Source organism: Hydra vulgaris, chromosome 06, assembly GCF_038396675.1.
Source record: "Hydra vulgaris chromosome 06, alternate assembly HydraT2T_AEP".
Taxonomy (NCBI): Eukaryota; Metazoa; Cnidaria; class Hydrozoa; order Anthoathecata; family Hydridae; genus Hydra; species Hydra vulgaris.
The window spans coordinates 50,865,073-50,937,161 of record NC_088925.1 but is presented as its reverse complement, the minus strand read 5'-3'; the positions used below and the strand labels follow the sequence as shown (position 1 = coordinate 50,937,161).

The 72,089-nt window shown below is 29.1% G+C and overlaps 3 protein-coding genes across 4 annotated transcripts; all 3 read right to left on the bottom strand.

Annotated features, from left to right (window-relative positions):
• Positions 1-2,043: 2,043 nt before the first annotated feature.
• Positions 2,044-4,479, bottom strand: LOC136081952 (uncharacterized). The gene is made up of 4 exons (XM_065800407.1): positions 3,998-4,479; positions 3,266-3,389; positions 3,014-3,115; positions 2,044-2,929 (listed from the first exon to the last, which is right to left on the bottom strand). The coding sequence occupies exons 1-4, from the start codon at positions 4,238-4,240 to the stop codon at positions 2,640-2,642; spliced, it is 759 nt and encodes a 252-aa protein (XP_065656479.1). The 5' UTR covers positions 4,241-4,479; the 3' UTR covers positions 2,044-2,639.
• A 13,213-nt stretch (positions 4,480-17,692) lies between these two features.
• Positions 17,693-63,486, bottom strand: LOC101240725 (arrestin domain-containing protein 3). Of its 2 annotated transcripts, none has more exons than XM_065800406.1 (8): positions 63,267-63,486; positions 57,511-57,657; positions 49,149-49,379; positions 35,172-35,339; positions 30,430-30,603; positions 28,499-28,768; positions 18,388-18,536; positions 17,693-18,316 (listed from the first exon to the last, which is right to left on the bottom strand). In XM_065800406.1, the coding sequence occupies exons 2-8, from the start codon at positions 57,647-57,649 to the stop codon at positions 18,200-18,202; spliced, it is 1,248 nt and encodes a 415-aa protein (XP_065656478.1). In that variant the 5' UTR covers positions 57,650-57,657; positions 63,267-63,486; the 3' UTR covers positions 17,693-18,199. The 2 variants fall into 2 exon arrangements, with proteins under 2 accessions (XP_065656478.1, XP_065656477.1); XM_065800405.1 differs by having other exon boundaries at positions 57,511-57,665; positions 63,267-63,485.
• Positions 63,487-66,908: 3,422 nt separating this feature from the next.
• LOC136081951 (piggyBac transposable element-derived protein 3-like) lies at positions 66,909-70,826 on the bottom strand. Its single transcript, XM_065800404.1, has 2 exons — positions 70,655-70,826; positions 66,909-70,173 (listed from the first exon to the last, which is right to left on the bottom strand). The coding sequence occupies exons 1-2, from the start codon at positions 70,675-70,677 to the stop codon at positions 68,700-68,702; spliced, it is 1,497 nt and encodes a 498-aa protein (XP_065656476.1). The 5' UTR covers positions 70,678-70,826; the 3' UTR covers positions 66,909-68,699.
• Between the last annotated feature and the right edge of the window lie 1,263 nt (positions 70,827-72,089).

Genomic DNA, 72,089 nt, shown 5'->3' with positions numbered 1-72,089 from the left:
TTTCTTACCGAATTATAAAACTTATATCTGCATATTAAATTCAACTGAAATTATTATCAAACTGCTTATTATAAAATTAATATTTGACCGCGAGCCGATTTAAATAGCCGCGCTAGATTTAAATAGTTTTATGCATGTTTTGTAAAAATTATTAGTTTTGATTTATAAAATGATAGTTTTTATAAAAAATACTTATTATTAAATATTATAATATTGTAATATAAATAAATTCCACCCCCTCTTTTATTAACCCCCCTTCCTTCCTTTTTTATTAGATATGGACTAAAGTTCCCCCTCCCCCTCCTTTCCCCCCTCCTCCTTCCACCTTCCTTGTTTTAAGAACTGGAGAGTACTAAAGTTCAATAATGTGTTACTCATCCTTTTACTATGACTGTTCCTAAATGCTCCAAAAACTCTTATTCGTCTAGTTTTTTTCCTCGAACATCAGTACAATTCGCTTCCTTCATCATGCTTTCCTGATTCATATAATTGGAAATATTTTAAGTTGTCTATAAATCGTTGTCTCGCTCTATAAACTTCATCTTTTTTGTTCTAGGAGCTTTCAATTCTTGTAGTGGTTGCTTGCAGTATTGTTGGAAGCGAAGATGTTTAGAAAAAATTTTCTCATTTTCATTACTTCTATTGCAACATTTGTCGTATTTTACTTAGCAACTGATTTTTAAGTGTTAAAAAGAACGAATAATGTAACAAAAGTTATAATGGGATTGAGATTGTAGCATGTTTATTATGGAGGTAAACATTTTTTTTACATTATTTCTTGTTCTTTGCTTATCTTCCCTTAATACAATAATGATTGTATTAACGTCTTAAGGATTTAAGCTGGATTTTTTTGCTTAATATTAGAAAAAGAAAAAGAACTTTGTTTAGGTGCCCAAAGAAGTCCTTACGGTCTTATCACAGAGCACCGCGGATGAGCATTTAATCGGAAGTTCACGCCTCCTTCCTAACTGATGTCGCAAAACTTCCTCAGAGGTGGTGTTTGAACCACGAATCCTTTGTTTCTGAGGGAAGTGCGCTACCATTTCGCCACGGCTGCTTCTTAAGATGGTTAAATCCTCGTAGAGGGTTGGCGATAGGCACCCGTTGCTTTAGTAAAAGGAGGATGGACAAAGATATGTCTAGGTAACCTTTGATAAACTATATCAAAATTATAAATAGAATTCCAATTACAAATGCTAATGATAATGATCACATTATTGACTTTGCAAGATTATTGGGTAGAAACTGACACATTTTACGATGAATACAAATATTAACCGGTCGATGATAAACTTAAATATATCTGACGAAAAAAATTTACCAAGTTATCAATTTTGCAGTGGTGTTATTAAAAGTTGCTGGAGCTGAAGATAATTTTCTTTACAAAAAATTGAAAAATTTTCTATATATAAAAAAAAAAAAAATTATATATACAAGTATATAGTATATATAGAAATATACAAGTACCGTGCAGTTGTTGACTAAACCTTGTTTTAAGCATTTTTTGAAAGTAAATTTTTTGATATTATGTCACTGAAAACAATAAAAACAGTTTTTTGTTTACGTCACATAATTAAAAAAGAGATTGATCAATAAGTTTATCAAGATACTGAAAAACTTTGTAAAAATGGCTGTTCAACGAAATATACACTGTGGACCAGAGTGACCGCCAGGTTGAGTTGTTCCCCAGGTCTAATTTTTTTTTTGCAATAGCTAGATATACATTAGTAGACACCATTTATAACATTTAGAACTTCTGGGGTGTTGGAATTTTCAAAAAAAAAAATGAGACAAAAAAATCAAAAAATAGCTATACTTATCACTGTGGACCTGAGTGACCACCAGATTAAAATGTTCCCTAGGTCTGATTTTTTTTTCAATAGTTGGGTATACACTATTTCTAACATTTTGGGAAGACACTATTTATAAAATTTTGGAAAGACACTATTTATAACATTTAAAACTTCTAGGGTGTTAAAAAAAATTGAAAAAAAAAAATTAAAAAATAGGTGTAACTTATCCTATACAAATAAAAGCACAAAGTAAAAAAGCTTTATGTTAACTAGTTATAATATAAGTCTAAATCTATAAATAATATACTTTACAATATATACTTGAAATTATAAACATTAAATTAAATTATATAATTATTCAGTTTATTTAATGTTTTTTGATGCAAACTCGACAACACTGGATTTTAGTCGTTTTGCATAATCTATATGGTTAACTCTTCGTTTGTATCTATTCCATGTTTTTTTGAATTCATGATGAATAGCTTCTCTTGTTTGCTCACAGTAAACTCCTAGGCCGCAGTCAGTAGAATGAAGAAAAGGAAGTATATGACATACTGCTATGTGAACTTTCCATGTAACACTGAGCTTGATACCCTCAAATGTGGCATGCACGTATTCAATCAAATCTGCATAGGACTTTTTAAACTCCAGAACAGCAGTGCTGATGTTATCCCCTGCTACCATATCCCTGACCTGAATCCATAGCTATTCTCAATATGGAGTCATGTGGATCTATTCCTAAGACGTGCTGTATAAATGTAGATGTATCTTTTACATGAACCAATGTTCTAGTAATGGCTTCTTCTCCATCCATAAAACCTACTTCTTTAGAAGTGTAAAATTCATCTATACGGTTATGGAGAGCTTCAATTTTTTCAAAGATGTTCGCTTCAATACAGGTTTGAGTTCCCATACTAGATCTATATTTGGAACAAAAATCTTTGTTTGATTTTTTGAAAGCTCAAGAGATTTAACCAACTCCATAACAGTACCAAAGGACACCTGTTTCAGCTCAATTCGGTCAGTTTTTTTGTCAGGAGTTCCAACCACAATGTTCAAAGGAGACCCTTGAGTAGCCAACTGAAACTTCTGTCCTCTACAAATATTTTCAGCTTCCATCTTGTGCTTAAGTATACCTGGCAGCATACATAAATAAAATATGTTTATTATTTGGAATTTTAAATATGTATTTATATTAAAGAACAGCTTAATATACTTGCCTGAGGCTACCCGTTCTAAATATTTAGGTCCAAGCTGTTCTGCCGCTTCAATGAGATTGTTCACAGCTCTGCTCTCTGTACAGATATGAGCCACTCCTTGCACTAAATATTTTTGTTTGAAAACAAATGAACAAAATTTTTAATTAACTAAATATTTTATTAAGTACAATAAATTTTGTTATGTGAAGCATTATATATATGAAGCATTATATATATGAAAAAATAAAACAACAATAATAATAAAATTCTAACCTACAAAGCCAAAGCATGTTGAACATAGTCTGGAAGACTTTGCATGTTCAGAATCATTAGAAGCACTGATTTCATCAACAATGTCTTTGATATTTGATGATCTTCTAAGATGCAATCTATCAATCTAAAATAATGGAAAAAATATTGATCAGTAAGTGATATTATTTTAGCATACTAAATGGTATTTTACTATACACTATGTAAGTTTAACTATATATACTATATAATTAAATTTTAAGCTTACACTGTAAACAGTAAATAAATAGTTAATAAATAAATAGTAATTAGTTGTTTATCTTATACAACCTTATATACATGTTTTGTATAACTAATATTTATATACTACAATGTAGTATATATGTAGTATGTATGTAGTCTACATACATACATATTATACTCAAATACTTCCATGCATGTCATACTTAAACTAAGTATATGTATATACATATACTTATCGTGCTGTATATATAATATATAAAGTAATATACATTTTAAGTCTACGCATACAATAGAAAAACTGAAAGTTTTTTTAATAACACATGTATTATTTTTTAATACATGTATATGTATTAATAACATGTACTAAGTAAATGTTGTAATAACATGTATTAAAAAAAAAATCTGTTCTATATTTTTAGTTAAGAAACTGTGTGATTGTAAATATAACAAAGTATTAACTAGAAATTAATAATAATTACTATACATAAAAAAACAGATTAACATGAATTTTACCTTGGATATCTTCACTATCCAGTTCCCTAGGTACTCCACCTTGTTCTTGTCGAGATCATAGAGGTTTCTGTGGCAATTGTTACAAATAACCTTGGGATAGTTGGTTACATCTAAACTATACTGACTCCAGACGAAAGTTTTTATCTTTGTTTCAATTGCTGGAGTGATCTTTTGAATTTTAGATGACTTTTTCCCGAACTGTGTAAGACAAACAGCACACGTTTTATGTAAACAGTCCGCCATTGTATATACAATTTAATAATTTCGCGGACTTTCAACCGAGTTTTCACCTAATTTATTAAGATTTTTATGGCTAAAAATAAATATTTTTGAGCAAATTTTTTTTGACTTTGTCCAATCACTCAGAAGTTTTTAATGTCATAAATGGTGTCTACTAATGTATACCCAACTATTGAAAAAGAAAAATCAGACCTGGGGAACAACTTAACCTGGCGGTCACTCTGGTCCACAGTGAAGTGTTTATCATATTTCCTCTTAAATAATAGTTTTCATTTTTATTTATTTAAAATTTGTCATTAAAGCTTGCAAGAAAGATGCTGTTATTATAATGTACATAAAAATTATATGCTGATAGACATTTTTATTTCAAATACATTAATCATTTTCATGTCTTTCATTAGAGTTTTAGCGTGTTCACGTCAATCTTTAGAGTATATGATTCTGCAAGTATGTTTTTGTAAACTATAAAGTTTCTAAAAGTTTGATGTTTGAGTATTTGCCCATAAAAAGTTTGCGAAACTAATGAAGTTATCAATTAGGCCAAAGGAGATTATTTTAAGACTTTATATACTGAGAGCAAATTCGATACATCAAACCTATGATTTTGATAATTTTAGACTGGACGTATTTTATATGACGAGGCCAAAATAACTATTTATCAACAATAATTTCTAAGTTTTTTATATTGGATTGCTTTTTAATTAGTTTATCATTTAGAAATTAATCAGGAAACTTGAGAGAAAGATTTTCTTCTTGTGTTTTTCTATGAAGTTATATGTAGTTTGTTTCCTCTGCATTATAGGAGAGTTTTTAAGCCCTAAACCAATGAACCACAAATAATAGCCCATGAATTCAGTAAATATTTCACTGAAATTGGATCAACTCTGTCAAGAAAAATACCAAATACCCAAACCTCATTTTATGATTTTTTGTTACCTATTGACAAAGATATTTGCTCTGAAGAATTATCTGCCGAACTATCATTTGATGAGTTTAAAAAAGCTTTCAAATCCTTAAAAAAAATAAACCACCTGGTGCAGATGAAATAAACGGGAATATTGTTATAGATTGCTACGAACAATTAAAAAATGTTCTTTTTAAAATTTTCAGAGCATCTATTCATCAAGGTATTTTTCCTGAACGTTTAAAACTTGCCAGGGTTACCCCTATCCATAAAGAAGGCGACAGATCCAATCTCAGTAATTATCGTCCTATCTCTGTTCTTTCTATATTTTCTAAAATTTTAGAAAGAATTATCTTCAACAGAGTACACAATTATTTTATTTACAACAACTTATTTCATGACAATCAGTATGGTTTCAGAAAAAGGAGTTCAACTGAACATGCCATTATTCAATTTATACATAACATCTCTGAATCTTTTGAAAAATCTCAATATACACTAGGTGTTTTTATTGACCTATCAAAAGCTTTTGATACGGTCGATCACCGAATTTTAATCAAAAAAGTTAAACATGGTTTAAACAATAAAATCTTAAAATGGTTTAAAAGCTATTTAACAAATCGAAAACAACTTGTGTATAGTAATGATGGTCAGCAAAGTGAACCCCTGAGCATAACCTGTGGTGTTCCACAAGGTTCTATTCTCGGACCACTACTATTTTTAATCTATGTAAACAACTTAAACAATGCTTCCAAATTGAAAAGTATAATGTTCGCTGATGATACTAATTTTTTCTTATCCCATACTGATGTTTATGAACTCTTTTCAACTACAAACAAAGAACTCAATCTCATTTCTAATTGGTTCAAAGCTAATAAATTAACTTTAAATATTAACAAAACAAAATGGATTATCTTTCACTCCTGCGCAAAAAAACGTTTTTTACCAAGTAATATGCCTCAAATTTATATTGATGAAACGATAATAAAAAGAGATACTGTTATAAAATTCTTAGGTGTTTATCTTGATGAGAATGGAGAAAACATATTGATCATGTAAGCACAAAAACTTCTAAATATATTTGCATTTTATACAAAGCCCAAAATTATCTAAACAAAATAAACTTAACCCAACTCTATTATTCATTTATAGAAAATTACATAAATTAAGCAATCATCGCCTGGGAAAGTACGAAGAAAAGTAAGCTACAACATCTTTATCGCTGTCAGAAACATGCAATCCGCGTAGTTAATTATGCGGATCGCCTTTTACATTCATTACATTTTTTTGATAATATGAAGGTTCTAGATGTTTATAAACTTAACATAATTAATGTTTTATGTTTTACTTTTATATGGAAAAACGATTTATCTTTATTTATTTTTTACGACCTTTTTTTTTTTAAATTAATAAATAAATACACATTAAGAAATTATGAATCTTTTTGTAGAACTAAGTTCAATCAATTTTGTATTTTCATATCGTGCACCCCATCTTTGGAATAAAATAGTATTACCAGACTTTGATCCTTCTATTACTCTTCCTGTTTTTAAAATTAAGTTAAAAAAATTAATTCTCTCTATGGACAACATTCTAAAATTCTACTAAAAATAAATGTAAAATGTATTTGTTAAATCTTCAGCATATTATATATTAAAATGTGTTGTATCATTGCATAATGTAAATACGCTAAATCTTATGTGTGTATATATATATATATATATATATATATATATATATATATATATATATATATATATATATATATATATATATATATATATATATATTTATATATATATACATGTATATATATATATATATATATATATATATATATATATATATATATATATATATATATATATATATATATATATATATATATATATATATATATGTTTTACATATATATTTATATACGTATATATTTTATTATATATATATAAAGTATAAATATTACTTTTTAAGGTTCCGATGATAAGATCCTTATGATCTTCTTTTGGAAACCTAGCTTTATATTGTTAGTACGCTGAATTGTATTATTTGCGTAATTGTATTACGACTTATGTTTATGTAAAAAAAACTTAATTTAGTTCAATACTCATATCCGCATATAGTTTCTTAATACATGTGTCAGTAATAAATAGACTAGTGTCATTCGCAATCATGACTGATTTCAGTTTTAAAGATGCATTACAGAAGTAACTTATATAATTTAAAAACAGAAGTGGGCCGAGAATCGATCTTTGCGGGACTATGCATAAGGCACTTATTACTCCAGATTGGACATTATGCATATATTGCTTTTTGATGGTAAAATAGCTTTAATCCAATAATATGTTATTTTCATTATCCCGTAATGGCTTAGTTTATAAAATAGGATGTAATGAACCACTGTATGCTTTTGATAAATCAAGAAATACTCCTCAAGTAATTTTTTTTTTAAGCGATTATAATCTGTTTTACTATTTGTATCAGTCGAAAAATTTTTTGAAAACTAAACTGATTTGGGAAAAATAATAAAGTAATAGATTCTATTATAAGCTAAACCTTCAAAGAGTTTTGAAAGTGTTAACAAAACAAAGATATAAGTCTGTAGTATGTTAGAATGGTCATTATATTTTTTTTATGATGGAGTTACTTCTGCTATTTTAAGTACATATCAAAAAAATTCCAGAACTTGATGAGGCTTAAGTATAAATCAAATATAAATAAATCAAAGGTTTATTAAGAATGTGCTTGTTTGCAATATATATTTTGCACATTGTTTATAGTAGGGGAGACCGGGGCTAGTTGGCCGCAGGGGTAAGTTGACGAACTGCGTTTATCTTCAGAGCCTTTCATCAGAAAGTAACAAAAATTACACAGAAACTTCCTTAATGACCATTTCATCATTCACTGTAGTATTGTCAGGATTCGCGCATGCGCATGGGAGATATTGATATTTATGCGTTTTTTTGACAAAAACGTAACTTTTAGAACATCGGTTCCTTTTTACTTTACAAAGAAAATAGTTAGTCTTATGAAAAAAAAATTATTGTAAAAGTTTCAGTCACAATTGGTTTACTATATCCAGTCAGACTTTTTTTTCAAAGCTGCCGTTTTTCTGGATCTATAGACTGTTTATTAAAAAAAAGCTTTCGGGGTAAGTTGACAAATTTTTCACGGGGTAAGTTGGCTCATAGCATTTACTATGGGAAAAAAAAAATATTTTTGTAAAATTTTTTATTTTTATTTTTTTTAATTTTTAACAATATCGAAAAAATTTATTCTTACAAAAAAATTAAAAAAAAAATTTTTTAGTTTTTTTTTTCACAGATAAAAAGTGGGCTATTGTTTGGCTTTTATACGGACGAATATTTGGTACTAGCTAAAAGTAATATTAAGTTTTGAGATAAAACTGTTGCAAAAATTAAGGGTAAAAAAATTTCTATTAATTTTGCACTTAATAGTGCATTAATAATCATTTTTATAGTTTGCGCCAACTTACCCCGTGGTGGGGTAAGTTGGCGCAAATTTTTTATTTTTTTTGAGGGCCCAGAAAGGCCCCAAGAATTTTTTTTTGTAAATGAATGCAAATTTTATAAGTTACCCTAATCCATACTCTTTAAGACTACACTTTAATATTTTTTTTTAAATGTACTGTTAGGGCTACAGAGCTCATAGAGTAAAAAACGAGCCAACTAGCCCTGGTCTCCCCTAATGTAGTATTATAATAATCGCTCATAATTAATATTTAATTTAATGCTGCTGCCGTTACTCATTCGTGCGTGTTTGACACGGAGTTTTTTGAAGAAGATTTATTACGTTTGACTTTATAATACTTCACTTTTTATCTTTGATCACGCGATAAGGTAATCTTATTACCTTTATTATAATCTTTTAATATCTGTTTAATCATCTAAAACCTTTATATTAGATAATAATTTGATGCAATCATAAATTCTGTAGTAATAAATAAACCATATCTTATTCTTAAATTAGTAAAGTAACTTTTAAAGTTAGATAATCTATTTAATTCAATTTAATATTAATACTATTTAAGTGCTTTGTCATTTGCATTTAAATTATATTAATATGTTGTTTATTTTTTTTAGAACTTGAAGACAATGCTCTTTTAAAAGGTAAAAGTTTTGAACAAAGTCAAACTTTTGATTAAGTTGGTATTTATCTCAAAAACCCTTGCTTTTCGCCCGGTCAACTCTATGTTGCATTTTCAATAAAAAGATCGTTTAATAGCTTATATTTTAAAATTAATGAACATTCATTACAAGGTCATTTAATAAATGCTACATAAATAATGTTGTATTTACAAATGTACTTATCTATAAACAATTATTGTTTTAGTATTAAACGCCACGTGTTTTATAAATAATTAAACAAAACAAATTTTGTTACTGGAAACCAGTTGGTGTTACTAAAACCCAGTTGTTATAGATTTTATGATAGATTTTGTATAGCTTTAAAAACATTAATCAGAAATAAAAATTACAGAAAACCTGTTTGCTTTTATAATATAACAAATCATGTCGTTTAATCGTTTGTTTTTTAAAGTTGATAAACTGCGTTTCAAAGTATGTTATTGAACAAATATTACACAAATGAGGTTGTATTTTTAAATGTTCCTTATTCATATATTTTTCTTAATTTATAACTTTAAGTATTTTTATGTATCATATGATAAGGTAAGGTGTGTTATTTTTTATGTGGTTATATGTGTTAAGATTATATGGGTTTACATTTTGTAAGCGTTTATGTATCAAAAGTTTGTAAATACCTGTTATATATGAAGTGTTTTTGTGTGTGTTATGTGTTATAGTGTTATGTGTTTATAGTTTGTAATTGGTTATGTTGCTTTTATGGCTTTAAAGTGTTTTGACTTGGCTTAGCTTACAGCGAGAGTGTAGCCCTTCATAGCCAAGTGGTGTACTTTGCTATAACGTGACTTGGCTTTGTTGAAAGCAAGAATGTTGTCCTTGCTAGTCAAGCGATTCACTGACATGATGAGAGTATCATAAAATCTGTTTGTTGCCAATGTAATTATAAAATGTGTAATTTTTAATTAGATAACATATTTTAACAGATATTTCTTATAGCCCGTACAGTTGTTGCAACAGCTGTAGCATCAATAAGTGCTGCCCCAGCAGTAATGGGATCAACATTGATTGATGCCAGCTGCTTTTTTTTCTGGTACATTGGTATGTTGTTGTACTCATACTTGACCTAGTACATTGATTGATTTCTTTTATTGTACATTTTTATTTTTTAATATAGCTTTAAAACTCAATTTTTTTCAGCTATTAGTTATTGCAATAGTCTAGATGTTCCTATATTCATGAACAGTAATGTATTTAACGAGTCATCTACTCTTCATCTTCTAGGATTAACTCTTACTTCCGATCTTTCTTGGAAGTAATATTAAATCCATTGCAAAATCTCTTTATCGTGCTGGCCACTTTCTTACTCAGGATTCTATTCTTTATCATTATAAACCTCAAATCCCTCCTTGTATGGAATACTGTTTCCATATCTGGGGCGGATCGTCCAATGATGCCCTTTCTCTTTTAGACAAGGTGCAAAAACGGATTGTAAACATAATTGAACCTGCTCTTGCAGCCAAATTTCAACCATTATCACATCAAAGTAATGCTGTTTCTCTTTCTCTTTTTTTATATATACTATAATGGCCACTGCTCTAAAGACCTAGCGTCTCCTTCTTCTAAAATTCATCTTCTAAAATTCATGATTGCCGTCTTCTAAAATTCATGTTTGTGTTACTCGTCATTTAATTAAGTCTCATCCATATACTCTGGCTGTTCCTAAGTGCTCCAAAAAATTTTGTATGTTTAGTTTTTTTCTTCGAACATCAGTCCTTTGGAATTCGCTTCCTCCAGCTTATTGTCCTAATTCATATAATTTACAATCTTTAAAGTCGTCTGTTAATCGTTATCTTGCTCTATAAATTTCATGTTTTCTCTTCCATTAACTTCCAACTCTAATAGTGGTTGCTTGCAGCCTAGTTGAAAGTAAAGTTGTTTAAAAAAAAAAAAAAACAGCTACAGGTGCTTCTTCCAGTTCAATCAACCAATGAAATGAGTCAAGTATAAGTGTTTTTCATTAATTTAGTTGTTGTATTCACTTATACTCGACTTATTACATTGATCGATTGTTTTTAATATTATTTTTTTTTCTATAGTAGATTTACTGTACGTAGTATCTTCGTAGTAGATAATTATATGTGTGACGTATATATATATATATATATATATATATATATATATATATATATATATATATATATATATATATATATATATATATATATATATACATATATATATATATATATACATATATATATATTTAGACTCCACTTAGGATCAATTTTTATTATATCGCTCTTAGCATCCGGTTCCACTATCACTAAGGGCCTTCTATGAGATTACCGATAAGAGATTAACGATTATCAATGACAATGAATAAAAGTCAGGGTCAAACATTTGAAAAAGTTACTATTAATCTTAAAAAGCCTTGGTTTTCACACAATCAATTCTATGCAGCATGTTCAGAACAAAATCATTTGATGATTTGTTTTTTTAATTTGATAAATATGCATTTCAAGGTATGTCATTGAACAAGTATTACAAAAATGTTGTATTTGTAAATGTTATTAATTTATAGTTTTTGATAAGTATTTCTATATCATATGATGTGGTAATATGTGTTTTTATTATGTTTTATATACAGTGGCGGCATAAAGTAAGGACAAATACAGCAGAAATTAAATCACTGCAACTTTTGTCCAAATAATTACCAGATAAAAGCGTCATAGCTTCATTTATTGATCTCTGTTGTGTTGACACGTCAATATCTTTGCACTTCCTATTTACCGTAGCAACAAGCACATGTTTTTTTAGATAAATTAATATAACACATAGGAAAGTTGTTTATCATATTTTAAATATAGGAAACAAGACAGTAGAGGTAAGTGATGTGCCTTCATTGTGATATTAATGTCATCATTATTAATTGGTAGAAAATATGTGTTCATTGTATTACCAATCACATATTGAGTCAGTATATACCATTTAAGGTCATTTAAGGTCATCTAAAGCCCGATATGGTTACTGAGAATAAGCAGTCAAGGGTAACTATTGAGCTTTAAGGTATTCTCCACCAAGTTTTTTTACTTTAGCCAATTTTTTTGTGTTTTATTAGCATCTGCTTCCATTTTGACAGCTTCACTATCAGTATTAATATTATTTTGTCTGTTTTAGTTTAATTTAATGATCTAATACCAGTATTTTTTGTTGTAGAAAAAATGGTAAAATATTGTCGCTTGTCCCAGGAAGAGCACCTCCGTGCTGTTTTCATGGCAGAAAATGGTGAAAATTATAGTAAAATTGCAACAATTCTTGGTTCTACTGCAAGCGGCATCAGGAAAATTGTTAAGAAATATCAGAATTCAGGTTCTACAGCAGACAAGGCACGTTCCGGAAGGCCAAAGAAGACGACGGCTCATACCAATCGGGTGCTGGTCCGCATGTCACTTCAGGATCGTCGCCTGACTGCACCACAACTAAGCCGGAGACTGTCGGAGGAACATGGAGTTAATTTGGCCTCCAGAACTGTGCGGAAGAGACTACAAAAAGCCGGATTAAGAGGGTGTGTGGCAGCAAAGAAACCTTTGCTCTCTGCCGCCAATGTCTAGCGACGGTTGGTCTTTGCCAAGGAGCACAAAGACTGGACTGTTAAGAACTGGAAAAACGTTATTTTTTCCGATGAAAGTTTATTTCAACTATTCTGTGGGGCAAATAGACTGATTGTTAGAAGAAGAGTTGGTGAAAAGTTTAAAAAAGACTGTATTGCACCAACTGTGAAGCATGGCGGTAGTAGTGTTATGATTTGGGGGTGCATGTCTGGACACGGGGTAGGGCAGTTGTATCGGTGCATTGGGTCCATGAACCAAGGCCAATACATTGGGGTGCTTCAGGACTCAATGCTACCGTCTGCTGATACTCTGTTTGGACAAGGAAATTGGTTTATCTTCCAGCATGACAATGCGCCATGTCATAAAGCAAAGAAGGTAACCAATTTTCTTCGTCAAAATGGAGTGGACGTGCTCGACTGGCCTGCTGAGAGTCCAGACATGAACCCCATCGAGAATTTATGGAGTGTCATGTCTAAGAGCATTGAGGGAAAGAAACCATCCAATTTGGATGACCTGTGGGTATTGTTACAAGGCGTGTGGAACAATATCCCACAGACAACAATCGATGGTCTTTTTGCCTTAATGCCTAGCCGTATGAGGTGTGTGATTAAAGCTCGTGGATACCATACCAAATATTAATAAAACAATGTTTACTTTACATATGTGTTCACTCTGTATGTAGTGCTCAATAATTTAGATAAGAAAACATACATCTCTTAAAACCTCTTTCGTTAGAACCTCTTAAATGTAAAAAATGCTAGATTCTGTCGGATTTGTCCTTACTGTTTGCCGCCACTGTGAGGTTATATGAGTTTATATTTTTTTAAGTGTTTCTATGTGTGGATAACTCAATAACCCTTAATAACTTGAACTAATCTTAAAATTTCAGTTGAGCCTTTATTTATGGATTATACCCCTAATAAATCTAAAGCTCTTGGTCCCTTAGAGGTTTGAGTAATTGAGAGTTTGCCGTAATATGTTGTTCTTTGTTAATTTTGTGATGTTATTGTTGTTTTGTTTTGTCTTGATAGATGATTTGGTTTACCACGTTGGTGTCTATTGTTAAAAATGATTGTTTGGTAGTTTTATTACTGAAATTGACTACATATAATAATTCACTAATAGCCAAGGATTTATTTTTTAAATAAAAACATAAAGATTTATCTTGTTGTTATTATTTCTTTTTCGTCTTGCTTTTTTAAAAAGAGTTGCTAATCCACACTTGCAACAACAAATATTGAAACTTTCTCAAAAGAAAAACAACCGAACAAAGTAAGTTTCTTGTTTGTTATCTGTTTAGTCAAATTCTAAATCAAAAAATTTTCAAATAAATAAATAGAGTACATGAGACATTAATGTGAAATAAGTGTTTTCAATAATAATTTTATTCAGTTTTTAGGCTGAATTCTTTCTCATATTACCAATTTTTGAAAGTTCCTACATAACAGAATTTAAGAAATGTTCTGAATGTTGATTGTTTTCTAAAAGCCAAAACGAAATTTTATAATCTTCATATCATTTACTAAAAGCTATTTTATTATGAAACAATGTTATGATTACGTGAGCAGTAAGTTTAAGAAAACGTGTGGGAAAACTGTTTGGACCTAAACTTTTCTCATTTTGCAGAGTATTTCTTATTAAGTCAGATACCTCGTTTTCAGTGACTGGATTAAGGAAAAAGGAACTAGAATTTGGGTTTTTTAAATAATCAGAAAAAATAGTTTTAGAGAAACTAATTTTGTTTGATGGTGGACGTTGTACAGTTTGAAAGTGTTTGTTGAATATGTCAGCAATGGCCACACTGTCTGAGATAGTTTTACCATTATATTTAAGATTATAAGACTTATTTGGCGAAGAAGGTTTGATGTTAATGATTTCTTTTATTCTTTTCGATGTGTTTTTTGTTTTGTTGAGGTTATTGTTAAAGAAGGAAATATAGTATGACTTTTTAGAACTTTTCAATAAATTGCTTATTTTATTTCTATATAAATTAAATTTATTGAATAGATTAATTTTTGTGTTGGGATTTTTAGATTTTATATATTTTGTATAGAGCTTATTTTTTATATTAATTGATTTTAGAATTCCATAGGTGATCCAAGGTTTGGATTTGAGTTTAATTTGATTTACGGAAAGTTTTTTGTACTGGGCATGACGATCAAGGATTGTGTTTAGTGCTTTTAAAAGGAAGTTCATAGATTCATTAACATCTTTACCATTCTTAATATTAAGTTCACAGGTAATATCTGATACTGCCTGTACAAATTTATAATTATCAAAATTCCTAAAAGATCGTTTGGTAGTTATTACTTTTTTGTTTTTAGGAGGAGTTTTTGGAATACAAACAAATTGTGCTAAGTGATCTAAAATTGATATTGTGAGGTTGCCAGACATTAAATTAGGAGTTTGAAAATTTAAAAAGATGTTATCAATAATTGCTTTTGATGTACAAGTTATACGTGTTGGATGAATTATTGTAGGGAAAAATGAGTAAGAACATAATGAGTCAAGGTAATCAGAGATAATGTTGGATTCATTGTAATTTAGTAGGTCCATATTAAAGTCACCCATTAGTACAACCTGTTTATTTTCAGAACATAGTTTTTCAAGTAAAGGGTTAAAATGATCGGAAATGAATTCCTTAGGATTTAACCAAGGGTGTCGGTATATACAGCCAATGATGATATTTTTTATAAAAGGATTGACAATCTCAACAAAGACAGATTCCAAATACTTTGGGATGTAAATTATAAGATCTTGTCGAACACCGTCGTTTATGTTGGATTGCAAGTATAGAAGAGCACCTCCTTTTTTGGCTTCAGTTGGACAATGTTCGATAGTATAGCCATTTATATCTATATCAGTTATGTTAGAATCATCAATGTGTAATTTAGATTCTGAAATACCAAACACAATAGGGAGAGAAGTAAGTGAACTTATGAGACTGCAAAGATCATCAATATGAAAGTGTAAAGATCCAATGTTTAGATAAAGGTACAATTCAGAATTTGATTTTATAGTTTTATTAAAATCAAGAATATCATAATATTTGCAGTTAGTATTCGTGTTAGAGATTTTATTTAAATCCTTAAATAAATTTTTGAAATGTATCGGACTTTCCAAAGAATTTAATATATTAGTTGGAAGAGTCTGACATGAAAAAGTCAAAGATCAGGCAAAAAAAAGGCTTAAATACACTTTATTTACCAGACTCAGCTGTATTGGCAGCAAAAAAATGTTGTTACCCTCCAGACGACACCTTAAATTTTACCGAAATTAAAGCTGAGGTACAGTTGCAAGTTTAATTAGACCACACTGTACAACGTGTTTTACTGATGAACCAAGGCAATATTACATATAAGAGTGATTCAGAAATATTGAATATGACTTTGATTTGTAAGTGGGGCTTTGACGGAACATCCGGACAAAGCATTTATAAAATGACTTTTGAAGATCCGAATATATCAGATGCAAATTTATTTTTTACTTCGCTTATTCCATTGCAACTTGTAGGTTTTAATCAAGAAACGGAAGAAGAAAAATCTCTTATGGAGTAATCCGAAGCCATCTTCAACCCTCTTTTGCAGACTTCTGAAATTACAATTTACAAAGGAAACCGAGGAAACTATTTTAAATGAGAAAACGCATTTTGACAAACAGATCGAAAAACTCCAATCATTAAAAACAACCATTCATATAAAAAATGTTTTCATTCAATACAGTTTAAGTATAACCATGTTAGATTATAAAGTATGCAATGCTATCGCCAACACAAAATCTGCGCAACAGTGTTATCTCTGCCAGGCAACTTCCAAGCAATTTAATAACATTGATGAAGTTTTGAAAAGACCGGTAACCACTGATTATCTACAGTACGGACTGTCAATTCTACACCGAATTCGATGTATAATACTGTATTCATTTGGGATACAAAAAAAAATACGAAAAAATGGCAAGCGCGTAAAGAAGAAGACAAACAGGAAAAAGCAACAATGAAAGCTAGCATCCGAAAAGGTTTCAAACAGCAACTTGGAATTTTAGTCGACATGTCAAAGCAAGGGTTGGGCAGCACGAACGACTAATACACCGCTCGACGTTTCTGTGACACTCAAACATCATTCTTGATAATTGGTGTTTCCGAATAACTAATCAACCGTTTTCATATAATTTTGCAAACAATTTCGAGTGGACATGAAATCGACGTTGAAAAGTTTCGAGGTTACGCCTTAGCAACTGCAAGACACTTTATCAAAGAATATCCCTGGTACAACATGCCAACATCAGAACATAGATTGCTGATCCACGGACCAGACATTATTTCTTCGGCCATTTTACCCATTTTTTAACATTTATGCACACATTGGATCCACCATTTTGTTTTTTAATTTTTTTATTGTCAAATTCTTAATTTATGGCCTGAAAGAACCCTTATAACCCATTTATGAACAATTTAAACAATTTTTTAACATATATGTCCACCATATTGTTTTTCTTTTTTTTTCCAGCGAATTCTTAATTAGTAACCTCAAAACATATTTGCCATGAAATTTCAGGCAAATAATTCAACGTGTTCATATTTTGACTAGCTTTTTAGATATCTGACCCACTGGGCAGTGTACCAACATTGCAACAGGTTGGATACAGGTAGTCAATTTTAAAGAATTATTAATTATCAAAAATCTAAATAGCTTTTATTTTAATTAATGACAAAAATTGCAGAATGTTATGAAAAACTGAATGTTATGATCTTGACGCCCAGGTTTTTAAACAAAAAAAAAAAAGTCGCTTTAGGAGCTTCTGGTACAAGTCTACAAAATATGTTGAAAATAAAAACAAATTTTTATTCAACTTAAGTTTTATAGTAAAACAAAAAATTATTGCTTGAAAAACATTCAAAAAATACAGTAGAAATATGAACAAAAATATTTAAATAATTTATAAATAATAAAAAAAAATAGAAAAGAAAATGAAAAATACAAATTTGTAAAACATATAGTTTTTCGAAAAAACAAAACAAAACAAAATGCATATGACGGGTTTCTGAAACAAACGATTCAAGTGTATATATGCAAGAAATGTCAAATATTTCTAGATCCTTATAAATAAATTTATTATGAATTATTGAAGTTTTTTTTTTCTCAAGAAAAGTTAAAATAAAATAAAATTTACCAATGCATACATAATAATGCAGTTAGATCTTTCTCGCATATATAGATTCAATTAAAAAAAAAAAAAAATTGTTTGAATATTCGCTCAAGAAGTCGTAATATGCTTTTCACATTGATTTCTGTGCAAACGATACTTTAAAACGGTTACTAAGCCAATACACTGTACGATATCATAATTAGTTTGTTGAACCATAGCTCGTAGGAGGGGGTTGAGATAATAACATTGGATTCACTGGTTGCTGTTCAACAACTGGAGAAAGCTGATTAGTAACTGGTAAACCATTTATTTGTGGCTGAAACAATGAAGTTAATTAGTAACGAGTTTTAAATAAATAAATAAAAAAAAGAAGTAAATAATTCAAACCTGTTGCATATTATTAAACGCATAAACTGGTATGAAATTCAAGTCACCAAAAGTCTTGGCATCATTTTCATCACTTATATTTGTTGCAGTAGCTCCAACCATAGGAACATATAAGGGTGGACTCATCAGTGGGTAACCCATAAAACCATCTAATAATACAAAATAATTTTAAATTTATTTGAAATAACTTATTTCAAGCTTTTATAATAAATACATATTATGAAAAACATCGCTTATTGATTTAAAAACTTAATAGCTAAACTTTTTTGACTGTGCCAGGGATAGCTCCTTTACTTATTTTGATCGCGAATTACTTTTAGGTGTAAATTACTTTACATAACTCATATTAAAATATTTAGTTTTTATACATTTAAAAGTAATTCATTTTTTTTTTTACATAAAATTATATAACATGTAAAACTTAATTACTTAAGTTTAGTTTTTAAAATAAAAAACTAAAAAAAGTAATTTACATTAAAAGACTTTTACTTGCAAATCTACTTTTAATGGTAAGTCGTGTACGTAATTTACTTTGAAAAGTTGTTTTGTTTTTAATTATGTAAGAAATTTACATTGAAATGTGATTTATTTTTTATATGTAAAAAAAGTTATTTATAAAGTAATCTTACATAAATATAATATTTAAAACACCTAGCACTTACTTTACAAAGTAAAGTAAAAATACATCATAAAAACAAATTACTTTTATGTGTAAAAGTAATTAATTAGCAAAGACAACTTACATAAAAGTAAATTGAAAAAAATTGTTATAATTACATATAAAAGTACTTTGTCTTTGAAATTGTATACTTTACTTTGTAAGTAAAACGTAAGTTACAATATTTACTTCCTCAAAGAACAGCCATTTCATGTTGATTTAACATAAATTTTGAGATAGATAGCGTTTTCAAAACCGTTGCTTGTTTGCGAGCACTTCTGGGTAATACTTCAAGTATTTCTTTGACGTATGTGGGCAGTGTTTGTGGTGGGGGATTGTGAAGGGATTTCTTTTCACGTATATCTTGAACGGTGATTCTATTAAAATTGGGGTAAATATAGTCAACATATAGCGGATAAACCAGTAGCATAGAGACGGTATACCAGTAATCTTAACTGTATACCATTTCCTTACCATCTTATCTGAAAAAAAATGGTAAGGAGAGCTGGACAATCTTTTACTAAAGGTACTAAAGTACTTTTACTAAAGATGGGGGTACCCCAATAATCTTCTTTTTTTAGTGTTGGTTTTCAACCTGAATAAGTAATATTGGAAAATAAAATAGTATTTAATTAAATAGCACTTTAGAATTAACTTAAAATTTTTTATTAAGCATTAACTTGAAACTACAAGTTGTTTGTCGATTATCAGTTGTCCCAGGATCTTGCAATTTTCACTTTTAGACTAGCTAATGCTCTGAAACTTTTAGCGTTTGTGTAACTTTCAGCATTTGTGAAACTTTCAGCGTTTGTGTAACTTTTATAAACGTGCATGTTAGAATTGTTTTCAGAGCCAATTCAAATGAGGAACTCCACATTTTTGAATCTTTTTTTTTTTAAACTAATTTTCCTTTTTCATTCAAACTTGTTCTCTGAAACTTTTAGCATTTGTGTAGTCCCGATGATGTTAAATTGGTTTCTTGGGCAAGGGGGGCCGTGCCCAAACATTTTTCTCAAACATTTTTTCTTTTTTTAAAGTTGGTTTATTACTTTTTAGAAAGAAAGACTTTTTACAAAATAGCTTTGAAAAGACATTTTTTTGATTTACTTGTTTTAGTATTAAAGTTTTTTAGTAGTAAAATCTGGAGATGCAACTTATATAATGGGTATAGCAAATTACAGACCTATTTTAATACTACTATGCTTCTAAAAAATATTAAAAAATATTATGCATAAAAGACTGTACTATTTCTTAGATTGACACACTCCATAATAAACAATTTGGATTCAGAAAAGGTCACTCTACTGATCAGGTGATTGTTCATCTTGTTCATGATATTCTTAAATCTTTAGATGAAAATAAATATGCTTTAGGCATATTTACTTTTATCAAAGATTCCATTAAAATTTCCAAATCTTTGTATTAACAATTACAAAATAAAAAGAGAAGTATCATTAAAATTTCTAGGTGTACTGCTTGGGACGACTGAATAAGCACGAATTTCATAAGCGTGAATGGCGTTAGTACGAACAGGCATAAGTGCGAACCAGCATAAGTGCAAAGCAGTTACAAAAACTGGCACAAGTGCAAATTGGCATAAATGCGAATTGACATAAGTGCGGCGAACAAATTTGCCAACATTGGCATAAGTTGTATTGTGCGAATTGGGACAAGTGCGAACTGGCATAAGCGCGAAGCAGTTACAGAAGCTGGTATAACTGCGAAGCAGTTGCAAAAACTGGCATAAGAGCGAATTGGCATAAATTCGAACTGGCATAAATGAGCCAAATAAATTTTCAAATATTGGCATAAATGCAAAATACCAATTTGCACTCCCCACAAAAAAAAAGTATTAATTTTTTTGTGGGGAGAGTTAGGCTATTGCCCCTGATAAAAATTTACTGTAAAGAAGCTGGGCATATTTGTAGCTATGCTGCTGCTTTTATTCAGTGTGGTCGTTGTTAACAACCACTCTAACCAAAATGATTAATTAAAGACTTTTTTGTTTATTTATTAAGAACTATTCATAAAACTGTTGTCTGGAATAAACTAATATCAATTAGTCTTTTCCAGACAACAATTATAACAGTTAGTCATTTCTAGAAATAATTTTAGTTTCGATTAGATTGGTTTTTAACAACAACCACACTGAATAAAAGTAGCAAAAATACAAAACTAAATTAAAATTACAAAATGCAGAGCAATTTCCAAAGCAAGAAAAATAAACCAGACAGTCTTTTAAAACAAACTGGAAATTAAATTTTCACACTTTTAAATAACTGATATAAATAACATTAAGATTAATTTTATTTTCAAAAGAAAATTTAAAGTTAAAAAAGTGAAAAAATTAACTTAAAAAAAAATTTTGATAACCGCAACAGCTGCTTATTTTAATGTAATTAATGCGAATGCAGTAATTAATGCGAATGCAGTAATTAATGCGAATGCAGTAATTAATGCGAATGCAGTAATTAATGCGAATGCAGTAATCAATGCGAATGCAGTAATTAATGCGAATGCAGTAATTAATGCGAATGCAGTAGAATGAGTTAAAAAAAAAATTTTTAATTTAAAATTATACGGTCGATTATAAAGAAAAGTTTTTTATATAATTAAATAATATCAAGTTAATATTTTTTTCAGTAAATTTTTATTACTTTTTGTATTTTGAATTTTTAAAAATTAAAAGTAAAAAAAATTAATAAAAATACAAATCACAATATTTAAACAACTAGATTTTAATAAAATATTTAAAACCAAGCCTGTAGTAAGCTTTTTTTGTTTGCTTGAGAAATTAACTTTATATAACAACACAGAGCAAACTCTAAACATTTATATGTTCATGTTTATGTAAAACAAAAGCTTTGCAAAAATATTACAATAATCAGATTCTGTCAACAAAAAAACCATAGAATTTTTACATCCCTCATATGCCATTAACATGGCAGCAGCAAGTTTATAAAACATTTTTTTGTAATATAAACTAAATTTAACTTCATTGACAAGTGTCATGTAATAATCTCTTGGCCAAAAATTATGGCTATATAAATTTTGAACCCAATTATTTAGGGGATTTAAAATAATATTTTTAATTAAGTTTTAAGTTTGTTTGAAAATCTAATTCTGTTTCTCATTCAAAAGTTCGGAGCAAAAATCAATATAATCCTTTTTTCAAAAAAATTGAGCTTTTATAAGTGACCTTTAGTCTATTAAGTCATTCGTATTTTGAAAAGGATATTTCAAAATGATATGATTTTTCTTTTTTCATTGATTGGGGACATTTTTTAATTCAGTGGCAGATTTTTTATTTTTATAATTTTTCTTCTTCTAAATTTGCTGTTAAAAAATTAGAAATTTTTTTTTTTTAAATATGGAAATGGCAAGAACAAAAATATTCTCATCGCCATGTCCCAAATTATCCTTAAATAGTATAGTCATTAAAAACTTGTCATTTAAAATTGATGTTTAGTGTAGTGGAGGTTGGTGTGTAGGAAAAGGAGGGGGGGGAGGGGTTTGCAAGAGGAATCAGTACAAGATTTAATTTTAAGGTACATAACCACATGGAAATTTTTTTTTGAGGATTATAATTATGGCAAACATTTTATTCGTGATTATATGTGTCTTTCTGAATTTTGAGATTACTAAGTTTATTTTAGTTCACAATTATAACTTTGTATCTTTTGGAAATATTCCTAAAAAATTAATATATAAGTAGCTGAAATACTAAAGGGCTTTTAAATTGGTTCTTTACTTGCAGAAAAATCTTTTTCTAAAATAACATACTAAAACAGGAGAAAATTGAATGAATAACAGAATTTTAAAATAATTATATTTTTTAGACATAAAAACAATGGTGTTATAAAAAGTGATATTTATGAAAATATACATTAAACAAAATAAACAATTTAATTTTAAATTGATTTAAATACGAGTGGTATTGAATGATATTATACATCAAAAGCAATTCAAAAAGGTTTTATATCTTTATATTTAAGGTTTGATCACCAAACAATTAGAATTTCTTAATCAACAACCTCTTCGACTAATAGTATTATTATATAGTTACTTACAAGTGAGGTTTTCTGAAAACCTTTTAATGTGTTGTTGAAAACCATATTAAACCCATTTAAAAAATTTATGGATAACCAATAATATAATGTCTACTTGCATAAATTTTGAGATGTAATATAAATATAATTATGAAAAAGCAATGGTTTTGGTTAAAATAAATACTAACAGCAAATTAACTCTCATGTATAAAATAAACCATCACAAAACAATTCTTATTTAATATTACAATGGAATTGAACCTGGGTACGTTAAATCTAATAAAGTTAGCATAATTTATATATTTAATAGCACATCTGTTTTAGTATATATACAATGTAACACTTTTTTGACAGTGTCTTATTTCTTTAATATATTATGATATTATATTGTAATATAAGCAAGAACACACTTAAGTGCCAAACTGACGTATGTTCTTGCTTATACCACATTATAGTGTTAAGAAAAATATTGAAACAACCACCTCATTTAGTGAGGGTGTAAACTTTACAGAATCATAACTTTTGAACAATAAAAATTAGTGTATGAATTTAAAACCTGTTGACTTTTAGTGTAAGAAAATAAATAAAAAATTAAAATTACTAAGTCGTTGCCCTCACATTTGGAGTGGGGGTGGTAAATGTTATAGAGTATTTTTGTTTCCAGGCTCCAATCACCAAAATATTTATTTCTTAATCTACATATAAATCTTTGCTGTGCTACAGCTCTGGTTACATTTATATTACACAGTGGTGTAGCAAAATATTTTTGGCCATTAGGCATATGTGGCTAAGGTTCCTAATTTCTGATTATTTGGAATAATAACTTTTCTAAAAAAAACAAAAATTCTTTAAATAAAGTTTGGGGCTCCTAAACCTTGCCATCCTTAGTCTGGTTGCTTGAGGGTCTGTAAATTTTGCTTACACTGACCTTGTGGTAGTTAGGCCACTGATACTACATACAGATAAAAATATTTACATAAATCTATTTACATAAATTCTAAATTTTTCATGCCCATATAAAATACAATAGTTGTTTAGATCAGTGCCGGATTAGGACTTTTAAGTTCTGAGAAAATTCTTGAGCAGGTGGGCACTTTTCATATCAAAGTGGCAGTTCATATCAAAAAAACCTTAAAAAATAAAACATCCTCTTAAAAAGTTTGCGGCTCCTAAATATGCGGGGCTTGGGGTTACAGCTTTCCCTCCTTAGTTTTTAAATAATAAAAACCTTTACGCAAAAAACGTGTAAAAAAGAACTAAAATTATGCCAATTATGTTTTTCCAATAGTCAAACATTTCTGAGTCTTCCATGGGTATTTGTGCTTTCTGCTCACTGCCATGTTTCAGCTTTTTCTAAATTCAAAATCTCTTAAATGGTTGGTCAGTGATTGAATTCTTTGAAATCGTTTGATTCAAAGAATGGTTTTTATAGCAAAAAATATCATGGACCAAAACTAAAGATTTTAAACATGGGCAGAAACCTATTATTGATATTTTTAAACTTTACAAGGTGGAAATACCTAAAATCGCGCAGACCAAATGTTGCCGCAAACTAAATGTTTCAGTTGCATAGCCTCATTTATGCGGCATATTTAGGCAATGTAGAGCTTCTTGTTGACCATTGCGTTCCTTTCAAGCATTTCCCAGTGTATCATGCTTTTTCAGTCCCACCAAACGCAGATCATGGTCTTTTTTGGGTGGAGATCTTGCTTGACTCTCAGCATCAGCATGTCTCCTGGGGTCACCCACTCCTTTCTTTGTTTCATATTGACGTACAGGCACCATTTCTTATTTCCAGTGACAATTTGGTACAAAAAACGCTGTTTATGGCCGCGTGTTGCTTGATGGCGTGCAAGGTGTTGAGCAGCGATTTGAAGACAATTTTCTTTGTTGACTTCGTTAAGCTTGTGAGGCACCCAGGCTCTGAGCTTTTCAGCAAATTACATTGAGTGAAGGTGATTGAGGATTGTCTTACGATCACAGTTCATTTTTTCGGTCAATTCACAACTTGTTTGGCGACCATCTTCCTTCAAAAGTGCCTTGAGGTGTTCCTCATTGAATTCTGTGGGTTGTTCGCTGCGAGGTATGTCTTTGAGGTCAGAGTTGCCGTTTTTGAACAAATGCAAACCATTTCTGTGCATTTTTGCCACCTGAGTATTCCATTTCTAAGGGTGGAAATAGGAAAAACTAAAAATATTCAAAAAAACAAATAACACAGTTCTGTAGAGCAGAAAAGGTACTGTCTAATGAATACAAACACTTTGTTCAACAACAAACAAATCCTTTAAATAATCCTCTTTGAAAAAAACCGAGGAAACTTATTCCCTAACTTAATAAATGTAAATTACAGTATAAGGAACTATTATATTATGTAATGTAATTTTAAATGCAAAATTAAACAGCTTTTTTACGTGATTTACTTTTACATGTAAAAGTAAATTACTTTTTGATGTAATCTACTTTTACATAAATTACTTTCTAAAGTAAAAAAACTAAGAATATAAAGTAAAAGTTATTTCAAAAAAATTAATTATTTATACGGAAATGTAAATTTAATTTGAATATTTAAAGTTATTTATGAAATTTATTTTCATAAAAACTAACTTACTCGTTTAAGTAAAGAAAAAGTAAAAGAGCCATCCCGAGTGACTTATCATTCTTTAGCATTCTGTAAAATATACTTTTTCATAACATAATCATAGCAGAATTCTTAGGTTATCATTTAAACTGAAATACAAATTTATAAAAACACAGACATATTTTATAAGCAAGAACTGCATAAAAACTTTAGAAGGTAAGAAAAATTAATGCCTATTTTTACTCAATGACGATGTTTTAGCAAGTCGCATAAGTCATTTTGATTCTTTAGTAAGTATTTCTCTAGTAATCCCACAGATTAAGGAAAAACTTAATAAAAAAGCAACCAAAGCACTGTGGTGGTGTATTAAGAATAGTGACACTTTTACCACTGTGTTTTATCAGGTTCCTTCATAAGTCAAGACTAGCTGTTTCTTTAATAATGAAAAATGCCACTTTGTCGCCAGCTTGAGCATTAGCCAGTTTGTACCTCTTTGTTTCATAAAGAGAACCCTTGGTTCATCGGTGCATTTCCTAAAGCACAACAAAGTAACTCAACTAGAGTATGGTAAGCATAGAAGGGTATTGGATGTTAAGATCTAAGTATTATTAAAATGGTGGCATACCAATGTGGTCTCAAAGAGTAATAATTAAACAAATAAAAGTGTGAAAACCTCAAAACAAATCACAAGAAAAAAAAAATTTGCTTGGAAAAAAAGAGCAACATTAAAAGATTTCTGGGAAATCAATAGAATTATGTGAAGATGTTTCAAATTTTATTTTAAAACTCCTACAAAATATAAGATACTTATATCTCAATAATACAAGCTGATAAATACCTCTTAAGCTCTAATTAAACTTAATGTCATTGATGTATCTTGGATAACTTCAAGTAAAATGAAATAATGCATTTTAACTTAGCACCTTCAAAACATAATATAATCAAACATAAAGTGTGTAACAGGATAAAATTTAATATAAGGAAAAAGTGTATTCTAATCTAAAATAAATTTTAAGGTAGGTTTGATATGGACCACTTTATGATAAAAAAAAGCCTTCATATTCAAATTTTCATATTTAGGTTTTATTAAAGTCACTCTTTATGTTTTAGACTAAAGAGCTTCAAATTTAATAAGATTTCTATGTTGCTCTCTGCAGTTAATAAATATAGAAAATATATTTAATGCAAGCACATTAACGAGTGCTTTGATATTATTTAATTTCGTGTAATTTTTATATCTTTGATTTTAATTCAGCAATTATGTCAAAAGCTAAAAGTAGGCATTCGTCCATCACTAATATTTCTGAGATTATTGGACCTATATTTATCTGGATGAAAAATAAGTTATTGGTAGAATGAGTTCTATATAAAAAGTTAGGTGTTTATGCTATATTTGTAACAGTATATCTAAAAAGGAAATCAAGAAGAAACATTGAATATTCACATCAAACATGTCAATCATATAGTAATAGCATAAAGTAATTATATGATTATATATTGCTTTATTTATTTGTTATATGGTTATATAATGCAGCAAATACTCAGATGATGAGTTAATAAAAATATATATAAATTAGTTTTATTTTATAGGTTTGGGATTTCATCTGCCACAAGTGCTGCAATTTTATACAAGTTATCTGCAAGATTTAATTAAAGAAGCAGAACTTCTTACTGCTAATTCCTCTGGCTCATGATCCTTCAAGATCAAGAACAAGAGCAAAGAACATAGTCATGGCGATTGCAAAGAAAAAAAGATAACTTAAAAGTTTCAAATACAAATAATATTGCTAATTACTTTGATGGAAGAAAATATTCAATAAGAATAATGATAAATGTTTCAAATGAACAGTTAAATCCTATTATTATCAAAAAGCAACAGATTACCATGACTATAGAACCTGGTGGTCAATACCTTGGTCATTTTAGTGTACCTATTTATACTGATACCAGCTAAAAAGATTGCAAAAGTGTTCATTTGTTGCTGCAATAATATAATCTTACAGTGTCATATTTAGTTCTTTGAGCAGATCGTAAAGCAAATAATACAGACTGGAAAATTGGTATCTAATAGAGAGAATTGACGGACCAACACTGGATTTTTAGGTTTCTCCCTGATATCAATATGATAGAGTATAATTCTCAATTCAATGTTTTTGGAGATATAGATAACTTGTTTGGAGAAATAGTTGACATTCCAGAAACAATGAATAATCAATGGTTGGGCTTAGACCAAAAACAATCCTACAAACTATGTAAAGCAGTAAGGATAGTACATAACTTGAAATTTTGGTACATTACTTGAAAAAAATTTCCTCATATGTAAGTGGAAAATTATAACAGTACTGATTAATGAATTTTTCATGAAAAATCAAAAACTTCATATACAACCCTTGAAATTAGGAAAAATGAGGTTCACAATAATTTGCCGACATCAATCTTTTAAAGGTCAGCAAAAAAAAGTTGATAATAGGTCTCACCATAAAGCATAGAAACAAGGTTCACAATTTTTTGTCGGCCTCAAACACTTTTAGGCCGGCAATTCTGAGAGTTGCATATATATATATATATATATATATATATATATATATATATATATATATATATATATATATATATATATACACACACATGCATACATATTTTACACGGGTGCTGCATTTAATTATTACAATTTACACTAAATTGTTAACTAGAGAGTATATTAAATATAGGTTTATTCTATATTTTATATACTTCCTTTGTAATACAATGTTTATCAAGTTGTTTAGCAAGTTTTACACAATGATCTTTTACACTATGAAAAAAAAAGATAATTGAAAAACTAACTTGGTGTTTGACTTTGAAGTTCAGGATATGGTTGAAATTGATTAGGTTGAAAACTAGCACCAGGTTGGCAGTACGTTGAAAAATGTGGCACTGTACCCATAATAATCTGCATTCTTACAGTTGGGTCAAATCCCCAAGAAACATCAATTTCAACACATAATTCATACCAGACTTTGATAACACTAGATGTAAAAATCGTTGGGCATGTTGCAGGAATTAAAAAAGGCTGATTTAGCCAGGAATCAGACTTACCTTTTGGTATTTGCGGACCTAAATTTAAAAAATATTTAAACAAACTACATGAACGCAGAGTTTAAACTAGTTCTTAAATAACTTAGAAGTCCAGATTCTAGATTTCAACTTTTTAAGAGTCCAGGGCCCCATAGTACCAAAAAATTAATAACCCTACATTATGGTTCTTGCAGCTACAAGTTTTTTTTTTATCTGATGATGCATACCATTAAAATATTTTATGATTAAGGATATCTTTTAAAAAATCACTAGTTTATAATCATTTCAAATAATCGTAACAATCTATTATTACTATTTATTTATCTATATTTACTATTTTTGTTAATTATTAAAGTATAAATTAATAAAGACTATTTAAGTGCATTTATTATATTAACTATTTAAGTTTATTATTTAAATAATAATTAATGACTAATGCATAGACAAAAATATTATTTTTTTGTTACAGAATTTTTTAAAAGGTTTTACTAATTTTCATGTCTAGAATCTTCAAGATGAAAATAAAAATATTTATAACTTTATTCAGAATAAAGAATTATATCTTATAATTAAGAATTATATCTTATAATTAATTATATCTAATAATTAATATCTATAATAATATTTAATAATATCTAAGAATTATATCTTGTAATTAATTATATCTTATAATTAAGTTTATTATCTAAATAATAATTAATGACTAATGCATAAACAAAAATATTATTTTTTTGTTACAGAATTTTTTTAAATGATTTAAAAGGTTTTACTAATTTTCATGTCTAGAATCTTCAAGATGGAAATAAAAATATTTATAACTTTATTCAGAATAAAGAATTATATCTTATAATTAAGAATTATATCTTATAATTAATTATATCTAATAATTAATATCTATAATAATATTTAATAATATCTAAGAATTATATCTTGTAATTAATTATATCTTATAATTAAGTTTATTATCTAAATAATAATTAATGACTAATGCATACACAAAAATATTATTTTTTTGTTACAGAATTTTTTTAAATGATTTAAAAGGTTTTACTAATTTTCATGTCTAGAATCTTCAAGATGGAAAAAAAATATTTATAACTATATTCAGAATAAAGAATTATATCTTATAATTTTTATCACAGCTTCAATAACTAATACAACTAATATTTTTATTCATGTAATTTTTGCATTAGTTTAAATATTTTATAGATTTAAAAAAAATATTTTTAAAATTAAAAAAAAAAAAACGAAATAAAAAGATATAAAAGTTTTGTTTTATAAAGCATTGTGAATTAAAATTCATTGGATAAAAATTTCAAAGAAAAAATGTCAAAACTACACTAACACTGCTACATTAACCATTAAGAAAAATGCCAAAACTGCTGAAGTAACCATTAAGAAAAATGTAGAGACTGCTGCACTAACCTTGAAGAAAAACGTAGACTGTTACACTAACCTTTAAAAAAAAATGTCAAAACTGCTGCACTAAACTAACAAACTAAACTTTTATACAAAGACCACAAACTTTTGAAATAATTTGGTAACAATATTTTTATATTTAAAATTTTTTGATACTACAAACACATTTCACTGAATTTGAAAAATTTTAAAAATTGAAACTTGACATACTATTCTTGGAGTGCAAATTGAAATCATATGGTAAAAATTTATGATTTAATTGTAAGTATAGCATCCTCTACCTTGAATTTCAGCAATTTTTTCAGAACAACATTTTCTTTTATGGCTAGCAATGTATTCTATATGCTTGTAGAGTTGAGCTTTCATTCCAGCCATGTTACGAGTAGTGTTGTTTAGAGCCTCAGCAGTTATTAATATAAGTTCACCTGGACAATAAGCGCTTCGATCAATGCTTGCTGAAAGAAAATAATATCATTTAAATACTCTGTGTCAAATGATAAAGTCTTGTAATGAGAGGAAAATAAAATAAAATAAAATTAAAAAATTAAAAAAAGTATAATATGACAAGTTAAAAATGTCTAAAAGATACTACTAACACAATTTAGTAGGGGAGGGTACAGCTATAAATTATTTAACAGTTATTTACAACTTTTATTGTTACTTCGTACTCTCCACCCAATAAAAAAATTCTTTTAAGATGCATTTGACTCTCTGTCCTCAAGAATTGATATTTATCATTATGATTGGTTGAAATTTGGATAATTTTAAATTGTGTTTCCTCAAAATCCACTTAAAAATTCTTTTTAATTTTTTTATGATGCTTACATAATTAGATTTTTGTGTAGTTTTGTTTATATCTGATTAGTTTTTGCAATATTGAGCAAAATGTCTGAAAATCATAAAATATTTTGAAATTTAATTTGACTAGATGGAGCTGAAATTTAATATGCTAGAATCTATTTTGTCATATCAAGATTTATATAATGAATCTTTTCAATTTTACATAATATTAAGATTTATATAATGAATTTTTTTAATTTTACATAATATTAGGATTTATACAATATTAAGAAAAGAGAATGATACTTTTGCATTCTCATTGAACAAATGGAAAACATTGCAATTGTATCTTGATTCAATGTGATAGTAACAAGCAACCAAAAATTTACAAACAGAACAGTAAACTTAAGACCAATACCTACCAAATTTGTAATAATTACAAAAATGACCTAGAAAAAATAAAATGGTAAACGTATATAGTTAAGATAAGAGAAAAAAAGATTGGAAAGACCATAAGATTTTTAATAAATCTGTATTTTGTGCTGTTTTATTTCTTGATCCAAGGTTATATTGAATATAACATTATACTATATATAACATTATATTGTATATAACATTATATTGTATATAACATTATATTGTATATAACATTATATTGTATATAACATTTATATCGAGAAATATCATATGTACCATAGGTATTGGTATTGTATAGGTATAGGTATTGTAAATTAAACAAAACTAAAAAAAAAAGACATCTCATCTAGAAAGATAAGGCCTAAAGCTGAAAAAAGGAAACTTACTTCGAAAGTTTTCTGTTTCAATTTCAAAAACTCGCAGAGTTTTAGAAACTGAAACAGAAGTCAATATTGCCGCAGATCAAGATACAGAAGTTGCAAATGGAAAAAGCCAAATTTATCTACAAACAAACTAAAGATAATCCAATAACACAAATTATTGAAAAATAAGTTGAATGCTTTTTTCATGATTACAAAAAGGATCAGTCTATTGAATTAAATATGGGATTGTTATAATGGTGGGAGAATCAGAAATTAATTCATTCACTTTGATATTAAATGACACAAGTTACTCTATTTGTACCATCAACTCAAGTATCAGTTAAAAATTTATTCAGTTCTTTAGGATTCAAAAAAAATCTTCTTATACGTGTAAGTAATGAAAAGCATGTTTTCTTATGTTAATAAGAATGAATATTTACCCAAAGAGCTATAAAATAAAAAAAAACATATATCTGAAATGAAAAAAACACTCATAATAAAATGTAATACAATGTTTCTGTATGTATTATAAGATTGTTTATTTAAAATTAACAACTTAGGAAGCATAAAAACGATTTGTGCTTATAATTTTTTTTCTTTACAATTTGACCACAGCTATTTTGATGTTTTAACAATAAAAATGCAATAAAAAAAATGTTAATCTTTTCATTTTGCTATAGGAGTTTTAGAGTCTGTTCTTCAGAACCTCTTATCGATTATCTAATTCAAGGCAGGCGTTATCAAATCCCTGCAAAATAGATTTCAAAAGAAGCAAATATTTTGTGTAAATTTCAAAGGGTACATTACCTGCTTAGAAATTAAAGTAAAGAATTATTCCAAAAAGCTAAAAGTGGAATAAACCAAAAAATAAGTTTTGCTTTGAAAACTCTTTTTGAACATATTTTAAAATTTTATCTTGTTATTCATTTTTTAGCAAAATCTAGAAAATATTTTGAAAACTTGAGCTTGGAAATATTTACTTATTCATTAGGAATTATTTTTAAATCAAAGAAAGTAATTAATTCAAAACTTTATCACAAGAATTTTCCCAAAATATATCTTATGATGATGCATTATTTATCATATGAAATTGGAAAGAAACATTAGGCTATATATACATTTATATATATATTTTTTGTTATTCACCTTCTCAAGGCCGAGAAGGCCATTACAGATGAAGAGGCTACTTAATAGTGGTTATAACTCTCTCTCAACTCTATAACTCTGAAACACAAACCTTGACATACAAGGCTGTTGCGCGAAGAAACAAGTTGAGCGCGGTACTACCAGAGACGTGGTGAGGATTGAACTTGGAACCTCTCACTTATGAGGCAAGTGCTTTATGACTACTTTATGTCTACAAGTACTTTATGACTACATATATATATATATATATATATATATATATATATATATATATATATATATATATATATATATATATATATATATATATATATATTGAATAAATCAATCTGGCATTTTCAGCACTATTCCTTTTTACATATGTCCTATTTGTTTCGATTTAGTTCCTTTTAAACAAAAATTTTCAAAAAACAATTTTAATCAATTTTTTTCGAAATAACTATACTTTTCAAAGAATTTTTTTTCAAAACAGTCACGCTTTCCCATTTGTTAGAATCATTAATTAAAAAAAAGTAGAAGCTAAAATGTCAATAATTAACCAGAATAATTAACCAGAATTGTAAACCAGAGCAAAATCAGTAAAAAAAGTTTAACTGCAAGAAAAAATATAAAATATATTCTTCTCAGAGGCGTGGTGGCCCCAGAAGCCAAGCGGGATTCCCGCATGGGCTTTTCACTTTTTCATCTAAATATGGGCCTTTTGGCAAATTTTAATTTTTTCTACATTTTAAAGAAATTCCAGAATCATTTAAAATATTTATGTTAGCACAAATTAAATTTTATTAATCACTTGATTTTTAACTTGATTTCAACTTTGAGCGCAATTATATTAGTATTTTGCATAATAATAATATTGCTCTGAAAACAAAGTAGATGTTTTAAAACGTATTATGATATATTTTTCATGAGAAAAATAATGAACCCATAAACGATTTTTAACGATCGTAATGTTGACAAAATCAATTTAAGAAAGTCCGCAGACCCAGCAATAATAATATCTATTATTATTGTTGGACTTAAATTAACTTAATTTAAAAATTTAACCCCAAAACATTTTTCTTAAATGAGTTATATCGCAATACAATTACTATAAAGTAATTGTATTGCGTTTTAATTCATTTAAGAAAAATATTTTGGTGTTAAATTTTAAATTAAGTTTTATATAAATAAGGATCGAACTCATGTTTTGCATTTTTGTAAACTTTCGAAACTGATATAAACTTCTTTAATAATAAATAAAGTTTTTTATTTTTATACAGTTTATATTATTGTATGTAGATAAAGAAATCACTCTGTAATATCCTGTCCTCAGACAGATTTAAAAAAGGATGATGAACTGCTAAATGAAACTACATTATAAAAACTTTTATGTTTAAACTATGTCAATAACGGCACCATTTTTAGAGAGGGCATTTTAGCTGTTGCGAGTTTATCCTAAAATGTTAAAAAAAGTTAAAACACTGAATTAAACCAAGAGCATAAACTAAAAAGAATTTTCTCATAAAATAAAAAGAATTTTTTAATTTTCAAGATTTTCGATATTTATTTTAGAAAAAAAATTATATATAATTTAAAAAAATTTATATTATTGTATAATAAAATAAATATCATTATATAGTAATAAAAAAATTAAAATCTTTGATTTTTAATTTTGTGTTAAGCTATGTTCTTCGAACAATAAAATACTAATTGTATTTGCTTGCGGTAAAGTTGTGTTTTAAGAAAATCAAAACAAAAACGCTGCATCGTGGTCGCTGCATCGTGTTGTTACCATTTTTTATTTTGAAGTATTACAAACAATATTATTAATTACAAATAGTATTATCACAACTTGTTGGTTTTTATTAAGGATTTATTAGAATAAGGTCACTTATTATATATATATATATATATATATATATATATATATATATATATATATATATATATATATATATATATGCACTTCCGCGATGCTCTGTGACAAGACCATTAGGACTTCTTGGGGCATCTAAAAAAAATTAAAATAAAAAAAAAAATATATATATATATATTTTCGTATGGGCCTTTACATAAAGCATATATGGTAAAATCCCGCATATATAGGCCTTTTAATAAAAATCCCGCATGGGCTTTTTAGAGCCACCACGCCCCTGATTCTTCTTATACTATTAATTTTTGTATTTTATGTATATATATATATTTTTTATACTATAATACTTATAATATAATTTTTTGTTCTATTTTATTGTGTGCTTATTTTAGTCTTTTTATTTCAATGAAATAATTCTAAAAGATAAAAAAAAATTAAACATCACAAAACAAACTGAATAATCTACCTTTAAGATCTAAAGGGCCGGCAGCGCAGCAACAGCATCCAACATCTTTGTGTGTTGAACCATTGGGTTGCACTGAGTTGTAATTTGGCAAATTTGTATCTATTAGTTCATTTATAGAAAATGCTCTTGTTGTTTTATCGTTAAACTTCCATGGTTTATCAATTTCAGCTAGGTAAATAAAGAAAGGCATATATCACCATTGTTTTTATTGTCATCATCATCATCATCATCATCATCATCATCATCATCATCATCATCATCATCATCATCATCATCATCATCATCATCATCATCATCATCATCAACATCATCATCATCATCATCATCATCATCATCATCATCATCATCATCATCATCATCATCATCATCATCATCATCATCATCATCATCATCATCATCATCATCATCTTTATCATCATAATCATCATCATCATTATCATCAAGATCATTATTGATTTCATCAACATTATCATCATCACCATCATCCCCATTATTATTATCAACATCATCATCATGATAATTGTTTTCATCATTACAACTATCATCATCTAATTTTTTTTAACAATATTAGGCACACATCTAATGGTAAGGGTCTTGTGCAACCCTTAAAAATATTTTCATTCAAAAACTTTTTAAATCCAGTATACTTTTAGAGATGTCACGAATTGTAATTTTACCAAATACCAAATATTTGACTAGACGCTTGGCCGAAACACTGAATATTCAATTGCAGAATATTCAGCAACGTTTGGTTATTTCATTATTATACTTAGTTATTATATATCTATTTGCTTCAACTCCCACTTCAACTTTTTAAATAGCCTCCCACTCCTAAAACAGGGTAAAATTTTATGATTTTAGTACAATTTTTGCAAGTTTTTCTTTGACTTTTTATGACAAATTTGTGTGAAATTTAGGATATTTTAGGACAATCTAAGATCATAAATAAGTTTTGGAATATAATTTTTTGGAATATAATTAATTATTAATAAAATATCATTTACCCTTTAATTAATTAATTATTAATAATATACTATTTACCCTTTAATAATATATTATTTACCCTACATAAAGTAGATAATAAACAAAACATAGTTTAAACAAAAAACACTTGAACTTAATAATGACCACTAATACATGAAAATGTCGGCAAACAAAAACTTCAATCTAAAATACTAAATAAAGAACCAAAATTAAAATACTTTCATTATGTGTTTTTTTTAAACACATCTTCACTTCCAACAAGGCTGCAAGCAACCACTAATTAGAGTTGGAAGTTACTGGAAGAGAAAAGATTAAGATTGTTGAGCAAGATAACGATTGACAGACAACTTAAAGGATTGCAAATTGTATGAATCAGGAAAGCAAGATAAGGGAAGCGAATTCCAAAGAACTAATGTTTGAGGGAAAAAACTAGAGGAATAAGAATTGAGGAACAGTCAGAGTAAAAGGATATGACTTAATTGAATGACGAGTAACATGTAAAACGAGTAAAATGAATTTTAGATGGCACAAGAGACGCTAGCTCTGTATAGCAGTGCCCATTATATTATTTGTAGAAAAGAGAAAGAGAAGCAACATTACAACAATGTGATAATGGTTGGAGATTAGCTGCAAGAGCAGGTCCAACTATGTTTACAATGTGTTTTTGCACCTTGTCTAAAAGAGAAAGGGCATCTTAAGAAGATCTGCCCCAGAAATGGCAACAGTATTCCATACAAGGCCGGATTTGAAATTTATAGAGATAGAAAATAAAATCCGGAGTGAGAAAATGTTGAGCTTGATAAAGAGATGCAACCTTAGCAGATGCTAATTTTGCAATGGATTTGATATATGGTTTCCAAGAAAGATTGGAAGTAAGACTTAATCCTAAAAGATGAAGGGTAGATGACTCATCGAGTACATTACCGTTTAAAAATGTAGGTAGATCTAAATTATTGCGATAACGATTGGCTGAAAAAAATTGATTGAATTTGTTTTATACTGACTAGGATCAAAAACAAGACATAAGTAGAGTAGAGAAGGTAAAATGATTCGGAATGTTGTCTGGAAAACGGGTTGGAAAGTTGATTATTTGACTTAGAGATTAAAAAAGGCAAAAGTTGAGGGCCTTAATGTCAGCAGAGTCACTGACACTAGAGCCAAGCCATTCAGTGTGATGAGCATTAAAGTCACCAACAACAACAATATTGGCTGATGAATAAAGAGAGAGGGCTTAGTCAATTTGATCAGAAATAATATCGAAAAGAGTGCAGTCTTGAGATGAAGGCGAGCGATATAGAACAAAGAGAAAGACGATAGAGTGAAGTGGTGCTAAACGAAAGCACATAAAAGAATAGTCAGTGGATTCAAACCTAGTTTCATGACAAATGGGTGAATTCTTACGAATGTAAATGCCCAGGCCAAGCATATGACCATTGGAATCTTTATGAATTAAAGAAAAATAACCATCAACACTAAGATCACAAGATGAGACAGCTGAACTCAAATTAGTCTCACAAAGAGCAAGTAAGTATGGTGAACTTTGCAAGAGATAAGACTCAACAGAAGAAAAGTTACTTTGAAGACTATAAATATTAGTGAATTATAGATTTATTTTTTTTTCTCATAAAGTTTTTGGTACTTTAGTCATTTTAAAGTTAAAGAACTCGATTCAAAGCATAGACAGTACTCAGTACACTATTTAATAGCCCAAGCAATTGCCTCATTACTATTAATAAACCCTGGGCCGTAACAAAGGGCTCTAAATGTGGCCTAGACAATGCACACTAAAAGCAAAACCCATGCATTGAGTCAAGAAGATCCAGCATTCAACACCCTAAACTGGAAACAATGTGTTAAAAATACATCTGCGCCAGCCTAATAGATGAAGAAGCGAGGCTGGTCAACAGATAGAATCAGTTCACCCCTTAAGTTTTTGCCTAGGAGGTCTTCTACAAGACAGTAGCCAGATGCCTAAGATGAGTATTTTTATCAAGACACCATCTCTAGCCTTTACTCAATCAAGAGCCCCAAAGTCAGGTATTTTAAGTCAGAGTTGGCATCTCCTAGCCTTTGCCTAAAAAGGGGTATCCTACAAGGCAGCAGGACATGAAGCAGGTTGTACTGGGTTACATATTACCAGTAGCAGGATAACCTGACCTGACAAATTGTGTGAATAATGTGTTAGATTTGTAAAGGAGAAAAATGTGATAGATTTGTAAAGGAGAATAGAAACAAAGTACTATATGTTAATAAATTTTTCATTTTTATTTGAAAAAAAATTTGTTATTTTAGAGTTAGAATAAAGCTTTAATGCAAAATAAATAGAGTTTCAATATAAACCAATACAATTCTATATTGACTAAACTGACGGTTCTTGACTCCTTTTTTCTAATACATCTTGCTCATCAACAAGTTCTTGTCTTCTTTTCATCCTTGTTTCAATTTTACACTGGGCTTGCTGCAATTTATTTCTTGTGCTATTTGTTTGAAGCAAACATTTCTACAAACCACTATTTCCTTCAAAACTAAATTGTCAGCAACTGATAGACCATCTTTTACCTGCAAAGAAAAAAAAAATCACACCAGTAAAACAATTTTTATTAAGTTTAACATACTGGTTGAATGGATGCAAGAATAGCTTGTTTTTCATTTTCCAAAACATGTTTTTTTTGCCTTCTCGTATTCTTCAGTTGTTTTTATACTTTTCTTATTCATCTTTCAACTTGAGTTTAGCTTCCAAGTCAGCCTAACCACAATTAAGCAGCCTTCACATCTGTAGTGGCCTTCTTGGGCTTGGGGAGGTGAATTTACAATTAATTTAAAAAAAAGAGAAAGCTTTCTAGCTTGAGTAAGCTAATTTGACTGATTGTATAAATGACTTTGTTAGGGGAAAATTGAGTATTGATCTAAAGCTCAATATGGTATCTTTTACAAACCTCAAAGCCTTAATTGTATCCGGATCAAGAAAGTACTAAGTAAATGAAGAATGTATTTATTAATTAAACTCCATTCTCTGGGGCACTATTACCATGCAAAAGTGAAGAAACAACTTTGAAAAAGAATGTAACATTAGGAAACTTAGGTGAACCACTATCATTCAAAACTTTAGTCTCAAATTTTAGCGTATTAATATCAAAAACCAAATTAAAGTTTTGAAACTTCAGGAAGATTGGCAAGCTAAAATACTTTTTTCCAGTATAAAGTTTAATATCTTTTAAGTGAACATATATAATAGCACTCTGGAAGTAATTCCGTTTGGTTTTAACTCACCATTCATTTTGTACATTATCACAAACCACTTCCTTAGATGAACAGGGTAAAAAGACTTTACATAAGACTACTTCCAATGATTTACAGACTTCTATAGTGGGACTTGAGACATTTCGAGGCTCATTATTCCCTTTTTTGAAGGATCAAGAAAGATCAACACAGAATTTTTTTAAAATAGCTGATTCCCAAGGTAATTTCAATTTCAAATAACTTATAAATGTTTGATAAGCATTTTACAAGCATTTTTGACAATTTTGTCGAAATTTCTTCTCATCACATGAGATTTATAGAGCATCTGAAAAATAAGATTTGAACATGACATGAGATTTATAGAGCTTTTGAAAAATAAGACTTTTGTGCAATATCAATTAACTTTGATGGTTTAAAATTTTTATCACATCAATCATTAGCAACTCATTAATAGATTTTATGGAATTGCTGCCATTATTATTAACTTATAGAAGCATTGTTTTGAAAAACTTAGACATTAGTAAAATAAGAAGCTTCGACATTTCAGAGTAAATCAGGTGGATTCTTGGTTTAATTGATTGAAATGTTTCTAAAAATATTTCAAAGTTATTTGCTATAAAAGCAAAAAAATAAATATAAGGCATTAATATTTCATTTGCAAAATATCTGTAATCCTCTTATATCTATATATCTCTGTTAGAGATACTGAAAGATATTTTGGATTATCCAACAATCTGTTATTTAATTAAAAGACAAATTATTTCAAATTCGAATTATTAACACCTTTCATAGTTCTATAATTAACTTTTCAAAAAAAAGTAATTATAAAATTAATCTTTACAACTAATAAATTTAATTAAAAAAATAATTATATTATAAAAATAATCAGACTTCTCAAGAAAAACTAAAAGTTCAAAAGGAGTGAAGCCCTCCTATGTGAAAACACGCTTTAACAACACTTTTAAATAAATGACTTTATGGATGGATTTAAAAAAATCCAGTTTCTAGAGAAATAGCTATAGTTTAGTGCATACAGAAAAAAAAAACATGAACATTAGTTTAGTTTACAGGCACATTATAACTTTGAAAAATTGTCTTCGCTTAAATGGATAAATAAAGGATAAGTAATTTGTTTTTCTTATCATTTCTCTTTCTCAGACCCTTGGTTTAGATTAGCAATGTTTACCAGATTTGCAAATTGCGGAATCATACTAAATGGTATCTGAAAGAAAAGAAAACAAAATGTAAGTATTTATATGAATCACGACGAAAAAAAAAAAAAAACTTAATTTAAGTATTTTTATGTTTCCCGATGAAAAAAATACAATTTAAGTATTTCTACAATTCCCAACAAAGTTCAACTCGAGAGAATAAATTTTTTATCTGAAACAAATGGAACTTTAAATAAATTGTTTGAACATGTTACTAAAACTGGACCCTACTAGAGAGAAAAACTTTAAATCAGCAATTAAAATTTTGCGGGAGGAGGAGCAACCAACAGTAAATGCAATAGTCTTTAGAGATTCTATTGGATTTGCGAATCAAGTGCTGCTTTGATTCGGGATTCATTTCGGAACTAAAAATGCTGAATCAGAGGGTCCTAAAATATTTCACAGGAAGTTAGGACTTGTTATAATTAATTATTATTAATTAATTATATATATATATATATATATATATATATATATATATATATATATATATATATATATATATATATATATATATATATATAATGTGTGGGTGTGTGTTTGTATATATATATATATTAGAGTGATTCAGAATATCATACAAAAAAATATATGTAATTGAAACCTTTCTCCTCAAGGTTACCTGTGTTCCTTGGTCAATTACTATTCTGAATAACTACAAATTTTACTATTTGAAGCACATTTACATTTAGGTTGCTATGATTTGAATATTTTTATATATTTTATGTATTATTTTTCATATGTTTTTAATTATTTTGATCACTTAGAGGGGAAACAAAAAGTGAAGACATCAATTCGAAGAACAGTTAAAACTGTATTAGCTATCTGGGAAAGATGGAAAATCATGACTCATAAGATTGAAAATGATGAAAGAAAAGTAAAAAAACTGTATAATGAATACCTTATTCTTAAAAAGAGAATAAGAAAAAAACTAAATAGTTGCAGAGTGAAAGAAAAATTTTTCTAGGCTGATCAACAAAGCTGTATTAATGATAGCCTGCAACAACCTCTCTCTCTCTCTCTCTCTCTCTCTCTCTCTCTCTCTCTCTCTCTCTCTCTCTCTCTCTCTCTCTCTCTCTCTCTCTCTCTCTCTCTCTCTCTCTCTATATATATATATATATATATACACACACACATAGAGAGAGGTGCCTTAGCTACTGTGTTAGCTCACCTGAAATTTACTTTATATGTATGTTTGTGGTCTATCTAAGTCTTTGATGCAATCTAGCTTAACCCACAAGTTGCTATCGATATGTTGGTGTTCTATCAGAACCTCTGGCGCAACCTTTTAACTCACCCATAAGTTACATAATGTATGTTCGTGTCCTGTATAAATCTCTGATCCAGTGTGAGCTTAAAAACTAACTAGTGACTCTAACTATAAAACTTATGCTTATCTTAATCTCTATTATTTTGTTAGATGTAATGTTTTTCCTAATGCCTTTTTAAGATATTTTGTTTAAAGTTTTAAAGTAATGTTTACAGGAACTAACTCCTTTTAACTACTTTAGATCAGATCAGGTTCAGGATCATCACAATCACCTTGCTACTGGTATCATTTAACCCAGTACTAACTGCCCTATGTCCTGTTACCTTATTGGGTGTGCTTTTTTAGGCAAAGGCTTGGAGAAATAAACTTGGACTTAAAAAAGACCAGAGAGGGTCTCTTAATAAAAAAAGTTATCTTGGGCAGATGTTAACTGCATCAAGCTACTGTCTTGTAGAAGGCCTACTAGGGAAAGACTTAAGGGGTAAGCAGAATAATTCTAAACCGTAGCTCTCATAGAACCTGATTCAATCAACAGCTGCGAAATATCAGAGTATTAACAGTGCCATTTTTGCACCATAGATAGTGTATTAATGCTTTGGTGCGCATTGTCGAGGCCACATAATGAGCCTTAAGTTAGGACTTTGGATTAATTAACAGGACTGAGACAACTGCATAATCATTACTTAGGAGGTCGTGCTCTGTCTATGATTGAATCAAGTTCTTTTAAACTTAAATTATGCCAAATAAAAAAAGTAACAATCAATAGAGTTTTTGATCCTCTTGCACTACGGCTAACTGATGTGACTAAAAATTTTTATCTTACATTAGAAGGAGGAGAGGCTAGGGCTATTGCTCTTGACATATCGAAAGCTTTTGACTAAGTTTGCATGCTAGTCTTCTTCATATACTTGATTCATATAGTGTCTCTAGGAAAGTTTTTATCAAAATGAAAGATAATCAAATTGTTTCTTTCTAACCACTTTATTAAAGTCCTCTTGAAGGCCAACACACTTCTTCATTTCCAGTAACTTCTGGGGTACCTAAAGGTTCTATCCTTGGTTCTGTTTTGTTTCTTTTCTACATTATTGATTTTCCTGAAAACCTTACATCTAAAATAGCTTTTTTTGCTGATGACTCAACTTTATACTCTATTCTTGACAAAAAATCTTCTACTTTTGATCGCTTAAAACAAGCAGCTGACCTGCAATCTGATCTCACTTCTGTAACAGATTGGGGCTTCCAATAGCTTGTTAACTTTAACTCCAACAAAACTCAGTTATTTACTACAAATAACTATCATAATACTATCGACATTTCTATACTAATGAATGGCAACCCTCTTACTGAGTCCTCTTCTTTATGTCTTCTTGGATTATTGTTTACTATTGACCTTCACAAAAAGAGTGCATAATAATCTTTTTTTTTTTTAATTTTTTCTTTTACTGCCATTTCTCATTTAACAGAATTATAAGGAAACCTAATGACATTGTCAAAGAAGAAACTGATTATGCTTACTTTATATTCTTTCCTGATGATCGTGTTGAAGTAGAAACTGGTATATATATATATTTTATATAAACAGAAATTTTTAAATTTATATATATATAAATTTATATATATATATATATATATATATATATATATATATATATATATATATATATATATATATATATATATATATATATATATATATATACACACACACACATATATATACACATATATATACATATACATACATATATATATATAAATATATATATATATATATATATATATATATATATATATATATATATATATATATATATATGTATATGTATATGTATATGTATATGTATATGTATATGTATATATACATATATATATATATATATATATATATATATATATATATATATATATATATATATATAAATATATATATATATATATATATAAATATATATATATTAGGGCTGTCCAAAAAAAATTTTTTTTTCAGATTTGATTGCATATTTGTTTATTTTGTTCCATTTGACATAGTAATTAACTGTGCAAAAAATCTTTCCAATCAGAAAATGATTAGGGGGTGCTCAATGACCATAAAGTTTTACGAAAAATGTGAAAAACATGGAAAAAGTAACAAAGTTCCACAAATTTCTAAAACCCGGTTAATTAGATTTTTCAGATTTGATCAGTTTTAATTATCTCTAAATATTAAATTCTGAATACAAATTACAATCCACATCCACTTTAGACTGGTTTATTAGCAGAGAAATTAATGAAATAAAATACTGCAATACGACTAAAGTTCTGCGGTTTTTGTTATATCAGAATTTTTCCAAAATAAAACACTAGGATTTTTGACTCTTTGTCATTGATTAAAATACGAATTATAAACAAAAAAACATATGAGCAATTAACATTTAATTATCGTAATGTTATAGTTCGTGCAATGTTAATGCTAGCGAGGACTATAACTCTTCAGAGTACACTTTCTGGCATCTGGCACTCGCTTTCTGTGATCCTCAACCACCTGAATTAACCTCTGCATTTCAGATTCATTCCTTTTAATCGATTCATTAAACATCGACATTAAAGCCACAGATCGTTCGGCAGCATCATTTACTACTTTCAATGAATATACTAAATTTTTTCCTTCTTGGTATTCTGGGGAATCATTCCAGGTAGCTGGATCGTTGTTGAACAGAAAATCAATATCAACCTTCATTGACCGCAACGCACTTGCTGAAACTGATGTCACCAGCATGTCCAGAGATTTCTTCTCTAGACTTTCAATGTTCTTTAATTTGATCAACCTTTGAGACCAGTTCTCACCGTGAAATTTCATGTTGGAAATCATTTTTCGCTTCTCTTCCGTTTGAAGTTTGTTTGAAAACAAAGCTAGTGGGACCAATTCTGGTGAAAGGTACCACAAATGGTTTTGAAAGTTCTTGACTGCTGCTTCGGAAATCGTTTTATTCACAACTGCAAACTGCTTAAGTTGCTGAAACAGAAACAAGTCATTAACTGGAGCATCGCTGACATTTGTGCATGATATCCAAGATTTTACATAAACCAGACTAGCAAATAAGCAAAATTCACAGAGATTTTTTTCCTCTTTTGTGGTCAACTTGAACTCTTCACAAAATAAATAAATCTTAAAACAATAAATAACCTTGGCCATCCAGCGAGCCATGTGATAAGCACCAGGGATCTTGAAATGATAATTTTTCTCTTCTTGATCAGGCAGTTTTCCAAGTATTAACAGACAGAGATCCATGATTTCTTTGTAGTCATCCCTTGGCATTTTAACATGCAGGTTTTCTTTGAGGAATGCAATCACTTCATTTTGTAGTTCTTGCACCAGGGGTATTTTCATTCGAATGTCATCCAGAGGTTTAAAATTTCCTTGATTAACTTTGGGCCAATATTGCTGAAATCTCTGGAAAAGAGGTATGTTGGGACCAGATGATGGTCCAAATAGTGATCCAAACACTCCTGCTACTATGATCTCATGAACATGGTGTCTGCAAGCAAAATATAACAAATTTCTACCTATATGTTTCTCTAGAACTACACATGCACCATTTTTGGAGCCAGTGTTAGAGGCTGTAGTATCAAAACTTATTCCAATAACATCACCAATTATGTCCCAGAAATTAAGCAGATGAATAACTGCTTTTGCTTGGGCTTCTCCAGTTCCAGCTGATAGTTTTGCTATTCCAAGTATTTTGTCAACATTGTGACCTGTCACACCTACAGATAGCCGGTCAACATTTGCTTTAGCGGCTGCAGAATTTGTACGATCTATCATCAGTTTGCCACCCCAGTGGACGATTAATGGTGGTTTGTCCGAATCGCAGAATTCAGTTCGAACAGTGGCTTCAATATTTGATCGATGATAGGTTCGTTTTCTACGGACTGTAGAACGTGACAATGATCCATCATCGAGGTTCTGTCCACCAGCCCTTGCAATTGCTGCTGCTAGTATAGTAAATTTTGTGTCAGATAGATTAATTCTGTCTAATGTTGATGAAACATCAGGCGAGTCAAGAATTGTATCTAAGATACATTGTCGTTTTGGAGTACTTGCTAAACTTGATTCAGCTGACCCTGAAGAACTTGCTTTACTGACTTGTTGTCTGTAATAAACAGGGATTTCTATCTCAAAATCTCTATCAACCATTTTGTCATTATCAACAGCATCGTTATCGTTGTCATCACTATAACTTTTGTCATGTAAAGGTTCAATAACAGGAACTATTACACTCGCACCAGATTGTCTTTGCTCTTCTTTTAGCTTTCGTTCTCTCTCTGCTTGTTTCCTTGCTTCATTTCTTTCTTCTAATTTTGAAAGTTCTTTGTCCTCTCCAAACATCACCATTTTTCTCTGACATCTCTGATCCAATAAAAATTCTTTATCTTCTTCAATTCTGATCATGGTTTCAGCATCCTTGTGGGCAATGTCAAAAAGTAGGCCAATGGTGTCTGTAAATGATTTCTCTCTCGATTTCTGAGAATCTGGATTTTTTTTTTTTTATTAATTTAAATTCCTGGACTAAAGTTTTCAACTTTAAGACTACATTCGGATGAAATGCTGTCGGAATACGGGCTTTATTCCAAATAATAATCAGTTCATCAACAGTTGTTTTAAGACTTTCAGGCACTGACATTTTGGTTGAATTAAGATGATAAAAAAATGTTTTTAAAACATCAGATGTTAAGGGAAGAACTTTATCTGGAAGATTTGGCTCTGGTTGTCCAATTAAAAAGATTTTGGTTTGAAGTCGTGTAGAGATAGCAACACGAGATGATACTGCCATTTCAATGATAACTGAAATATTATGAGAAAATCAAAACTCAATACCATATTATACAAACTTATCATTCAGTTGTTGGTTTATGCAGCTGCAGCAATATATTATAATAATTATTACTAAAGAAATTAAATAAATATTTTCAAATTAGAAATTATTATTATCTGCACTTAATAACAAACAATACACTACCAGACTACCATGCTAGTTTTCTGTAATAGGTTACTAAGGTTAGGTACTATCAAAATATTAATACATTTGTTGTCAAACTGAAATTCCAAATAAAAATAATATTTATACTTGTAAACCTTTTTATTCTGTTTGAACAAATTCTAAATTGAGTTAAATAATAGTATTAAAATTATGAATACAAATTTTAACAAAATGATATAAACACAGTTGTTTTAAACACTAGCAGACATTTTTTAGTCTGGTGCCCTGATGACAGTTAATCTGCTGCACTTTAATTAATCTATATAGCACGCAATCAGACAATATTTCAGTGGAAAAAATCTAACTAACCAGGTTCTAGAAATTTTTGGAACTTTGGAACTTTTTACACGTTTTTGACGTTTTTCGTAAAACTTTATGGTCATTGAGCACCCCCTAAACATTATCTGATTGGAAAGATTTTTTCCACAGTCAATTACTATGTCAAATGGCACAAAATAAACAACTATGCATTCAAATCCGAGAAAATTTTTTTTTTCCTGTGTTCACATGAACAGCCCTGATATATATATATAAATATATATATATATATATATTATATATACATATATATAATATGTATATTATAAATATATATATATTTTTACCAACATTGAGCATGCATTTTGTAAAATGCACTAACCTATTTAACAATTATATTATACATACATATTGTGTTGAATTATAATAATTATATTAAACTAATATTATTTTAATACAATAAATATTAATAATATAATAATGAAAGTAATACATTAAAAACTTTTCTATAAAAAAATATATCTAATTATTAGATTCATCTCAAAGCATATAAACATAATATGCAAGCAATGGTGTTTTAAAACTATTTTGCATAAAGTTTTCTATACTGAATATAAACATTTGAAATAAACTGCATGTTGATTTACAGAATTGGTCAGTTGCTTTTCAGATTTTTTTTGCTGCAAAGCTGAAAAAGGTTGCTTTAACGAATGATTTACGCTGCATCACCGTATACTAACATAGTTATCATCATCATCATCATCATCATCATCATCATCATCATCATCATCATCATCATCATCATCATCATCATCATCATCATCATCATCATCATCATCATCATCATCATTGTCATCACCATCAACATTATCATGGCTTTATTGAACTTCAAAATTTTTGGCAGTAAAAGTTTGTTTGTTAGATTAGTTTCAGTTGTTGTAACAGTTTTTACATTTTTTAGCAAAACTTATTGAATTCTTTTGAAATTGATTCAACAGATTGTCTGTATTTAAGTATAAAGCAAATGAACAACACATTACTAGAAATTGCTGATTAGTTAACAAAAAAAATTCAAAAATGGTGTAACATGAAAGGGTGGCTGTAAAAATGGAAGATGAAATTATGGTTTCATAGAATAGTAAACAATTTCCTATTGCTCCACCACCCCTTTCTTGATTTTGTAATATTTAAACAATTTAATAGACATAAATTTAAAATCTAAAACTAAGTAATTAAAAGATTTTTTTTATCATGCTAATGTGAAAAAGTAAGCAAGATCTTGCAGGTTTAAGCTGAGACCTTGGAAAAATCTAAATATTGCATTTTAATGCAGTATTTATATACTTTAATGCAATATATAGATAATTTTTATTTTTTATTTATTATTTATTTATTATTTATTTATTTATTCTTTATTTATTTTTTATTATTTTTTTTAATTAATTCATTTCCCCAAGGCCTAGAAGGCCACTACAGACAAGGAGGCTACTTAAATGTGGTTGTAACCCTCTCTCAACCCTATAACTCCGAAACACGAACCTTGACAAACAAGGCCGCTGCGCAGAGAAACAAGTTGAGCGCGGTACTACCAGGGATGTAGTGGGGATCAAACTCGGAACCTCTCGCTTATGAAGCGAGCCCTCTACCACTACACCACTACCGCATCAATTGATTTCAATTGATATAACATTTAACTTTTTTTATTGAACAGTTGTTTATTTAAATAAAAAGTAAAGAATAGTTAAAAAAAAAATCATGGTTCGATTTTAAATTTAAACTAAATAAAAAACGAAACATTCAAACAAAATCTACATCATCATAAACAAATGTTTTCTTAAATTTGATTTTAATGAATCTAATAAAAAAAAAAATTTCATCCAAACTTCTCATTAAGAGTGTTTGTCTGAACCATTTTGTTTTAAATTTTTATTTTTTATATAATTTGCATCTGTTAATTTATAAAAATCATCTTATTAGTTAATAAAAATCATCTTACCAAAGACTTTATATCGAATGTGTCCATGAAACCCCTCAAATGAACTTGGTAAAACTGGAGGAAGAATAAAATTGAAAGGAAAAAAAAATCTTCCAGCTTCATTTGTAAACTTTGCAGAGTTTCCATGAACCCATAATTGAAATTCAAATAAATTTTCAGACCCACGATAATGATGGGTATGACGATCATCCCCTGTTCCTGTTTTTTCACTCCAATGACATTCTCCTTTTCCTACAAGATTATCACTTAAAAGTAATAAAATCAAGTCATATCACTATGTAATTTTACGATACTAAATGAAACAACAAGGAACTATTTATTTTACTTTTACTCTTTGTTTGTAATAAATTAAGTTATAATAACAATAATAAAACAAAACAATAATAATAATAACACTACCTAATGTATATGCAAGTATGTTAGGGTTATATGTATATACATGTATGTTAGGGTGGTGTGGCGGAACAGTGTCGCATTATTGATTGCTGCAAGTTTTTATTGTTGCAAATTTGATTGTCGAAAATGTGAAAAAGGTATAGTGTCACAAATTGTTGCACAATTGATTGTCAAATCACAGAATAGTGAACAGGAATAGTGTTACAAATGAATCTAAGGAACAGTGTTGAAAACAAAAAAACGGAATAGTGTCGCTAATGAATTTAAGGTAATATCTTTGATTTTCAAATAATTTGACATTTTTTTTGTTTTCAAGGTATTAAATAATTTTGGGGGATTTTTTAAGACCTTTTGTTACCCATGGTTTTTCATACAAAAGTCTAGAGACTTTTGTATGTTTTATAAAAGTTACATTTTGGCAAGTTTTAACATAGCAAAAATAAACAGTTTAGATTTGGAAAACTTTTTAATGAAAAGTGATTGTGATGATTCAGATGCATATAACAACCCGTCTTTAGTGGATGGTGTTAGTAAATGTATGTATATAATTAATAAAGCATCAAGATGTACTTTTCATTGAGTTTATCATAGAATAATATAGTTATCAGTCTCAATATTGTTTAGACAGTTTTTTTTTCTAATTTTTTCAAAACTAAGATGTACTTTTTTATTTAATTATTTTTTATTTTTTGCCTTATACATTTAATCATACGCAAACATATGTAACTACAAATAGCAGGGGCAAGAAGAAGACAAATTGTCTTATCGCCATGCCCCTTAATATATACCATAATACAAAATAATAAAAAATAGAAATCTTAAAACCACAGCATATAAAACGTTTTTATATAGAATTTATATAAAAAAACAAACAAAAAAAGATAAAAATCATAGGTTCTGATCCTCCCAACTAGAATAATCCAATTAAAAAAAAAAAATTGTATGTAATGTAACAAATAATGTAAAAGTAATGCAAATAAATATTTGCAATTGCAATTGCAAAAAAAAATATATTACAAATAGACAAAATTTACATTGTAAAATATTTAGTATAGCAATTATATAAATTTTTAAAAAGCATGCACGCCAACACTCATAATCCTAAAACTTTCTTTTTAAACCAGTATATACCTTGAATAATTTGGAGTAAAATTTTCATGAAACATAAATTTTTATAAAAAAAGAAACTGAAGCAATCACAACCGACTTTTTTAAAGTCTGAAAAGTTGATAATGACTGACGTTAGTTAGGTTTATCAGTACCAACCCGCAAGATTTGTTGCAGATTTGAGTATTGGGAATCAATATGTTGAAGAAAACGCAAGACCTATACCTATAGCATATTCTGCTTTTGGCATTTTCGATAATATTCCTATTTTCACAATTTCATTTTTTTTCTATTTCAATATTATTCTGGAGTCCCTTTTTCAAGATTTTTTTTTTCAAGCTATTTTGATTTTATTCTATAAACTATGACTGAGAAATGGAGTAAATGTCTAGATAAAAAAGGACATTTTGGGACTTTGCTAACAGACCTTTCAAAAGCTTTTGATTGCATTCCACATGCTTTGCTTATTGCTAAATTGAATGCATATGGTCTCAGCAGAAACACATTAAAGCTCATTCGTACCTTAGTAATAGAGTAACAGAGAGTAAAAATACCTACCTTAGTAATAGAGTAACAGAGAGTAAAAATACCTACCTTAGTAATAGAGTAACAGAGAGTAAAAATAAATGATCGATACAGCTCTTACTCTAGTATTTTGTTTGACGTTCCACAAGGCTCAATTTTAGGTCCATTACTATTTAATATCTTCATAAGTGATCTATTTCTATTTTTACCAAATGTTGATATTGCAGGATACGCTGATCATAGCACTCCTTTCAGTGCAAAAAAATGAGTTATATTTCGTTGTGAGTGACCTGCAAAAAGCTGCATATCAATTTTCTTCATGATTTGAAAATAATGGTATGAAAGCTAATCCAGATAAATACCATATTATTTTAGAATATTATTAGTAAAACAAACTCTCTTAAAGTAAACATCTGTGATAGATAAATAGTCTCATCTGATAATGAAAAATTACTTAGTATAATATTTAATAACAAACTTTCCTTTGATAACCATGTTAACAATTTATGTAAATCAGCAAGTCGAAAAGATAACGCGCTCTCTAGACTTGCTTCTTTTTTATCTCTGAATCAAAGAAAACTTATACTTAATGCTTTTACTGCATCTCTTTTTTTTTTGTCCATTAGTTTGGTCATTTCATAGCAGAAAACAATCGTATTAACAGTCTTTAGAATTTTATACCAAGACTTTCAACCTCCTTTTGAAGAACTACTAATAAAAAATGGTTTAAAAACTATACACCACAAGAATTTACATGTATTGGTTACAGAAATTTTCAAACTAGACGTTGACAATATTTTGATAACATCATGAGAAAACATTTATCGCAGCAAAAACTCGAATGGAACTTTTACACTTTTTAACGTGAATAATTTTTCAATTAATTGCTTTCAAGTCATAGTTCTTATATAAATATTGATCAAGATAAAATTTTCTATCCAACTGTATAAAGTTTATAAGATTTTAGAGGTGTCAAAATGAAACTTTTTTGCCCCTAAAATTGCTTAAAAGGGATATTACTGTAGCGCAATTAACTGGGTTTTTTTTTACACCCACTTAAAGACTGTGCACTTTCTCTCCGACAAATTTCAGCATTATACTATTTTTTTCTGGGTTGACCCTATTTTTTGCTAATTCTCTCTGACTACAATTCCATTTTTACTATTTGCGACACTATTCCGATTTTACTATTTACAACACTATTCTGTTTTTACTATTTGCGACACTATTCCGTTTTTAACACTTGCGACACTATTCTGTTTTCACTATTTGCAACACTATTCCTTTTTTATGATTTCGACACTATTCCGATTTTACTATTTGCGACACTATTCCTTTTACTATTAGCAACACTATTCATTATTTTTGGTTTCAACTCTATTCATTAAATTCTTTTGCAACACTATTCCTTTTTTTTATTTTTGACACTATTCATAAAACTCATTTGCGACATTATTTCTTTATTTTGCGACATTAGGCCTTTTTAATACATTGACACTTATTCCAAAATTCATTTTTCAACATTATTCCTGTTACCCAATAAGGTTACAGTTTTTCAATGCAATGAGTAATGCAAGAAATTATATAGATAATAAAAAAACTTCGCCACCAACCACAAAACGGTTTTCCTTCTGTAGAAATAACTGCCTTTTGCATAGTGCTTGTCCTGCTCAAGATGCTATTTGCCACAAATATCAAGAAAAGGATATTTTGTTTAAGTGTGTAAATCGAATCGATCACTAGCTATAAATGAGTTTGACAATATATAAGTAATAGGAACCCTAATTGTCTCTCACATGCAATTCAGAAGGTGGAAATAAATGGGCTAAATTTCTGCATTAATAGATTCTGAAAGCTCAGATAACTTTATCAACAAATACATTGTTAAAGAGTATCAAATGACATCCTCATCGTTCAGGTCAAAAAGTCAAGGCTATTGTAAAGTAAATATGATTTTTCAAAATCAGAAGTATATAGTAATCACCTTGTCAATGTTATGTGATTTGTTGCTGATGTTATTCTTGGTCAAGTTTTTGATAAACAGCATAGCAATATAACTATACCTCTTGGAGGAACATAACCTTCTTTGTCAGTTGGTAGCCTAAAGAAACAGCAACTCAACTTCAACATTATTTGCATTATCTTTTTAAAGATTGTCATCCAATTGCATTTAAATCTCAAAGAATCAATAGAAAAACTCTTCATCTAGTCCAAAATTAGAAAATTACTAATGACAAAATTATTGAACCAAGTAACTCATCTTGAAGGGCACAAATATTAATTACGACAAATGCAAGAAAATTACAAAAAATAAATGTGTGTTGATTATTTCCAAACAATCTCTCTTGTACCTCAATCCAAAATAGATAAGTAGATTTATGAACTGTCAAATAATTTTTCAGTACTCTTGATAATACAAGTGCTTATCATCAAATTTTAATTATGCCAGAAAATAAGCCATATACAGCATTTGAAGCTGATGGCAAATTGTATCATTTAACTAGTTTACCATTTGGTCCAACAAATACAGGCATTGTTATACAAAAGAAAATTGATAAAATTTCAATTGGGAACTCTTTAAAAAACACCAATGTGTTTTTTGTCTTAAAAACAATGGATGAAACAATTTCATTAGTTCTGATGCAACACAATAATAGTTTATATATAATGCAATTATTTAAACTAATTATAACACCCCTTCATCTCTAGATCACAAAGTCTGCATACTTATTAAGAAATTTCCGCACTCGGGTGGATCTTCAGAGATTCAGGATATCCGCAATGGGTTCCTCCGATTCTCTATTAGACAAGTCAGCTACAATGGGAGCAGGACAGACATCCAACATGTGTCTCGGCAAGTCCATTGATTTCTACCAAAACTCCTCAGACTTCATCTGAGACTCTTCCTCTGCTATTCCATTTGCTTGTATATATTGAGTCAGGTGGTTTAACAAATACTTCTTGTCCTTGTGTGTAGTTGTGGAGAACTTCCACATTAGTTTTGGCAGAAATTGTGTATGGTTTCCACTCAGGAAAATATAGCTTTGTAGGGGAGCGATGTTTCCTTGCCATTTTTTCTGGAAGCTACGTTATACTAATATACCATTTTTACGGATCTTTGCCACTTCTGGCTGCCATACGCTTGATTGTGTGATGACGATGCTCAACAATTCCATTTCCAGATGGCCTGTAAGCGCAAAGAAACAGAATGGACACTCCCCATTCTGCGCATAATTCACCAACGAGTTTTGAGCAAAAAGTCTTGCTGTTGTCAAGTAGAACTTGCGACGGAGGTCCTCTTTCTTGGAATATTTCTTGGAATGCACATGGAATCAATGGAAGCACATTGTTGTTTCTTTCTTATTCTGTAGCTTTCTCCAAATTGCAAACTTGCTAATTTATAGTGCGTTATGTCAACAACTAAACGGTGCCAGCTCTTTCGAGATTTTCTTCTTCATATCTAATTGGCACAGGATCCACCAATAAACATCTTTAGCAACTTTTCACGACTGATTCAACATCTTTTCTACAAACTTTCTCCTTTGGATATGTCTGTTTCATCAAATAAAGGGTTCGATTGACGTCAAAGTGATGAAGATTATGAAATAACTTCACATCAAGCGATACAACATTTGCAGTCATTGCAGAATGGTTTGAATGCAACCAGTTCTGTGGTACCCTCGTAAGAGCATCGGCTTTATTTTCTGCTGACTTTACCAGGAAAAATTTTAATTTTATACTGCACTACTTCACAAGGTCTTCAATTAACGACAACTGGCAACGAACAAGTGGTTCTCCAAGACCGTGTACTCAAACAGGTTTGTCACCAATAGGTAAGGAGTTCAACCAACCAACAACATCAGCCCAATCACACTTTATGGTAATACATTTGAATCCCTATTTTGTTGCTAGATTAATTCCTTTTATCACAGCTTCTAACTCTGCAAAATTAATGTGAGCCGCTTTATCTTGTTTCCTCAGCCACAAACAGCCTTCTACTATTTCCCCAGCCACTTCTAAAACTTTTTTTTTTTAACAAATAAATTTTCCTTGATCCTGAATCTAATATTGAACTCCACCCACAAATGCAAACTAGCCACCTTTCCAGACTCAAAGAATTATCAAAAAGAAACATCTCAAAGAACACCCCAAAGGTACCAATTTGAGGACAGATAGATTTACTGATTAGAAGAATGCTATGAATTATAACTTATTATAACTTTAAAACTCTCTGTGACATATGATGATCAGGGTTGGGGTCAAATACATTTGTTCAAACACAAATACGTTAATTCAAGATTTTCAACTACATATCCAAATACAAATATTTGCAATCGGCTTTTTTTAAATACAAATAGAAATATTTATACTTTTATATTTTACTTAAGGTCATTATATGATCTTTTAGGTTAAAAAAATAATTTTTTTTTTGAGATATAAGTCTGATAAAATGGTCTATTAAAATAAGTTCTATTAAGATAAGTCTGATAAAATGGTCTATTAAAAAGAAGAATGAAAACAAGCCTTCTCACAAATATCACTAAAAAAAAAAATTATTTTAGTGTTGAAAATGAAGAAGAAAAAAAGCACCTTTGGTCTTTCCTAAAAAAACACAGTTTAATCAAGTTTATGTAACTGCAAATACAAATAAAAATACAATTTTTCAATCAAATACAAACTTTGAAGAAATTTCTTAATTAAATACAATACGAATACAAAAACCCCAATTTAGCCAATTTTTACCAAACACAAATATGTATTTGAGCTCAACCCTGATGATGATACCTAGTGACATGATATTTAGTGACATATAATAAAAGCTTAATAATTGATAGGTGTTATTATTTCATTTGTAATACTGTTATTTGAGATGTGTTGCATAACCACAAGCACAGAGAAGACACAGGACACAGAAGATTCTCTAACAAATCATCAGCTAATAGCCAGATCTCTAAAAATATAAACACATACTGGTTTCTTTCTAAAAATTAAAGAACTAAACCATCCACAGAGCATAATCACTTATTTGGTTGCTATTGTTCTTTTATTAGGTTTTAAAATTCTGCTAAGCAAAAATGTGCACATCTATACCACTAAATCACACCACACAGTTGCTTCAGAAGTATTTAAAACGCCTCACACTTAAATAGTGTTGCCCTTGCAAATTTTTTAAGCTGTTTATTATTTTGATGCTTTTCCCAATAAAGAAAAGCATATAAGCTTAGGACACTAGCCCGTAATTTATCAACCAATAAATCATTTTAATAATCAATTAAATCTTTTTAATAATCATTTTGACAAATCATTTTAATAATCTAATCTTTAATCTTTTATTATAAATTAATCTTTAATCTAATAAATTTAATAATCTAATAAATTTAAAAAAAATCATTTTATTAATCTTATAAATCTTTAATCTTTTATTACAAATTAATCTTTAATCTAATAAATCTTTAATAATCTAATCAATTTTTAACAAATCATTTTAATAATCTAATAAATCTTTTTGGCGCAAATAAATAAGTATATTCTAGACTCAACAATTTTTGTCTTTAATAAAAAAAAAATGTAAATATTTGTCACTAGTTAAAAACTTCAACTCAACACCTTGTTAAACAGAACTTATGAACTATATATTCAACAGCACATACACTACATATTTAACAGCACATGCTCTATATATTTAACAACTTGATTTCACAAAAAAGAAATTACCAAAAAAATTTTTTTTAAAGATTTGTCTTTTAAAAACTCTTGTCTGTAACATTTTACAGATGAAAAGCTTGTTATTACAAATATTACATTTGTGGAGTTAGTTTACAGTTCATCAATAGTTATAAATGCGTTAGTGATTTTTTTCCTTCTGGAAAAGTTCTTTACAAACTTCACTTAAAAACAGTTTTCTTTATGACGTGTCACCAAATAAGAGTCATTTTTTCTGACTATTTGCAGCTCATTTCATGTTTCAACATACAATCTGAACTAAACACATCTTTTAAGTTTATCATTAATGTCAGGATACATCAGTTTACTTAGCCTTGTCAGCTTTGCTAGGTTGACATCAAAAGACTCTCTTGTTCAACTGGTTTTCTTGTTTGTTATAATAGTTATACAAAAACTCTTTAATTGTTAAAATAGACATTTAAAAAATAATCACAAAAAAAGATCAAACTTATTAAAGATTTTTAAATTGTTAAAGATATAAAAAAAAAATATTCTTTTAAAAAATCCCTTTAAAATACCATTAAATTCGTGTCAGTTTAAAATAAAAATTAAAAAACCTTCATTGCATCACCACTTAACTTATATAGAACCAAATTAATTTTGTTTTTACCTTGAGCTGTTACCTTGATTCCTCTCATTTCCATTGGACTACTTAACACCATGACAACACAACCAGACATATTTTGGCCAGGATAAAATACTTCCTGATTGTTATCAAAGAGGATTGCAAACTCTGTCAACTTTCCCATTTATACAACTAAAAATCTTTAGCAATGTAGTTAATTTAACAAAACATAAAGTACATTTTTTAATATACAAAATGAAAAAAATCTGTTACAAAAAGCAACAAAAATTCAAACAACAAAAACAATAATAATTAGGGGACATATTTTGATATTTTTACTTTAACTTCAATTTTAATGTCATTGCAATTTTAAAACTATCTGTTAAACTATCTTCACTTTGTTTTAAAAATTTCACCACATACTTTATGCATTACCAATATTATATATATATATATATATATATATATATATATATATATATATATATATATATATATATATACATATATATATATATATATATATATATATATATATATATATATATATATATATATATATATATATATATATATATATATTGTTATCTACATTTTTATTATTTTGTATATTATATATGCTACTTTACTTTATAGTGTTGCTAATTATACAAAAACTGGTTTATGTTTGAAAAAAATTTCGTGTGAAAACCTAAACCTGCATAAAAAAAAAAAAAAAAATATATATATATATATATATATATATATATATATATATATATATATATATATATTTGTGCAGGTTTAGGTTTTCACATGAAATGTTTTTCAAACATAAATCAATTTTTGTATAATTATTATTCTGATTCACTCCCAACAAGGCTGAAAGCAACCACTATTTAGTTCGGAGTTACTGAAAAAAAAGAAAAGAGTTATAGAGCAAGGAAATGATTGACAGAAGACTTGAAAAGATGAAGGTTGAATGAGTCAGAAAAACATGAAAATAGCTCCTTTAACCAGCGACCATCATAGTTTTTTTAAAAAGAGAAAGAGATGCAACTTTACGATGATGGGAGAGAGAGTTTAGCTTGGCAGATAGAGCGGCTTTAAATACGTTTACAATGTGTTCCTTTGGTATAGAAAGAGAATCATTAGAAGAACCAGCCCAAATATGACAACAGTATTCCATACAGGGAAAAATAAGAGATTTGTAGAGGTAGAGAATGGAATCAGGAGTAAGAAAATGTTGAGTTCGATAAAGAGAAGCAATCTTAGTAGATGCTAATTTAACAATTGACTGTATATATGGTTTATATGAGAGGTCAGTAGCGAACAAAAATCCAAAAAGACGTTTAGAAGAGGACTTAGTGAGAGGGTTGCCATTCATCAATATAGGAATGTCAGCATTATTGTGATAATTGATTGAATTAAATAACTGAGTTTTGTTGGAGTTAAAACTCACAAGCCGCAATAAGCTCTGATCTGTTACAAAAGTGTTAATCTTGCAGTTAATCTAAATCTGTTATCAGATTCCAGTTGAACTGCTTGTTTTAAGTGATCAAAAATAGAAGACTTTGTCAAGAAAGGAGTATAAAATTGAGTCATCAGTAAATAAAACCACTTTAGATGTAAGAAAAATTAATCATGTAGATATGAAATAAAGCAGCACAAAGGATAGAATCTTGTGGTACCCCAAAAGGTATTTGAAATGAAGAAAAGTGTAGGCCTTTAAGGATAACTTCAATAATTGCGGTTAAAAAGAAAGGATTTTATATTATATATAATAATATCAATCAAAAAGTAAAGTATATAAAATATATAATTCACTTATGATACCTTTAAAATACTAATTTGTACGAAATTAACAAATGATTGACAAGAAACCTTATAAAAATGATAATAAATAGTGATGTTTAGATTTTCAATACATTTGTGGATAGTGAATACTAATTTTCTACATTTATATAAAATTAATAAACAAGATTTTAAAACTGATTTTATAACAATAAACAAGGTTAAAATAAAGACAAAACTAATTTTGACTGAATTAGATACCTAGAGTAAAAATTATAATTTAAGATATTCTATCGATGGTCATTATTTAAAAAAGCATCATTTTACACCTGAATTTTTCCTTGCCTTTCATTATTCATTTTTTTTTTGAAAAAAGAGGCAAATCTTGTAACTCTAATCTTCTCAAAAGTGTATTTTTCTAACAGGAATAAAAGAGAATATGAGATTTACAAAAAAAGATCCATTGTGTTAAATAATTCTATAATAATAATTTTTAGTGTGTGTAAATAAGATAGAGTTAAGTGAGTGTGTGAGGAGATATGGAAAAAATAGGGTTGTTTTAATTATATCCCATTTGGTTGTGTCTAGATCCCATATCCATATCCCACTCGCAATGATTTTGACAATTTTAGTAGTTTGCCAAATATACCATTTAGGAATAAAGGCAGTGAGTGCACATATATCGACTGATTTGGGGATAGGCACAGTAGTAGGGGGGTCCAAAATTCTATTTTTTTTTTTGTTTAACCAGTTATACTAAATTTAGATATCAATTAAAATGAAAAAAATTGTAACAAGACATAATAACGAAATAGTTTTAAATCAAAATAAACAAACTCCTTTATAAAGTCTCCCTGTAGTTGATAAATTTTATCATACAAAGTTGCCTTTACTCAGAGATGTTCTTTCACTTGTCTTTATCGAAGTCAACAATAAATTATCTTTTGAAAGTGCTTGTCGAAGAGTTGCAAATTTAGTAGAAATTCATTGGACAGAGCATAATATCTACACAATATCATATTAGGCCATTTTAAAATGTCTGCAAAGTGAAATCAATGAATATCGCTACTTAAAAGGTGATGACAAAAACAAGCAAGGTTTTTTAAGTATATGTATTCCTATAAACAAATCCCTTAAAAAACTTTTTGACATTTTCAGCTTCAACCCACAACGTTGTGAAAAGCTAAAGAAGTTTTTCGGTATTTCAATGAATGCTGAAGACTACTCATATCTAGAAAACATGCGCGGTAACAGAAATTTTACATGTCAAAATGTTGATAACACTTTCCATCAAAAAGTTATTAATGACAAAAGAAACATGGAGAAAAGGATAATAAATAAAACAGCAGTTTATTAGACAATGTACGTTGATAATGATGATAGCGAGTTAAGTGAATTTGAAGACGAAGATGAATTTCTTGAAAAAGAATTAACAAAAAATGAATATCAGTTCTTTGAAAAAGACACATAACCAATTAAAAAAAAAGGGTTATGTTTGTTGATGTAAGTAAACCAAAACTGCCATACATGACGAGATCAAAGTCAAAATTAATATTTAAAGATTCTCACAATGCTTATGTTTCACCTAATGTGCGACAATCAAAAAACTTAAAAGTCTTAAGTGATATCTATTATGCATGTGCAGAGTTAGATGGAGAAGGATTCTCGATGAGGGAAATGCAAATTGCACTGAAAGTAATTGGCAATCGAATTTTTAAAACAAAATGGAAAATTCCAGATGAAACTGACTGTATATCTAAGTATGATAAAAATTATTGTGAAGCTATTGAGAACACATTTATTGACTCTAACACACTTCCAACATGTAGTGCCATACATAAAAAACTAAAACAGATGCACGCGTATTCTCTTGGCTTGATTGCAGATAGTAAGCAACCGGGGCCAGGGTCGGGGCTAGGTTTGATAACACATAGTCATGACCAGGGCCAGGTATATGATCAGGGCTGCATTAATATTGATAAATCCTATAAAAATGTTATCTTTAATTAAAATTTATGATATGAAGTTTATTTAAAAACAATATTTTATAGGATCTATCAATTTTAATGCATCCCCGGTCGCGGCTATGTGTTATCAAACCTGGCCCCGGCCATAGCCCCGGTCGTTTACTAATTGCAGATAGAGTCGTTCAAGCTAAAAACAGCGGCGATATAATAACTCACGCAACTGACTTGGTTTACATATTAACCAAGAATATTATTTTCCTTTGCCTACATTAGCAATTGCTTCAGAAACTACAGCAAATATTGCATATAGAATAAAAACAACATTCAAAATGCTACAGGAAGCCTCAAAATACACCTCAGAAGAACTATACCAGAAGGTAGATGTTCATGACTGACAGTACTGTTCATAATATAGGAATATCTAAAATCACAGCTGATATACTCAATAGAGAAATTCCTGCTGTTTAACTGTTTTGCACTTCACATACAGCTTTAGGTTTTGAGAGAGCTATTGAAAATATTTTAAATCAAATTGAAAATGAAATGAATATGGATAACCTTTTCAAAGGCTTTCTGTTAGATATATCTATTAACAAAAGTACAGAAACATTATCCTTAACCTTTCTATCATGGGCACTAAACTTGATTGGTCTGAGTTTTATTCAAAAATTATCTTAAAGAATTTAAAACTTTTATGCAGCGTAAAAACAAAGATATTTTTCTTTTTGAATTTAAGGATTTTCGATTTGAATGTCTTTCGAAATTTTGGAATGTCTCCTGTAGTTTACTTTCACTAGGATGGCTTTAAGGAGTTTTTAGATCAACATGAATATATCACAAATAAACTTGCTTGTTTAGTCCGCGATTCTATGAATTTTAATTACATTATAGTTACTTTAGTTGTGGTAGCAGCTTTCAGAATGCAAGTCATTTCACCATTTTTCTGTAAAACTTAAGGTAAAGCTACGCATTCTAAACTGCAAATATTCTTTAGCAAGATGTATGCAAGCTTATCTGATGATGTCATAAATAAACAATTCTTTAAATTTAAAGAACCATGTGTTCAAGGGGTATCAAAGTGACTTTTTGAAAATCTCATTAAAGAAGATTATGGCTTAGAAGTTTTTGATGTAGTTCGAAAATACGCATAAAAGAACTTTGATGATTGCATTATTCTTGCAAATATAGTTCGGCAAAGTTTAGCTATAGTTCTTCAACACCAAAGAGGAAAGCATTATGGGTTTGGAGAAAGAAACAATGATCGATTGGCTGATGAGTATTACGTTTTTAATCAAGTCGTTAGAGTCAATAAAACATTTACAAATAATATTGAACTGGAGCGTCAGCGTGGAACACATAGCAATCGACTTCGAAAAAAACCGTCACTTTCAACAGTTTCATGTGGTAATGTTCTTAAATATTCAAACCATTTAAGAAATGAAGATTTAAATAATTTAGAACTATTTTGGAAAATGGGTCCTATTGTTAGAAAAATTGAAAGTATAGAATACAGTTGGAACCAGCGACAGATTCAACTAAGACAAAGCGGCTTAACTAAAAAAGAACAACAAGCTTTACATCAGGCGTCCAGGAGAAATTCTATTTTAACTTGTTTAAAACTACAAGGCGGCCCATTTTCTATTGAATTAGATGAATTGGTCAGTGAATATATTGAAAAAGAGCAAGATCTGATAAAATGCCAAAAACGATTGAAGATCAAAGTAATTTATTTTAGAGATACAAGTAGGTCAATGCCGTGGAAATCAACTCTATTTAAAATCATGATTTTTGATAAAAAAAACATAAAACGCCTTCTTATGTCTATAGAAGAATATGCTACTAATTTGAAGGTTCTACTTGGAAAGTCATCAAAGCAATTGACAATCACCTACAATGACTTCGACAAAGTTATTTCGCTCTTTAAATGGTCGAAAAAAGTCTAAAAAAATTATTATTAATATTAGAATATCTTGATGATGTACAATGTCTAATTTTTTGTGTTATTTATAACTAGGCATAGTGGTTACATGTTTTATTAATAAAATGAAAAAAAATATTTACCATGTGTTTTACATCGCTTATATTTGAAAATAGTAATGATTTCATTTAATTTAACAGTAAATTGTGTTGTCAAAATAATCACTTTTATTAAAATTGAAGTAGAAGGCTCAATATTGATAATGAAGTAAAAGCATTGTGAAATTCGAAATCAGCATAAAAAATTATTTAATAAAAAGTATGGAGCTACCCCAGTCCATCAATTTATTGTTCGGCAATATATCATTAAATTGTTGCGAGTTGGATATGATATCAACAAACATCCCACTCGCTACGATTTTATGATATTAGTATTTTGCCATTGAAATGTTTGGCAAAATAAATAAAATTGAAAATAAAAAAGCGTTTTAAAAACTTTATTGCATAATTATGTAACCAGCGCCGTCGCTGGTTGCTCGGAGGCCACTTAAAAATTGTCATTAGAACCCCAAAATCTTACACTAAGTGCTACTATAAAAAAAAGCTACTTAAATTTCAGAGAAGCCCCGAAATTTGAAAATAGGCCTCATAAATTCGCTGCTCCACCCCCCTTCCTTAACTGTTAGGTATGGAGTAGGCTAGCCATGACTCTGTATACAACCAGAGGTGAATCTACAAATAAAATGAGGGGGAGGGAGGGGAATCCTTAAAAAGTACCAACTGATTCTTAAAAAAAAAAAGAGGTCCTGAAACTAAAATTTACCTGACTGAATTATGTTAAATTCATGATTACCCGATTATATTGGTCAAAAACCGACTAAACTTGAAAATCACCAAATTTGGGGGGTATAAACACCCCAAACCCTACCCTCCGTAAAATTGCCTCTGAATGCACCAACCATGAAGAACAACAACAACAATAAAAATCATTCTTCATAAGGATCTGAACGTTATTGATAATTTTGTTAAAGTTTTTATCTGTTTGTTTTTTTAATATATTTAAACCAAATTTTGATATGAAGAGTATTCACTAAAACTTTTTTGTTTGCGTCCTGATATTTTCAAACAAACTCACGTAAATAACTTGTGAAGTTTAACAATATAGCTTCGTTTGTAATAATAAAACTTAACTTTTTGTCAACGATCAGTAGTGTGTTTGCGATTTAGTTTTACTTCCTTGGCTCCTTTTATTTTGTCTTTTAATGTATTCAAAGATAATTTCTGATGAAAATTTGATCTTATGCTATTTTTTACATTTTAAAAATATGACAATGCTATCCCTCTATTACTTCTGCTAGTTTTATTATTCCACATTGAATATGACACGTAGCAGAAATTAATTTGATAAAAGCCCATTACGGTTACACTAGCTAATTAGATTATTTTAATCTTATAAATAACGGACATTTTGTTGTACAAGTCTTAAAGTAAAAATATCATTTGGTTGTATACGAACTTTCCGTCTTGGCATAGTAAATTTTTTCATAAAATTTTCTTAAATTTTATGTGTTATTTTTTTTTAAACAACTTTTTTGGAGAAAAGTTATTCTTAAAAAAGAAAAGTTTTAGTTTATAAAACTTATAAGTTTATAAAATAACTTATAAGTTTATAAAAGAGGAAGTATTAAAGAAACCCTTTTGTTCATAAACAAAAGAACGTTTTAATTTTTAATACTAAATAATTGAATTGCGTTTTTTATTATTAGTTTATGAGTATAAAATACGGCAAAACGGTTTTACAAATATTTTAATTCCTTTTTTGTTGAGTTTTCAATGACTTATTTTTATGAGTTCAGAAACTACGTATAAGTAAAACTTGAACTAAAAATTTATGACCCTGCAATGTTTCTTGTTTAAAAATAAAAAATTGTTTTTATTTAGCTAACTACATAAAAAAATAAATATTTTATATCTTAAACTAATAAAAATAATATATTTTTTGTTAAAATGCTAAAAATTTCAAACAGTATACGGTGTGAAATTAGCTAGCTAATAGCTGGCTACAATTGTAACAATAAAGACAGCGATTTGGCAACGAAGATCGCTAGCTTTTTTGGGTTAACGAAAAGCTATCGATATCTGTAAAGATAAAGACAGCGGCTTGGCTGAGAGGTTAATAAGCTAAAAACCTTCTGGCTATTGTAGCTAGCGTCATGTCGTAATAAAACCGCTGTCTGAGAAATTTTGATATGTAGCTATCAACCAGCTATAGATTTGTAAATATTTTGTGGCTAGCTACATAGCTAGCCACAAAATATTTACAAATCTATAGCTGATTGATAGCTACATATCAAACTTTAAACATTGCGGTTTTGTAGCAATGTGTTGCTAGCTATATGATGCTAGCGACACATTGCTACAAAACCGCAATGTTTAAAGTTAAATTATTCTTATAATTATAATAGACTTAACACTGAAAGTCGAATTTTTAAAGATGTTAAAAACATTAGGAAAAAATAAAACTAGAAAAAAATCGCTTGAAAATCGCTATACACAGCTAGCTAGTCGCTAGCTCATTTCCCACCATACTATAATATAGGGTATTAATTTCTTTAAAAAATTTAAAAAATGATACCTGTTAATATTTTACAGTTGTAAATTAGGGTGAAAGTTACTGTTTTTGGAAAGTTTATACTATTTATTTTAAAGGATTGTTCTACGCTATAAAATAACACTGAATCTTTAAAAATTTTTGAATAAAAATATTTTAGGCGGTCCCAACCAAGCGAACTCTCAATATATATACATTTGCGGAAAAAAGTCATGTGCCCGACCACAAATTTAGTTCATTTTACAGAACTGGTTATTATATGTGCTATAATTTTTATTAAATATATACGTGATGCCTAGTGAAGAATATTTTGAAACTATTTTATCAACTATACCGAACAGTTAAAAATATTTGCTCAATATACATTGTTCAATACTTGCATGACAGACTAGAATAACATCCATATTAGTTTTGAGTTCATTCAATAAAATGTACCGAATTTTTTTTAACTTTATTAATTTAAATGATTAGACAGTGCGACATTAGTCATTTTTGAACAGTTTGGCATACTTAGTCTAAAGATATATTGGTTGATATTGTGTAGTGTTTGTACTGATCTTAATGTTGTTTTTCATATGTTGAAATGATTATTGTTTGATATTTGCGTATTTTTGATTATTATTTGATATTTACGTTGAAGCAATGACAAGTGGCACAATCCTTTTCTAAGTTCAAGCCAATAATGACAAACATCTAATTGTTGGGTAGGTTTTAACAGTAACAACCATTAAAACTTCAGAAAAAACTGAGCACTACTTCGTTCATCAATAGTTTATGCTTCAATTTTTTCTTAAACCCTTGAAGCGTAGCATGTTGACCAATACATATTTTCTTTAAATGATTTGGTCTTTGAATTATGACAAGTTGATAAAATTAAAGTGATAAAATTTTTAAATTTTTGCCGTAACAAAGAAAAAAAATGCTTGGTGCAAAAAAATTCGTGCTGGAATTTTTATTTTTTTTTATCTCTAATAATAAAAATAAAGCTTTTTTAAAATTATGAAAAACCCGAAGCATTAAAAATTATTAAATCTAAAGCTCATCATTGGACATCATTGCTTACTAAATATGAGTTTGTTAAATAATAATAATAATAAACTAGCAGTAAGCAACCCGTAATACGGGTTATTAGTAATTAAATCATTGCTTATAGTTAACGACAAAAAAAGACTACATAAACATCGTTAAGTTCTTTTAAAAATCTGTTATACAAATCAGGTACCATAAAAAGAAAGTCAAGTAAAGCCTGCCAACACCTAAAAAAAGAAATAAAAAATAATTACAATTTTTAATTACAAAAGTATTATTTGCATTTTATTGTTAGTAGAGTATAACAGATAATAATATAACAGAAAATATAAAGAATCAAAAAATAGCTAACATCCCATCTCTATCAACACAAAACACAGAAACAATAGCAAACAACATTAGATATTTATAAGCACACATTTCAGACATTACTGTCTTTCCAAAATAATTAAAAAAGGCTAGACAATTTAACGTAAAAACACGGTTAAATAACATCATAAATTAATAAGATATTTTATCAACTAAAATACTTGAACTAAAAAGATTTTATTTGTTTCAATATTGAACAATTATGGTTAAACAATTTGAATAATTATATCATAAAATAGCAAGCAACTCGTAAAATATTTTATATACATTGTCATTATCAAGTGTTGTATTAAGAAATACGTAAGAGCTCAGTAATTACATATTTTATTGATGCTCCCTGTACTAATTCTCATTTAACTCTCATCTAAGAGAGAGAGAGAGAGGGAGAGAAAGAAAGTGTTTCCAAAGCAGCTTATTAAAAAAGGTAAAAGACACACAATAAATAATATTAACTGGTTTTATTAGGCCACCAGTAAACAAAACTATTTTTACCTTTATTATTTGAGGTTCCAGCTTCTCTCTAACTGTTAACTAATGACTAATAGAGTTATTATTTAATAGAATTTAATTTAATAGAATATTATTAAATTTACAAAATTTAAACCATGTTTCAACAGTAAGAAAACTAATCAAGTAATGACAAAGGCAACTAAAAAAAGAACATAGTTATGTTTGAATTTATAAAAAAATTTAAAATCATTTTAATTTAAAACTGTTATCAACTGTTACTATAAATAGTAAAATTCATTTTTAGTATTGTTCTAAAGTGTTTAACCCATATAAACCCATGATTTTTAAAATGTGTTTCTTGTCTTTATTTGGTGTGATTCAGGTCCAAATGAACAATATTCATCAACTGTTTCATAATTTTTTATATACTTAAGTGAATATAGGTGAAAATGTAGGTGTCAGTTTAAACTGACGCTAGCTGCAGGAGGGTACAGGTTTTCTCACGTGTCATATTTGGCTATGACAAGAAGAATAGTCAAACTCTGAAACCAGGAATCACATGGCAATGTTAACTGATGCAGCATAACTCACAGTGACGTTTTATAACTGTTATTAATTATTTCACAAGTGTTCAGAAACAACGAAATGGATGCAAAAAATATCATGAACTTTTAAATAGCACATAATAACTGTAATGTCACATTAATGTTAAGTTGCAAAGACTATATTTCATTGACAAAAACAGGCATCAGTTATTTACAGTGGAATGCCTTAAAGCAACCAGGATGCAGTCCCACATTGCACTTCTCACAGTAGAAGACTGATGTGCCTTTGCAGCCGAGTGCCACACATCGACGCTGTGTACCCTGAGCAATCCAGTGATCTGTAGCATCTGTGCGTACTTCAGTAAGTACTCGTCGATCGACTGCTACACGAGGTGGCGGATATGGCACTGAATTCTTCTTCATTGATAGTGTCTGCACATAGGTTTGTGCAATCTGAGGTCGAAATGACAGCAGATCATGCTCCGGGGCGCCAGGTATTTTCTCCTGCATACGGTACAGCTGGAAGGCGTTCTGAACGGCCAAATCAACACAAAATCTAAATATTGGCCAATACTATTTCTTTGATCGGTGCTGAATCATATAGCAAGCTAGAATTTGGTCTAGGTGGTCCACACCGCCCATCTCATAATTGTACAGTTGTATTACTGAAGGCTGATCAACGTCTATGCGTTTCTTCTGTGCTGATAAATATTTCTTAGCTTTGCAAAGTGGTGCGACACCAGCGTAAGTTGATGTGACTGTCACAACCTTACTGTCATGCCAGCGTACCAAGCATACATTAGTCTTTTGATCCAGGGCAACGTCATGCGAGCCACGAGGAAGCTTGTCCATTGCTTTGATGTTTTTCAATGGCGCACCTTCAGTTCGGTTAGAACGGAGAGTGCCCGTGGCGGCCATTCCTCTATCCGCTAGTAAGCGCAACAGTCGTGGGATGGTAAAGAGGTTTTCAAACACAATGTGAAAGAAATTACCGTCACGTTTTGGTAAATCTTTTGTGAGATTGACCACCACCGATCCACCGAGGCCCAGATCTTTATCTGTCGTGCCGGCACCTTGATATGGGTAGAAATTGATTACATATCCCAAACGATTTGCTGCCACCCACATCTTATACCCGAACTTGATGGGTTTGCCATGGATGTATTGCTTTGCACCGTGTTTTCCGTAATAAGGGATCATACTTTTGTCGATGCTGATGATTTGTTCAGGCTGAAAGTTTGCCAGGCAAGCAGCATTGTTCGAATGGATAAAAGGGCGGACTTTGGCAAACCTGTCAGTCATATCAAGTTCGTTGTTATTGGCAAAATGTATATTACTCATTATGGAACTGAATTTATTGCGTGACATAGCGGCCGACACCATGGAATTGTGTACATCCCCCGCAGTTTCCCAATACATAGGGCGACGAGGCAGAGGAGCATAGCCGCTTATTAGAAGAATCGATAGGAAAAGCTTGAGTGATGTAATGTCCAGATCAAAATTGTCATGGCCTTTTTGAGCAGCGTATTCTTTGCTTTCGTTGCATATTCTGTGCATTATTTCTGGTGTTATGAACAACTCAAATAATGACACTGGTGACAGATGGTTTTCTACTTTAGGTGGGGGTATGGTCCATGGAAACTTTTCCTTTCTGACGGCCTCCTTGAAGTCGCTTTTGACCCATGACGGTTTATACGGAACTTGTTTCTTTGTTCTCTTGTGCTGCGGACCCTGTTCCACTATATCATCTGCAGTGTCCTGTGTATTATTTTCTGCATTGTCCTCCTCTGCAGTGTCTTCTGCACCGTCCGACTCTTCCATTCCAATAACATCAGTTCCATTGGGTCTTCGTAGTTTCATCGTCGCTTCCGCCAGAAGTTGATTACGATTGAGACTGTTTGGATCTCCACACACCTCATTCTCATCACCAGAATCTTCGTCAGTGTCTGCACCAGAGGTTATTGGAGGAAAAATTGATATTTTGGCGCTCTGAAGACATTCATTGTCTGTATCTTCTAGCAATTGCAGCACCTCATGAAGCCGGTACCTGCAAAATATATGAAATTAGTTATTACTTATTTATTTTCTCTGATGTTGAAATGACGTCAAAGCATTCCCACAAATTACGTCATTATAAAATAGCAGTAAAATAATAATAAAAATTAACAATAAACAACTCTCAACCTTCAAATATAAGAACTCAGAAGGGAAATAAGGTGGGTCACAGTAACTTAAATAAATACCAGACTGCTGTAGTTTAATTATTTTGTATTAGATAAGGCTCATATATTTACAAGGAGTCATACAGTGTCTACAAACTGATAAAAATGCTTTCTATTCCGAGGTGAATAAACTGTTTGAAAACCTGTACCCTCCTGCGGCTAGTGTCAGTTTAAACTGACGCACAGAAATTGCATAAATATTTAAGAAGACTAGCTTTGTTGACTATACCGAATATTCAAATGTTAAAACGATATTTAACAATATTTAATCTATATTTCAACTAAAAACAAAACATATATGCATACCTTTTTCTTGACGAAACACTCATGTTCGAAAAATATTAATCAACGCTACTAAAGTCAACTGAGCAAAAATTAAAATAAGTTAATGCAGTTTACTTTATTATCCGCATCATACATTCACACATGACGTAATTATTACGAAAAATGCAAAGAATGTTTGTTATTTTGCAAATTAAATCGGATAATGTGACTGTCAGTTTAAACTGACGCTAGCCACATATGGGTTAAAATCAAATAAACAAACATTAATACTGCTTGACACTAAATTCTGGCAAGTAAGTTTTCCGCTTGCTGAGCAGCATATTTTACATTTCAACAATGACTAATTTCACCTTGCCTAACTCTATAACTTTCATTTGGACAACAATTATTTTTGCCTATTAGAATTTACACAAATAAATTCTTCGCCTATTAATAGCCATTTCAATTTTTATATTTTTGTATTCTTTAAACATACTATCAGTAGTATTACTATTGTTACAATTGGATAATAAATAAATGTAAAAGAATCTTACAAATTGTGATCTTAAAGCATAGGATCTAAGTTGGCAGACATACTTGATATAGTTTTAAGAGGATGACCTCTTGGGTAAATTACAACTTCCCTGGAAGCAGGTGGAGCACCATCTTTGCCAACAAATACAACTGCAACATCATGTGAAAGGAGACTATAGCAACGTCTATCTTGCCCTTCAAGTAAAGTCATTTTTATAACTGAGACTGAGCAACTTTCTATAGCTGTTCGGCGAATTTCTTCATCTTCCACTTCAGCTATGTTTTTAAATGCAGGAGAAATCGGGTTCTTTTCACTAATAAAATTTTGCAATCGAAACATTAAACCATTTAAGCAAAGATCATTACCACATTGTCGCATTCTAAAATTTACTGCTGAAAGTGGATCATAAATGTATAGTTGACAATATGTCCGTGGGACATCTTGATTTGGCCTAAGATTACATATACAATACTCTTATGACTTTAAAAAAATATTATGCGGTAGTAGTGTAGTGGTAAAGCGCTAGCTTCATAAGCGGGAGGTTCCGATTTCGATCCCTACCACGTCCCTGATAGTACCACGCTCAACTTGTTTCTCCGCGCAGCGGCCTTGTTTGTCAAGGTTCGTGTTTCGGAGTTATAACCACTATTAAGTAACCTCCTCATTTGTAGTGGCTTTATCGGCCTTGAGGAGGTGAATAACAAATATATATATATATATATATATATATATATATATATATATATATATATATATATATATATATATATATATCAACTAGGAGATGTTTGAAAAAAAATTAACTTAGCTTTAGATGTATTATGTACAACATAAAAACATCATCTGATAAATCTAAAATAAAAAATGTAATTAATAAGTAAATAAATAAGAAAATCATAATATACAAAAAATGAAAGTCAATGTATATTATAGAGAAAAGCT

Bases quoted from the DNA above. Each gene is read 5' to 3' on its own strand.
- LOC136081951 (XM_065800404.1), bottom strand. From the start codon at position 70,677: ATGAGTGTTTCGTCAAGAAAAAG. The intron at 70,174-70,654 runs GTATGCATATAT...TATATTTTGCAG, and splicing joins AGTGTTTCGTCAAGAAAAAG to GTACCGGCTTCATGAGGTGC.
- LOC136081952 (XM_065800407.1), bottom strand. From the start codon at position 4,240: ATGGCGGACTGTTTACATAAAACGTGTGCTGTTTGTCTTACACAGTTC. The intron at 3,390-3,997 runs GTAAAATTCATG...CCATTATTTTAG, and splicing joins GGATAGTGAAGATATCCAAG to ATTGATAGATTGCATCTTAG. The intron at 3,116-3,265 runs GTTAGAATTTTA...AAAAATATTTAG, and splicing joins AACATGCTTTGGCTTTGTAG to TGCAAGGAGTGGCTCATATC.
- LOC101240725 (XM_065800406.1), bottom strand. From the start codon at position 57,649: ATGGGAAAGTTGACAGAGTTTGCAATCCTCTTTGATAACAATCAGGAA. The intron at 35,340-49,148 runs GTAAGATGATTT...TTATTTACCTAG, and splicing joins CATTCGATATAAAGTCTTTG to CTGAAATTGATAAACCATGG. The intron at 28,769-30,429 runs GTAGAGGATGCT...TTTTAAATTTAG, and splicing joins AAAAATTGCTGAAATTCAAG to GTCCGCAAATACCAAAAGGT.